Source organism: Gobio gobio (assembly GCF_949357685.1).
Source record: "Gobio gobio genome assembly, chromosome: 14".
In the NCBI taxonomy this organism is placed as follows: Eukaryota; Metazoa; Chordata; class Actinopteri; order Cypriniformes; family Gobionidae; genus Gobio; species Gobio gobio.
The window spans coordinates 25,394,471-25,456,766 of record NC_137107.1 but is presented as its reverse complement, the minus strand read 5'-3'; the positions used below and the strand labels follow the sequence as shown (position 1 = coordinate 25,456,766).

At 38.8% G+C, this 62,296-nt stretch overlaps 5 protein-coding genes across 10 annotated transcripts; 3 read left to right on the top strand and 2 right to left on the bottom strand.

Annotated features, from left to right (window-relative positions):
- Nucleotides 1-3,756: 3,756 nt before the first annotated feature.
- dpp3 (dipeptidyl-peptidase 3) lies at nt 3,757-13,375 on the top strand. Its single transcript, XM_079835971.1, has 18 exons — nt 3,757-3,822; nt 4,396-4,696; nt 4,779-4,868; nt 4,973-5,110; nt 5,188-5,262; nt 6,343-6,433; nt 6,545-6,678; nt 6,786-6,916; nt 8,201-8,259; nt 8,695-8,889; nt 8,968-9,080; nt 10,104-10,196; nt 10,782-10,844; nt 10,957-11,081; nt 11,162-11,282; nt 11,376-11,555; nt 12,326-12,488; nt 12,612-13,375. Exons 2-18 carry the CDS (start codon nt 4,427-4,429, stop codon nt 12,752-12,754), a joined length of 2,184 nt encoding a protein of 727 aa, XP_079692097.1. The 5' UTR covers nt 3,757-3,822; nt 4,396-4,426; the 3' UTR covers nt 12,755-13,375.
- Nucleotides 13,374-25,080, bottom strand: rin1a (Ras and Rab interactor 1a). The gene is made up of 11 exons (XM_079835970.1): nt 24,817-25,080; nt 22,323-22,514; nt 22,110-22,224; nt 19,369-19,441; nt 19,181-19,272; nt 17,908-18,473; nt 17,328-17,826; nt 16,927-17,235; nt 15,561-15,692; nt 15,212-15,378; nt 13,374-14,485 (listed from the first exon to the last, which is right to left on the bottom strand). The coding sequence occupies exons 2-11, from the start codon at nt 22,509-22,511 to the stop codon at nt 14,171-14,173; spliced, it is 2,457 nt and encodes an 818-aa protein (XP_079692096.1). The 5' UTR covers nt 22,512-22,514; nt 24,817-25,080; the 3' UTR covers nt 13,374-14,170.
- Nucleotides 25,081-25,901: 821 nt separating this feature from the next.
- Nucleotides 25,902-32,175, top strand: rbm14a (RNA binding motif protein 14a). Of its 3 annotated transcripts, XR_013817952.1 has the most exons (5): nt 25,902-25,954; nt 26,877-27,240; nt 27,325-28,174; nt 28,280-30,785; nt 31,300-32,175. XR_013817952.1 is itself a non-coding variant. In XM_079835690.1 (4 exons), the coding sequence occupies exons 2-4, from the start codon at nt 26,892-26,894 to the stop codon at nt 28,560-28,562; spliced, it is 1,482 nt and encodes a 493-aa protein (XP_079691816.1). In that variant the 5' UTR covers nt 25,902-25,954; nt 26,877-26,891; the 3' UTR covers nt 28,563-32,175. The 3 variants fall into 3 exon arrangements, 2 of the variants coding, with proteins under 2 accessions (XP_079691816.1, XP_079691815.1); XM_079835690.1 differs by having other exon boundaries at nt 28,280-32,175; XM_079835689.1 differs by having other exon boundaries at nt 25,907-26,066; nt 28,280-32,175.
- A 233-nt stretch (nt 32,176-32,408) lies between these two features.
- actn3a (actinin alpha 3a) lies at nt 32,409-47,864 on the top strand. 4 transcript variants are annotated; one of them, XM_079835682.1, is made up of 21 exons: nt 32,436-32,809; nt 38,872-38,986; nt 39,456-39,575; nt 39,697-39,783; nt 41,026-41,113; nt 41,395-41,473; nt 42,267-42,348; nt 42,433-42,518; nt 42,630-42,722; nt 42,867-43,097; nt 43,207-43,354; nt 43,439-43,589; nt 43,678-43,786; nt 45,408-45,548; nt 45,773-45,955; nt 46,059-46,193; nt 46,298-46,477; nt 46,641-46,787; nt 46,888-46,953; nt 47,089-47,247; nt 47,352-47,864. In XM_079835682.1, exons 1-21 carry the CDS (start codon nt 32,678-32,680, stop codon nt 47,508-47,510), a joined length of 2,691 nt encoding a protein of 896 aa, XP_079691808.1. In that variant the 5' UTR covers nt 32,436-32,677; the 3' UTR covers nt 47,511-47,864. The 4 variants fall into 4 exon arrangements, with proteins under 4 accessions (XP_079691811.1, XP_079691809.1, XP_079691808.1 ...); XM_079835684.1 differs by having other exon boundaries at nt 32,494-32,809; nt 42,614-42,722; nt 47,352-47,863; XM_079835685.1 differs by lacking the exon at nt 41,395-41,473 and having other exon boundaries at nt 32,409-32,809; nt 42,614-42,722; nt 47,352-47,863.
- A 3,446-nt stretch (nt 47,865-51,310) lies between these two features.
- On the bottom strand, nt 51,311-61,003 carry slc29a2 (solute carrier family 29 member 2; the record flags this gene model as incomplete). Its single annotated transcript, XM_079834562.1, has 12 exons — nt 51,311-51,422; nt 51,580-51,779; nt 51,882-51,967; nt 52,047-52,146; nt 56,221-56,354; nt 56,470-56,548; nt 56,667-56,764; nt 57,125-57,259; nt 60,257-60,396; nt 60,506-60,639; nt 60,730-60,808; nt 60,972-61,003. The coding sequence occupies 12 exons, from the start codon at nt 61,001-61,003 to the stop codon at nt 51,311-51,313; spliced, it is 1,329 nt and encodes a 442-aa protein (XP_079690688.1).
- Nucleotides 61,004-62,296: the final 1,293 nt, after the last annotated feature.

Here is a 62,296-nt window from a genome sequence, read left to right as displayed (position 1 = left end):
TTTTCATTATTCTTATGCTCATCAATATATATATATATATATTTATTCCTGTGATCAAAGCTGATTTTTTAGCATCACCACTGAAGGATCATGGCACATGATCTGTCAGAAATCATTCTAATATGATGATTAGAATAAATGAATAAAACAATATAGTCACAAATGGGTAATCATCTGGGTCCAAGCACCAGTGTGAATGATTAGTTCATTCATTCAATTATTTCAATTGAAATGTTTCTTTAAGTACATGAATCGATTGATTTATAAATAATTTTCTGAATTTGTTTCATGAATAAGGCCTGACTGACAAACATCATTTCATTTATACTATATATATATACTCACATTTGCTGCTGCTCAGTGAACCTTGTTTTTCAGAGAAATAATAACGAATGTTCTGAGGAAAGAAAAAAATAAAAGGAAAGGGTTAGGGTAAAAAATATACAGATTGTACTGTAAACAATATCATTATGTCTCATTATTAATAAAAGTTAAGATTTGATAAAACCGGTTACAGCAACAAAACAAACAAACAAAAAAAACTTTTTTTTTTAAAAATCACTCCCTCTTACTGTTGAATTAAAAAAAGAAGGAAATGGATAAACAAATAAAATAAAACAAATCAAATTCATTCTTAATGGACAGCAATATATTTTATCGTGTCTGGCAAATAAACATTTTATGATCTATCAGCATTTCACAGATTTTTGTATACACCAATTATATAAAAATATACTGTCAGTACACCAAAGTTATACAAATGAACTAAATCTATGCATTTCTTTCCATTCAAAAGGGATGGAAACTGATAGAAAGGGATTAGGCTCAAAAGTTTCCTTGTCCTGTGGCTCCATCTAGTGGACAACAATATAACAGGCTTTGTTTTTACGTATCTGCTAAAAATAGCTAAATTGATGAATAAATAATAAAAATTAAAACAATGAACCCCTAATTAATTAAAATTAAAATGTATTTCATAATTGACTGTTTAAATAATTTTCTGCTTGTGTTTCATGAATAAGGCCTGACTGACAAACACCATTTTATTTGCAAGTCCAGAAATATACGTACATTTGTTGCTGCTCAATGAACCCTGTTTTTCAGAGAAATACTAAATATACTGGATGTTCTGATGAGAGAAAAAGATAAAAGGAAAGGGTTAGAGTTAGGGTAAAAACATAGCAGTTTGTATACTACAAAAAAAACGAAGAACAAACGATTAAAAATGTGTATTATTGTTAAATAACATCATGGTAACATAAAATTAATCATGGTTTTGATACACTAACCATTTTACCATGGTATTTGTAGTAAAACTGGGGTTATACAAATGCTAATCAATCTAACGTTACACTTTTACTAAAACCTAAAAAAACTAAAAATAAAATACTTTCAACCTAAAAATACTTTTTTAAATAGCCATACTATTTTAGCATGTAAGTGTGGCCGTGTGTGTTACACATTGTATCTAATTTGTATAATTATTTTGGCGACTTTACTCACCTTGAATGGGAAAGTCATATGAAGCGGTTATTTTAAGGAAATGTCCGTTTGTTTGTTTTTTTCAAATCGCCGCTACTTGCGTTGCGCGCGAGCAGGACGCCAGAGAGCCCTTCGCCGTCTTCTTCTTCGGGTTGTTATTATTATTATTATTATTAAGAATGTAGCCTAAAATATTTCATTTCATGGTAAACAATATTCACTTATAATGATGCACAGTTTATTTCAATAGGCCTCTGAAACATTAAATATATTCAAATTGTGTAAACTGTGTGGTAAAATGCCTAAGAACAGCATTTTCAGACTTTTTTTTGTCCACATATTTAAAATAGCTTTAAACACATACTAAACAATGTTTTATTAAAAATGCAGAATGTTTTCTGTGATGGATAGGTTTATGGGTATGGGGAAGGCCTACTATATAGGCTATATCCCTATAGGGGGATAGAATATACAAGTTAGTATAAAAAACTGTGTGTGTGTGTGTGTGTGTGTGTGTGTGTGTGTGTGTGTGTGTGTGTGTGTGTGTGTGTGTGTGTGTGTGTGTGTGTGTGTAACTCACAGTAAATTTGAAATCCGGAAATCAACTCCAATAGAGTTAATTTCAACATAAGTCTTTCTCTCTCTCTCTCTCTCTCTCTCTCTCTCTCTCTCTCTCTCTCTCTCTCTCTCTCTCTCTCTCTCTCTCTCTCTCTCTCTCTCTCTCTCTCTCTCTCTCACTCTCTCACTCTCTCACACACACACACACACACACACACACACACACACACACACACACACACACACACACTGTGTGCGTGTGTGAGTTTGATTTATTAATAATTGTTAACAACAACAACATTATAATAATAATAATGAACAGGCTGTACATCGTAATATGGCCTCACAGAACTTCTGGGTTTCACCAGATGCTGGCTTTTACAAAAGAGATCTTCTAGGAACCACTGAACTGTTTGCAGATCTTACAAGAACCCTTTTATAGAATTTGAGTTCCTCTAAGTTCCCCCAAAGCACTTCAAGGTCTCATGGTAATGAAAAGGTGACTACAGGACCTCAGAACTGAATACAGAGTTCTTAAGGGATCCCATAAGTTCCTGCAAGAACCGTAAAGACTGTCAGTGGTTCCACCAGTAACCCTACTATAGGAGAAAGAGCTTTGAGGCACTTAAAATACATTTTGAAGTTCCTTGAGTATCCGATAGGATATTTGAGGCACCTTTAATTTTTACAGTGTACCTAAATAATCTTTTTCTTTTTAATCTGCTTATAATGATAAAGGACATCTACATTATCACAATAAACTATTTAAATGATTAGATATTACATTTTATTACAAAGTTGAGCATTTGGCATTACACCTCTAGCTGAGTGTTCTGTTTTGAAGTGTCCATTGGCATTGCATTGCGTAATGTAGCTGACGCGACGGTTCATCAGCAGGTGCTTGACCCGTTCAAGAGTTTACTATCTTCACATCTGGCGCCACTGGGATCCTGTTGATGCCTAGATTCCACAATGAGCTCCATAACCACCCTTAGAAGTGTGCTAATCTCCCATGGCCAGAATAAACAATGTGCTGATTTTAATGTTTGGGAATTATTACTTACTTGTTATGATAATAGAATAGTGGGGGGAACAGAAATTTATGGAATTTCCAAAAAATAAAATATTTCAAACTTGAGGAAAAAACACTACTCACGAATTAAGTTCCTTTACTTAACTCATTGTGGTTTTAAGGGTGAATTGATTTACTGATTCATTTGAACAGTTGTATCTCTATTTGGGCTGGACTTTCCCATTCACCTGCATTATTTGAACTATTCTCATCTGCCAGTTTGACTGTCAAGAAAGCAAACCACAGAACATTAAACAAATAATTTATCCTGGGTGGTCAAGATGCTGTTCAGACCATGCAGACGGACAACTTCCTGTTGACATAATGTTTATTTTAGAGTGCTGGGAAATTATTTTCACTTGAGCACTTAAGTGAACATAAACACGTTAATTTAAAAACAAAAAGCTAGCACTGAGTCCACTAATACGAGAAATATATTAAATATATACATTTGTATAATAATATATGAATAAATTATAATAAACATAACAAAGAATCTCCTCCTAAAGTTGTTATTTTTTACAAAACTATTATTTCATTTTCGATCAATCGAAACCTCTTTTCATCTGCTGTTCCTATTGGTTGTCACCCCAGTCAGTTATCTTCTCCACCGTCTGATTGGCTGAGGGGCGGGTCATTCCATTGAATGAGTAACGGAAGTAGATTCGGACGTTGGTGCTCATTTTGACAGGAGTGAACGCACAATTCAGGTAGAACTTGTGTTACATACTGTTATTAATACACTGTATATTGTTTAAACAGAAAGCGTATGCTCTATTTTAGATGATAGTATATTTGTATAGAAAATTATTGCATATTTGTTTGCGTGGCACGCACAGATTTGCGGGATTTCATTGTTTGATTTCCTGCACTATCAAGTGTGCTAACAGTATTAGCTGGTCAGTGAAGTCCCAGAACTGAAAGAGAAACTCTCCGTGTCAGTGCTGATTCACTTTTTAGCCTTAATGACAATCTTTTGACTGTGTATGTCTAGAGATGTACATATCCAAACGAATCTACTCAACTATCGGCTTATTAGGTGTGTGTGTGTGTGTGTGTGTGTGTGTGTGTGTGTGTGTGTGTGTGAATGTGTGAGCGAGCGAGAGAAAGAAAGAAAGAAAGAGAGAGAGAGAGAGAGAAAGAGATAAAGTTCAGGATGTAAAGCTATGATGTGAATCCCCAATAATAACCAGGTCATTTGGTTCTTTTACATAGTATGATATGTAATCAGTGATTCCTTCATCAGTGATTCCTTTAATTTGATTCCTTTTGTGAATTTTCAGTGGAGAGGGATCAAGCTGCCTAAAGTTTAAAATGGTGGACTCTCAGTATTACCTCCCAAATGACATTGGGATCTCTGCTCTGGATTGCCGGGAGGCGTTCAAGCTGCTGTCTCCCAAAGAGCAATTGTATGCACACTACCTCTCTCGGGCGTCCTGGTACGGTGGCCTGGCTGTGCTGGCCCAGACGTCTCCGGAGTCTGCCAACATCTACGTACTGCTGCAAAAATTGTTCCGTGCACAGGCGCCACTGCAGCTGAAGGCAACGGCGACTGCAGCTGGACTGAGTGCAGAGGAATATCAGGTAGTGAAATGACCTGTTGCGAACACCAAAGTTAACATCTGCTCCGTGTTCATTGTCGTAACAACGCTCTATCTCATTCTAGGCCTTCCTCGTATATGCTGCTGGGATTTATGCAAACATGGGGAACTACAAGTCGTTTGGGGACACCAAATTCATCCCCAACCTACCAAAGGTGAAATACCCAACTTAATATATATCCCATTTGTAGTCCGTCATGCTTCTATGTAACATCCCAGCAGTTTTAGTGTTTGATAACTATGCCTTTTTTATATCCAGGATAAGTTCAAGGCTTTGGTGTGGGAGAGCCTGGCGTTTGAGGAGAGCCCTAAGGACATAGAGTCGCTGTGGAGCTGCTGCTCTGAGCTCCTCTACTCCCTAGAAGACAAGCTGAAACAGCTCGGTCTGGGTGATAAGGTAAAAGAAGGGATTCTTATTTTTTTTTACACAGCTCAGTCTCAGGTTGATGTTTTACTATTACTATTCTCTCCTAGGGGATCACAACTTACTTCTCAGGGAACTGCTGCTTAGAAGATGCAGAGTTTGCCCAGAAATTTCTGGACTCCAAGGTATCCACCTTCGATATTTTCTGTGAATGTGTGAGACTTCCGATTCATTAGCCGCTATTGGTAGATAACTAGAAGAATGACAAAACTGCTGGTAAAACGATTTGAGCTACAAATTAGTGAGTTTTATAATTACCATGATAAATATGATACACCAGTTTGCAACATCAAGCAGCATAACTGTTTGTGTTTTTGTACAGCTAAAATAACTGGAAGCAGCTGACACCGGAAGCCTCGCACATTCACAATAGTTCCTAAAACTGGAATTAATATGGTGTATGACACATGTAGGCCTGGTTTCACAGAAAGGGCTTAGATTAAGCCAGGATCAGGCCTCAATTAGGGCATTTAAGTAGCTTTTATAAACTTGCCGTAGAAAGAAAAAAAACATTACTGGTGTGCGTCTTGAGACTAAACAATGGGATCTGACATATTTTAAGATATGACAGTGCAAGTTGCTTTCAGTTAAAACAGCTCAAACATGCATTGTAGTCTGGGACTAGTCTTAAGCCTCGTCTTTGAAACAGGGGGGTAGAGTGTTATCTTTTTTCATTATTAACGCATAATAATTAAGATAAATAATGTTCCATATTTGTAAAGATGAAGTCCTGTATTTGATCCCAGGGAACACGCATACTGGCAAAAATGTAAAACGTTGAATACATTTTGAATTTAAGCATGAAATAAATGGAATGCATATGAGTAATAATTTACAATACGGTTCATTTCATTAACATTATTGAATACATTAGGTGTCATGAGCGAACAATGAACAATACTTCAACAGCGTTTATTAATCCAGGTTCATTTCTACATACATATGTGTTGTTTAAATGAAAATCTGGTAATGTGCAATGAAAAAACATGAATCAACAATGAACAAGAGTTCGTAAATTAACATTTATAAACTATAAAAGTATTGTTCATTGATTGTGCATGATAGCTAATTTTAACCAATTGAACCATGTTGTAACTTGATCTTGTTTTATCCTCACTGACAGCAGCTATTTCTGTTTACCAGAAATATATAACTAGTTTACCAATAATGCTCGCTCACATTTAGACTACTGTCTGTTCTTGTAGAAACTGAGTGCCTACAACACCCGTCTGTTCAAGACTGAAATAGATGGCAAGCGGTGCTATGAAGTGCGTTTGGCATCTGCCGAGAAGGCGGGTGAGTATAAAGACCAGTTTATATGTTGTGTATTACTTTTGATTTCATCTGCTGTTTTTCCTTCTCTCTAAAATGTTCTCATCGCCTTCTTCATTTCCCTCCCATCTGCAGACTCGTGCGATGCTGAGAAGGGCGGTGAAACTTTTTGTGGCAGATATGAATTCGAGGATGCTGTGTTCTCTGTTAAGAGGGGCGATTATTCCTTTCTTATGGAGAAAGTGTGTCAGAACTTGGAAAAAGCCATGGTATGACAACATTCAACCTGGAAAAACACTGAATCATTGATACTTTTGGATTGCGGAATGAACAGCATGACCTTTTGAAGCTTGAGTAAAGTTTTTTTTTGTCTCAGGCTCATGCAGCCAATGAAAACCAGAAGAAGATGCTGGAAGAGTATATCCGCAGTTTCACCTATGGCTCAGTCGAAGCCCATAAAGAAGGGTCCCGTTTTTGGATCAAAGACAAAGGACCTATTGTGGAGAGGTACTTGACCTATATTCAACAGACCTGTGACCTTTTACACAAAGCTAATTGAACAAACTCGTTTAAGAAAAAGTTTAAGAGTAGGTTAAAATTTCGACAAGACCAAACAAATCCAACCTGGTTTAGATTCAGCAGTTTCACAACGCTTGTTATAAACATTCTATTGATCCAGAGTTTATGATTAAATCTGAAGCGAGGTGCACCTGAAAGTGACATACACATAAAACATGGAGAGGATCAGTTTGATTCACTTCTCACAAGAGTGTCAGCACAGTTTAGTTCTCAGCTGAAGATTTATACAGAGATTGTTATGAGACACATGTACAAGGCAAGAATAAACACAGCTGCTGCTGAGAAAGTTTAAAAATGGCTGCTGAAAGAAAACGTCTATATCAATGCAAGTGAATCAACTGAATTTTTATAGGTTTACAATGAGCTTAAAAGAAAACAAGCAAATTTGTTTTAAAAACTTTATAAATTTGAATGCGTTTTTGAATATTCAGACAGACGCTGACCATGGTATAAATAATTAGAAACAAAAGCGGATTGATTTATTTTTTTCAGCATGTTTGCCTTTATGCAGATTTGTAATTGTAGAGAGGACAGGAAGTGGGTGAGAGAGAGCGAGAAAGAGAGGGGAGGATAGGAATGGATCGGGGAGGGGCCATTAGCCAGGATTTGAACTAGGGTCGCCCAAAGTGAGATCATCGGCTCAGATGAAAGCCGGGTGCTTTTTGTCTCAAATTCTTTTACTGTCTAATGCAGGGGCGTCCAATCCTGCTCCTGGAGGGCCACTGTCCTGCCGAGTTTAGCTCCAACCCCATTGAAACACAACCGAACCAGCTAATCAAGGCCTTACTAGGCATACTAGAAACTTTCAGCTGGTGTGTTGAGGCAAGCTGGAGCTAAACTCTGCAGGACTGCGGCCCTCCAGGACCGAGTTTGGACAGCCCTGGTCTAGTGCTTTAATCTGGAGCAATATACTGAATGTAGGAGGAGTGAGTTTACTACATCAGATATATATGCCACTTTGCTCACAGCTGATTGGTTCAGTTTTGGTTTGTGATCGATTACTCGTAATAATGAGTGCTTCAGAGCATGGCGATGAACACAGCTAAAAACCTCAAAAACAGAGTTTGTGCAAAGTAAACTCAAACTTACCAATTCTGTGAAATAGGCCATGGGCTATTGATATAGACTTGATTTCAGTGTTGAGCTAGACTCATTGTTCTTTCCCATTTGTAATTTCTATTACAAACCTTTTATTATTATTTTTTTTAACAGTTACATTGGTTTTATTGAGAGCTACAGAGATCCATTTGGCTCTAGGGGTGAATTTGAAGGTAAGCTCAAATATTATTTTGGTAATTTCTTGTCCGGATCTTTTAATTTATACAGAAATACACATAAAAAGCAGTTTATATATACAATGGCTTGAATACGCCTCGTCTATGATGAACATGTTTTAATTCCTGAATTAAAATGAATTTTATTATAATGAAGAAAAACAAATTCTTAAGTAGTTTGGAATAATTTATTTTTATTATTATTTAATAATATAGTAATAATAAGGATGATGATGATAATTATGATAATGTTGATTTATTTTCTCAACTTTTATCCACCAAATCAAAGTCATGTGGTGCAACCAACATGAAAAAACCCCCCCAGGAAATCATTTCACACAAATTGGTCAAACATCAAGTAACTGTTGTAGATTCCCAGTTATGACTTCTGTTTCTCTCTCTCTCTTTCGCACTTACCATCTTGCACAATAGGTTTTGTTGCCGTGGTGAACAAGGCCATGAGCGCTCGCTTTGCTCAGTTGGTGAGCTCGGCCGAGGTCTTGCTTCCAGAGCTGCCTTGGCCTCCAGCCTTTGAGAAGGACCGCTTCCTCAAGCCAGACTTCACCTCACTGGACGTACTCACCTTTGCCGGCAGCGGCATTCCTGCAGGAATCAACATTCCAAACTGTGAGTCCTCTGAAGTCAGGTTTAATTGATAAATGTTGAAGTTATGATATGAAGTTTTAACCATTTATCTGTCTGTAGATGACGACATCAGGCAGACAGAAGGTTTTAAGAACGTGTCCCTTGGGAATGTGCTGGCTGTTGCGTATGCCACGCAAAAAGACAAGCTCACCTTTCTTGAGGAGAATGACAAGGTAAGACTGATGACGGCTGTCTGTAAGGTTCTAATGCAGGCGTGCTCAATCCTGTTCATGGATATCGACCTTCTTGCAAAGTTCAGCTGCAACCCTGATCAAACGCACTTAAATCAGCTAATTGACCTATCGGTAAGCCCCTCCCCTCGAACGCAGATGAGCCAATGGCAGTTGAGTATCAGTTGCACTGGGATCGGAACTCAGACATCTTTAGGTTTCAGCGCCATAGAGAAACATTGGAAGATCCGAAGCTGTCATTGGTTTGATGGTATTTATGCTACAAAAATGGTAAAACGATGTGCCTGGGGTACTTGTAACACTGATTCCAGGTATCCTCGTTGTCATACTCTCATTAAGTTACAATTAAAGTTAGTGAGTCCATGCTAACGTACAAACCTAAATAGCTAACTGTTCTCACATGACGTACAGTGTAGGTCAAAAACACATAAACGAAGGTATACATTTCAGTGCCTCTCTAAATGAATTTACATTTAACCAGTTTAATATGATCTTACCCTGCAGTACATGAACAGTGTTGTCATCTGCGATCGTGTCGACTGTAACATGAGGCTTCTCCCGCTTGCATTGTGATCTTTAAACCCTCGCTTCCAAATGAATCCTGTTACCCACCATATTTATTTAAAAATATTTGATATATCCCTCCATGGCATATTTAAGTCCTACTTGGATGCCTCTGACAAGAGGTGCTCCTTCTGTGTCCAAAATTGATCAAAAACAACTTGGGACAAGGTTTTTACACTGACAGCTGTCATAGTAAGACAGTTAGCAACTTTGTTTGTTTGTCCGATCAGGGTTAGATCTGATCTCTGCAGGTAGGTAGATCTCCACGAACAGGATTGGGCACCCATACCCCCGGTTTCACAGACAAGGCTTGAGTCCCAGAATTAAATGCATGTTTTAACTGAAAGTTTGTGAAACCAAGCCATAGCCTAATGAATCAAACATGTTGCAGTAGAGGCTCAGAGTGGTCATTTCTCTTCCTGTGTGTATTTATACTTGTAGGACCTGTACATCAAATGGAAAGGGCCTTCTTTTGAGGTGCAGGTTGGACTCCATGAGCTGCTGGGTCATGGCAGCGGGAAGCTCTTTGTTCAGGTAGAGAAGCACAAGCAGATCAACATGTTGCTGTATATATGTGACTTGTGGGGTTTATGCACTAAAAAATTCTTCTGTTTAAGATTTATTTATGTATGGTTTGGTATATGCATGCCGAGTCTAAAGATTAAAGATCAAAAGTGACGGTAAAGACAAAAGATTTATATTTCAAACAAATGGGTAACACTTTACAATAAGGTTTCATTTGAAGCTCACATTTCAAAATATATTTGAATATAAACCAGTTCTTTTAAATTGTAATAATATTTCACAATATTACATAAGATACTTCTTTTGAGACATTTAAAACATTTGTATTGATCCCAAACTTTTGAATGCTATATATATATAATTTAAATTTCAGTGGCATTTATAGTTCTCCATACAGTAAATGTTTTTTCTTTTGTCAAAGCACTTGCAGTAATTCTTCTGTTTAGAAATGAAGTTGTCTAAATTGTCTTTTTAGCAGAGCATTTGCTATTGGAGCTTAAACTCTCAATATAGCATAATTGTATTGAACCCAGAACATTTCATGCATACAAATGTTTTACAGTTTCTTTATCTTATATGTTTGTATTGAAACAGGATGATAAGGGAAAATTTAACTTTGATCAAACTGCTGTTCGTAATCCAGAAACTGGGGAGCCGGTGAGTTGTTTTCCTTGCTGTCCTGTTCATTACTGGATTCCACTGTGCTTTACCCTCTTTATAAACTGTGCATTGCCAATCACAGTCATGAAATGGAACTTTCGGCTTTCAGATCTCAAGCTGGTACAAGGGCAGCGAGACATGGGACAGCAAGTTTTCCACCATCGCCTCGTCCTATGAGGAGTGTCGGGCTGAGTGTGTTGGTCTCTACCTGTGTCTCAACAAACAGGTGCTCAGGTGAGTCACTGAACGTTCAGTCACTTCTGCGTGGATCACTCAGATATGAATGCTAAGCAATTTGTGTGTGTGTGGGGCAGTATTTTTGGGCATGAAGGGGAGGATGCAGAGGAGGTGGTGTATGTCAACTGGCTGACCATGGTGCGTGCCGGCCTGCTAGGACTGGAGTTCTACACGCCAGAGAGCAAGAGCTGGAGACAGGTGAGATTCAGATGTGTGCCTGTCCAGAAAACATTTCTCTTTTGCTTGATTATCTTCTCGTGTTGACATTATCCTGGCATTTCGCTGTCGTAGGCACACATGCAGGCCCGGTTTGTGATTTTGCGGGTTCTGCTGGAGGCTGGAGAGGGGCTGGTTGGTCTGAAGGAATGCACTGGGACAGATGGACGACCAGATGCTGTCATAACCATCGACCGCAGCAAGATCAACACAGTGGGAAAGAGCGCCATCCAGAGGTTCCTCTGTAAACTGCAGGTACAGCCATTTTACTGTTCAAACGGAACTAACTGAATACTGCACTGCATGCACTACCTGTTATAAAAAATAGTATGTGAGACCAAACACATTATGCAACAGAAGTATGACCACATGACATTGCATGTTAGTGAGATACAGAATATAATATTGTAAATATACAGTCAAACAAAAAATTATTCAGACACCAGATATAATTTGATAAGTTTTTACTAGTGGGTGCAGTACACTATAGTTAATTTATGTAAGTGAGGATAGCAAAATAAAGTAAACTGTGACATATTATACCCAAAAATTCTTCATACAGTTGACTACCAGTAAAATTAATAAAAATTTGGGACCAAAATTATTCAAACACTTGCTTAAGTATTTTTTCTTTAGTTGATAATGCGACCTTTTACGCCACAGACTGAACAAAATGAAGCATTGCTTGGTAATTGGTTGACCTATATCGGTATTATCAATTGTGTACTTAAATTTAACAGCCGACAGCTGATTGGTTGATTGTAATCCATTACATACCATTCTATCAAAGTTATCTGACATTATCAAGATGAATTTGTTCTGACACAGTTTAACTCTGAGTTCTTGTCATATTTTATAACCATTTTCTAAACTATAGCGAATAAACTGTGATAATGTGAGAAATGTTGAAGGTGTCTGAATACATTTTGGTTTGACTGTAGATATTTAGAAATAAAAGTTTTTATTTTTCAGAAGCGAGCGTCAAAATTCTGCATGTAGCCATGATGATTGAATTTTTTCTAAAGGTGCATAAGTCGACAGCCGATGTGGAGGGAGGAAGGGCTCTGTATGAAGGCTACTCTGCTGTGACTGCTGACGGCACCCACGATTTCCTGCGCCTCAGAGAGACGATCCTGCTCCGTAAGGAAGCTCGTAAGATGTTTGTCCAGGCCAATACCTACATCAAAGGTTTGTGTTCAGCCTCCTTCCTTCAGCCATATACTAAAAATTGTAATTCTTGTATGATCAGAGACTGAAACACAGTTACACGTATACATAAAGAGGAATAATGTGCTGCCGTTTGTGTTGTAGATGATGCTGTGAAGCTGGTTGAGTATGAAGGTAGCGCTGAAGGGCTTATCCAGTCCTTCGTTGAACGCTTCCCAGATGATGCCGAGGAGGTAGAGGGCCAGCTGCTGGAAATGACCCTCACGGATTCCACCTGCTGGTGCTGAGAGGACACAGTGCTGTGGGAGACATCCTCTCAGACGAATATCGGGCCACACTGAGTCACAGCAACTTTCGGAAACGAAAAAAAATAAGGCTGCAGAGTGCACTAGGAAGGGACTGGTAATGATTATAAAACCATTGACATGTAGGAGGAAGGAAGAACCGCACTTAAAAACAGGAACATAACCCCAAGCTCTTTACCTTACCACCATTTTCTTTCTATTTTGTCTATTCACTTCTAAACAAAGGCAACTCTGATAAGAGTTTTAATTAGAAAGTTCTGTTCTTGCTTCAAATCAGACCGCAACCCACGCTTCCCACATAGGCATGTGAAAGCACCGACAAGAGTGAACTTGCTGTGTGAGGGTGGGGCTTATGTAATCACAACACGTAACACACTTTCTCAACTTACTTTAAAATAGAAACATGCTTTGCGCTAACTTCAAATCATATCTAGTGTATAGTTCATATGCTGATTCACTGATATCTAGGAGAAATGGTAGCATTCGTTCTTAAGAAAACAAATTCCTCATTGTTTACAGTATTTTCAGTTCCTCAAAGTGGCAAAGTGTTCAGTGTGGGCTATGAACACCAACAGTCCATACCAAATAAAACCAATTATTTACAAAGATATTGTATTGTTGTTTACTTTCAAAATACCAAAACATGTGTGCAATGCATTTCATATAAATATTAACATGATACAAGGTGAACAATAAGATATATAACTCAATACTGACCATCTCATAAAATGAGAAATTTCCATAACTGGTTAATTACCCACACAGATTTTACATTAGAAAAGACTAAAAGGAAAGAAAAATTAAGAACTGAAAGTTGGAGTAATGAATCCAGTCATTAATAACCAAACTATAAGAACATTCAAAATAATACAACAAGAGGAAATGCCTCGTTGCAATTTAAATGCCAACAAAATCTCACACAACACCAGCAGAACACTATCCATAACTACCAGTAATGGACACAAAAATAGGCTGATTTTGCATCTTACAATCTACACTCTTAAAAATGGAAGTTTCAAATGAGGGATTTTGCTGCAATACCTTAGAAGATCGATTTTGGCTTCCCAAAGAATCTTTCAGTCAGCAGTTCTAAAAATATATATATATTTCTTTTTGTGAAGAATATTTTAATAATCTAAAGAACATATTGCGCAATGAAAAGGTTCAGTGAATGTTGAAGGTTATTCTTGGAACCATAGATGCCAATAAAGAACCTTTATTTTTAAGAGTGTAATCTTGCAGTCAAAATTTAATTAATTCAGTGAAAATACAGCTCAAATAATTTGAGCTCCATTACAAGCATATTATTATTATGATTTTTATGTGAGAAACCAGGCATGCTGTATAAAACACAGAATTGCTTTGACCTACATGTAGCATCCGACAAAAAGTCTCATATTATGAAGCCTCCTCTGTGAGATCCACCGCGCCCCCTCTGTTCAGCTTCTGGGACCTTTCATCCTGATTGGACTCCTGGTAAATAAGGGGAACCATACTCGCGCCCATGCTCTGCAGGTCTTGAATCTGGGCGTTAGATGGGAGAGGTGTTAACTCCCCGTCTTTCCTCCAGTACAGGCTGTAATACTCTGGCCGGTCCACCCCAAACTTCAAAGCACAGAGCTGAGCCATAGCCTCACCGTCGAGGGCAGTCTTCCACATTAGAGTTTTCATCATGCTGCGGTCACCGTCTTGAAACAGCACCTTTATAAATCTCTGTGGAATACAAACAACACGATTCACAGTGCTGGGTAGTAACTGATTACATGTAATCTGGATTATGTAAACAGATTCCAAAAGTACTAAGTACTTAGATTACATTACATTTTAAAATACTCATAATCAGATTACAGTTACTTTTTTTATTGGTTACAATGGCAGTAAATTATTAATAATTAATTGATTCCTTTCCAAAAAGCCTACTGCTTATAAGTTCGAAGGTCTTCCAGGTTTGTGGAATTGCACACGCATACCATGTGACTATCATGGCCACACAACAGATTTACACAAATCATTCCACTTTTAAGAAGTGTTTTCTCAACATTGCATTTTTTAAACAGCTCCTGACAAACACATTATTATTTGAATTATCACTCATTGAGTCATTTAACCATGTATTACAGTCTTTGGAAGGCTTTTGTCTTTCAGACACAATAAAATGTACAAATTCCAGTCTGGGAAACCCTGAAGTAATGTAATATTTAGCGCACTTCATGTTGTCGATAAGAAAGAATGGAATATATTTTATTTCTCATTGTATTTTTATATCATTATGGTACAAGATTATCCTATTCAAATCAATGTGATAAACGAGTTAGGTCAAAAGTAATAGTCATTTTACCTTAAAGGTGTAATGTAATGGATTACGTTATAATTACAAATTTTTGGAATCAGTAACCAACTACAATGACGATTCAGATTTGTTCAACCAGTATATCTGACCTGGTGCAATTTGTTGTCTTTCTGATTTGTGGTTTCGTTGCTCCGACGTCGACTCCATTCTTTCAGAGACTCTCTGGCCTGGTTTGTGAGGCCGCTGGATGGCACGTCCTCTGGCTGACTCTGAATCAGACTCAGACTGGCATAGAGACTTGTCAGATAGTAACCCCCTTCAAGAGAATAATAATAACTATTATTATATATGATATAAATTGAATTTTTTTGTTATTTATACAGTTCAAAGTCGCTTTACACGAAAACGAGTTTGAAAATGTACCATAGTAACAACGTAGGTAGGTATTCATGTATTGATTAGTTGTGGAGCTAAAGATTCCAACGTATTTATCCATACCTTCTCCTGTAAGCCAAGAGCTTTCCAAAAGCTCCATCATATACTCCACCTCCAGAGAGATCTCTGGCATATTGCACAACACCATCACGTAGGAGAGAGCAGGCAGGAAGTCATCCGCTCCAAATTCCTGACCTGTTTTTAGGGATACAGATAGCAAGGACTCATTACACTGATCAATCGTGACAGTAAAGACATTTATAATCTAACAAAAGATTTCTATTTTCATCCTTCCATCGGGTCATTTCGACCTAAAACAATTTTTTTTTAAATTTTGTGTTCATCGGAGTGGTCCAAGACCCTAGGACTTTTGTCGCACTTGAACCACAAATACACAAAAAATGGACTGGATTCGAGGAGTTTTGTGCTTGAAATTAAAAAAAGTAACAAATCCTTCCCTTGCGGGTCAATTTGACCCCCATAGGAATGAATGGAATGCTTCAGTACACCGAAAAACTGCTCAAAATTATATATATATAAAAAAAAAATATCTAGATGTTTATCTAAATGCATACTGGAGAAAACTGAATTTAAGAGTGCTCTGCGATCTAGTGGCAAGAGTCATGAAATATGTTATATATATATTTTTTTTTTGCAAGAGGTCAGCAAAGTCACCCAATGTAAGATATTTTGAGCTGAATTAAAAGGGTTATGCATGAAATTGTGAGGTATTTTGAATTTAATTTGAAAGAATGCATTTGCAAGAAATTATTATTTATTGATAAAATCTAGCAATTTAAAGGTAAACAAAATAATAAATCTCCAAAGAAATTGCATTAAAAAATAGAAAAAATATTATCAAAATTAAATTAAATAACACTTTCAGGGCACAAAAAAAAGTATAATTTTAGGGCTTCGGGTCATTTTGACCCACGAGGGAAGAATTTGTTACAAAGCGCGAGGGAGGGATGAGGATTAAATAAATGCTAGTCTTTTGAACTTTATATTCCTCAAAGAATCCTGAAAAAAATGTAGCATTGGCTCCACAAAAATACTTAGCAGCACCACTGTTTTCAATGTTGATAATAATAAGAAATGTTTTTGAGCAGCAAATCAGCAAATTTGAATGATTTCTGAAGGATCATGTGACACTCAAGACTGGAATAAGGATGCTGAAAAATCAGCTGGATCATCACAGGAATAAATTACATTTCAATAATAAAATAGAAAACTATCCTAAATGTTAATAATATTTCCCAATATTATTTTTTTTTACTGTATTTGATCAAATAAATGCACCCCTGGTGAGCATTAGAGACTCAAAAACATTAAAAATAACTTACTGACCCCAAACTTTTAAAGCGAGAGTATGTGCACAAATAAATCTACATGTATAAAATAAACCAATGTTATTTAAGAACTTCATTACCTGATTTGTTTTTCATGGCTTTGTAAATGAGTTTGCAAATCTGCAGGAGTAGCAGCACTTTGTCAATGGGCGAGTAAGCCCGCTGCATTAGAGTCAACTTGTGCTTAATTTTCTCAATGCCCTGGGCGTCAGGAACGGCCATCTGAACCCCAAAGAGCTTCTGCGGTGAGGCTCCTTTGGCTCTTTGCAAGCTGTCCATCATTCTCTGGAAGGAACCATCTTTTTTGTGCAGGGTCTGTAGAGCAGCATCAATTTGAGGCTTCAGAGGCTTCAGCACACAGCGGAACATGGCTTTCTCCAGCGCTTGGTCTGCACAAAAGGAAAATACGGTGGTATTTCACCATTTAACTTGTTTGAATGATACGGACAAAATGATTACATTAAATCACTGATTTAAATACCTTTCTCGTTCTCTGTCAGAAGAGTTTCTATTGGAGGTTCAAGCTCTCCACACTCCAGAAGGAACGTTTTGGCCTGAGTGATGAAGAGACGCAAATCCTGCAGCAGCTGTACAGCAGAGGTCAAGCCCTGGGGCTTCAGCGCTTCTCTCTGCTGCCTCAGGAAGTCCTGAACCAGAGCTCCAAACGCCATGCGGCGATCACGAGACAGGTCCTCCACCATCCGCGCAACTCGCTTCTCTGGGGCGAAAAAGGATATGAAGGCGGCGCTCATCTTGCGTAGGGCGGACATGGACTTCCTGGGAGGCGGCGTGACAGGGTTGCTAGTGCCCCGTACAAGGGGAGGACGCTCGGGACTCTCCTCGGCCTCGTCGAGGCTGCTAAGCGAACTGCTGCTGTCCAGCTCACTAAGGGACGGAGCATGTCGCTGTTCCAGAACAAGCCCTTCCTCATCATCCTCGTCTTCTTCCAGTACTTTCTGCTCCAGGATTTTCGCCTGGGCCTAAAAGCGCAAAAAGACAGTGATAAACACATCAACCAAACTAAAATGTTCCGTAAAATCGGTGCTAAAATGTCTCAGTACCTTCTGAAGAGTCTTGGGCATCTGATAGTCGTCTTCTTCAGCAGTGGGAGAAAGAATAGGGCTGACCATGGTCTTCTTCTGAGATGCTACACAAGGTTTCATATAGTCTGTGGCTTCCTGCTCAGTATTCTTGATAGCTTCCTCACCAGCCTGAACTGCAACAGGTGGGGTCATCTGTTTTGCAGCTATTAATCTCGCTTTGCATTTGGCTTTAGCCAGTAACGGTGGTGGAGGTGGTGGGATGACAGGTGGTGACAGGGGGCTGGAATTTTCAGTGGAGACTCGAACCTTTATGCTGGTTTTGAAATGATGACGTCTGCGCATGGCGTTGCGACCAGGGTAGTCTTGTAGGAAGAGGGGGTTGACAAAACACAAACCTTTGCCTCCCCCGTAATTCAGCTCACAGGGACTCCGTGTTTGGATTGGACAAAGCTCCTGGAATGGGGTGGGGTTTAGGTTGATGGGCGTTGAGCAGTCTTCTGGGCTTGGCATTGGGGGAAAGAGTTTGTCAGCGGCAGGAGGTTCATTACGAGGACCCCGGACATTTAAGTGGGAACTCCAGAACTCTGTGGAATACATCACGATGAACATGTTTTATGATGCATATTAGCTGATATTTATGAACTCTAAAATCTTTTGTGAACAATACATTATCGTATCAGTTATTGCATATAGTGACTGATAATTAATAAAATTAAAATTACATTTCCACTTTTGTTTTAACTTTTAGATTAAACTTAAATATTTAAAGTAATATGTACTTTACTTTACTCAAAATCTTAAAATGTAATTTATTTTCACAAAATCATATAGAATTTTCAAATCGGCCATTTATGTTATCAGCCATACCATGAATATATATATTCTATATCGGTCTTCAGTGTCACATGATCCTTCAGAAATCATTCTAATATGCTGATTTGGTGCTCAAGAAACATTATTATAATGCTTAATATTTTTGTGTAAACAGTATTGCAGAATAGAAAGTTCAAAAGAACAGCATTTTTTTTTATAGAAATCTTTTGTTACATTAAACATGTCACCTTTGATCAATTGAATGCATCCTTGCTGAATAAAAGTATTAATTTCTTTTTTCTTTTGCCACTTTATTTCTGCACTGTATGCTTTTTTGTACAATACAAAAAAAAGTATACAAGAATCTATGCTCTATCTATAATTCTAGGATTGGTGTAGCATGAGAATCCATAAAATGCCTGACAGAAAGGCGCCTTCAATTCATTTCAACAGATCAATCAATCAAACTTGTACCTACCCACACCCATATGAGAGATTGACTCCAACTGTTTGTGTGAGGAAGCCTTGGCTATTGCTTCAGGCAGCTCCAGAGTGAAAGGAAGCACATCCCTAAAATACAGATAAAGAATAATGGAATAGAAATATCACATTTAGGGAGTGTCTTGCTGTTGTTGTAGATAGAACATAGTAAATACTAATCCATACCGACTGACACAGTAGAAGGCAATGAGTCTGCACAGATCTGGGAAACTGATAGCTGAGCTTTCCAAAGAGAAGGCTGTTAATAAAAAGGAAATGGTTTAGTCACCAAAAGTCGATGACTAATGCTGACATTTATTTATTTATTTATGATTTAATGCCATATCAGCAGCAATGGCTATATTCATGGCAATCAACAGTATCACTTCAATACATTGTTTACAATAATTTAACAATTTTGTCCTAAAAACAATCACTGTACAAAACCAGTTATATATACCAATAACAGCAACAGCAATAATAACACCAATTACATAGAATCTTTCAATTTAATATTTGACAGGAATTCTAAAATTACTCCAGGAGAAACCTTTTTAAAAATGTCCATTAATGTGCTTTCTGAATAAAACCGTTCTCTAGTATTATTTAAAAAAGGACATTCTATTAAAATATGTTTTACACTCGTGAAATTCTTACACAGATCACAAACCGGTTTCTCTTCCCCGTTCAATAAATAGGAATGAGTGAGTCTTGAATCTGTCCAATTCGGCATCTCGCATATACAACCTGGTCATATCTATTTTCAAAATAATAACTAATAACACATTCATTCCATTCCATTTGCCATGTCTTGTAAATGTACAGGTTCAATATGGGTTTAACGTCAGATGCTGGTATTTTACATTCTGTCATTTCCAACTGAAGTGCTTCCTTTGCTGCTTTATCTGCTTGTTCGTTACCAGTCAAACCCATATGGCCTGGTATCCAACAAAAAACAATATTAATATCTTGTTTCTTTAAAGAGTCCACTTTTCCTATTAAGCTGGTAATTATAGGATGTTCAGTTTTCAAAGAATCAAGTGCTTGTAGGCAGGATTTAGAATCTGTGCAAATTAAAAAGTTACGTTGTTGTTCCTTCTCAATTTTTTCAAGAGCTAGAAGTAATGCACATGCTTCAGCTGTGAAGATTGAACTTTGTCCAGAGATACACCTGCCATAGCGTTTTGACCCAATCACTACTGCAGCAGATACCCGACTGTCTGACTTTGATCCATCTGTGTACACAGGTACATGAGTTGGTAAGCTGTGCCTTATATCCAAAAATTCCTCCTGATAGACATTTGGATGATTTATGTTTTTTATATACTGAGCCAGGTTCATCATGATGATGGGTTTTTTAATATTCCAAGGCGGTATAGGACACAGATGCGTCGATGTAAGGATATCCAAATTAATGTCCATATTTTCCAAGTGTGATTTTATACGAATTCCAAAAGGACTGATGTATGTGGGTCTGGCTTCATACAAATGTGAATACTGAGGATGAAAAACTGAAGGATATGCTGGGTTACTTTCATTGGCTTTTAGCTTAACTACATAGTTGAGAGCCAATTTCAGTCTTCTGTTATATAACGATGGTTCTCTTGCTTCTGTATACAAGCTCTGTATTGGGGAAGTCCTAAATGCTCCTAAGGCAAGTCTCAATCCTGTATGATGTACTGTGTCCAGCATTTTGATGTATGACTTCCTAGCAGATCCATAAACAATACTCCCATAGTCCATTTTTGATCGAACAAGTGTCCTATGAAGTCTCAAGAGAACTTCATAATCGGCTCCCCATTTAATCCTTGCTAGCACTTTTATAATATCAATTGCTTTAAAACATCTATTTCGCAACATTTTAATATGAGGAATAAAGGATAGTTTGTTATCAAAATTAATTCCTAGAAATTTTGTCTCTTTTATGACTTTAATAGGTTCTCTTTCTAAAAAAAGCTCTGGATCTAAGTGCATAGACAGCAAAAGGCAAAAATGCATACATAAAGTTTTTGATTTAGAAAATTTAAAGGCATTTTTTACTGACCAGTCATACATTTTATTTATACATATTTGTATTTGTCTTTCGATTACGTTCATATTTCTTCCTTTATAACAAATACACACATCATCTACATATAAACTACAAAATATATTAGACCCCATAACACTTACAATACTGTTCATTTTAATACTAAAAAGAGTAACTGAAAGTATACTTCCTTGAGGCACTCCTGATTCTTGTACATGCAAGTCAGATAATATATTTCTTACGCGAACACGAAAAACTCTATTAGATAAAAAATTAGAAATAAAAATGGGTAAATATCCTCTGAAGCCCATATCGTACAAATCTTTTAAAATACCATACCTCCATGTAGTATCATAGGCTTTTTCTAAATCAAAAAATACCGCTACTACATGTTCTTTTTTAATAAAACCATCTCGTACAAAAGATTCTAATCTTATAAGATGATCAAGAGTACTTTTTCCTCATCTAAATCCACATTGATATTTACTGATCTTTTGATCTTTTTCCAAGATCCACACCAGCCGGTCATTTATCATTCTTTCCATGGTTTTGCATAAACAACTAGTTAGTGCTATTGGACGATAATTATTTGAATCAGTATGGTCTTTTCCAGGTTTAGGTATTGGTATAACTATTGCCTCTTTCCAATAATATGGTAATTCTCCTGATTTCCAGATGTTATTGAAATTTTCCAGTAGAATCACTAATACACTATAGTGTAAATGTTTCAAAAACTGATAGTGAATTTTACTAATGCTGACATAAAATTTAATTGAAAATAACAGAATAGTATGGCCTACTCATATTCATTTTAAAAATGTAAAGCTTTCAACAAGCTTTATTGCTTACTTGAAAATACATTCAAGGTGACAATCTTAATTTATTTCTACAAACTCACCGGAGTCCTCTTCTCGGATGACAACCTGTTTAAAGAAGGACGGCATGCTGTCATCTGCCAGCCGGACGCACAGCATTTTTTTCTGTGATGTACTGGACTTACGCACCAGGAAGGTCTGCAAGGTAACAAAAGTTTCCAAGAATGTAGTTAAAGTTTGATTGTAGGCTAACTGTCTATTTTCAAAGCAGATGGCGGTCCGAATGTGCTGCTCACCCCAGGGGGCTCACGCCGCAGGATGTGTAAAGCTGTAGCCGAGTTACCGGAGAGCTGGAGCCACACAGGGTGCGTCAGCAAGAGCCGGTCCAGGACACTAATGCTCCTCAGGGATCCTTTCTGTGGACATGCCCGTCTGTCCCCCACGGGCCGAGAGTCAGGATAGTCGTACACAGGGTCACCCTGCATCTTCTGAAAGACAGATAGATTTCAACTCCTTTGACAATGAATCTCTGTTTTTCCTCTTTTGTGGATGTTCAAATTGGCACTTGACAAAAAAAAGGAAGGAAGTTCTGAGAAAGGAAGTCAGTGACTGAGACCTGTCTTACAGTAAACTATTCATGTACACATCTTTGTTTTATCTTGTGTGTTTCTCGTACATTTTGTCACTGTTTTTCCTAGAATGGCTATTTTCACACAATCATGTGCCTTCTTATTCCTTCTGACCGTTGTTTTTGAATGGCTTCGGGAAACTCCCTCACTGACTATGTCTTTCTCCTGGCCATGTGAGAACCGTGTGTCACAGTCTGACTAATACCACATCTCTACTGTTTTTGTTCTGCATTCACACAGATCATTCAAAAAGCACTTGCATTGTTCAAAAAGACGACACAACAGAGCATCATTTATACCAAATGTGATGCAAGGTGAAGAAGAACTGAGAATTACATTTTCGAGAAGTATTTGTGTAATAAAGGTAGTTTATCATGACGTCAATCAGTTCTATTTAAAAAATAAAAATGCATTATTTGATACATATTATATGATGAACACTCTCTAGTCTCTAAAGCTGACTCTAAAGTAACTTGTTCGCTAGTTGAGTGAGGTTGGGTAGCAGGTTGACTGTGTGGGCCAGTGTGGAATACTTTTTGGCAAGAGCCAATGGCTGCTATGGCAACAGAGGCTTACATATTCCACTGGGCATTCCTACCCACGGACACACACGCCTCCACTGTTAAAATTTAGGAAAGGACAGATACTTTTTTCCAAAACTTTATGTTACAAACTAGATAAAAGAACTGCTAAAAGGTAAATACTTTGAATGCAATGTAAGTGGCTTTTTAATAAAGGTTTTATGCCAAAATGCATAAAAGTAAAGTATTTTTTGCAAAATATAAATAAGTATTATTATAATTTTGACATTACTTTGAAGATAAAGAACATATGGGTAAAAACTATATTAAAAGAGTGATATATTAAACCTTTCCTCTCAAGGGACTATTTGGTTCCTTAGGAAAAAAATCCCCCTGAATGTTGTAGAGTCATCAGTAGGATGAAAAGCCAAACTGAGATATGGCTCTAATAATACTTTATAATAAAGTCTTCTTATGGTTCAAACTATAAAATGTGGTGTAACCACTACTTGCACTGTGAATGCATGCGAGTGTACTTAATTTGTATTTCAAAAAGAAAGAAAGTTAATTCATGACTCAAAAAGTTGACTCAAACATATATATTAAGCAAATATCATTTGACCTGAACAAAACGTATAAAAATTTAAAAATCTAAATATGGGATATTTAAATAAATAAATATTGAATATGGTCTTGTCACATGATTCCTGGTTAGGCCACACTATTTTTGACTTGGCGGAAAGTAGTTTTTAAAAAAAAAATGTTGTTACATTTTCTCCTTGAACATTCTTATTTGTCCTTGACCATTCCAATGGTGAATACAGTTGTAATGGATAAATAAGGGTGGGTAAACTGTAGTCCTGTTTGCCTGAGCCCTGAAATAATTGCTGCCTCATTTACTGTAGTTTCTGCATGAGCAAAACAAGTCCAGACTGGTGAGAAGGAAGCCTTTAAGTATGCACTGGGAAAGAGCTGCTATTATCTCTGTTTTGTAACGCAGGCTGAGGTTTTTTTTAATTGTTGGCTGTACAAGATATTTTTAGGAGCTGTAAAGATACAGCACTAAATGGAATGACAGTGGATATGTCTTTTTATTTAAAAATGGTATAGTGTAGTACTTTGCCACTAAGGCGCAGTCATTTCTAAGACTGGAAACAGTATTGCCAGAGTAATGGGATTCATTGTAAATTCCTAATAATTCAACAATTATGGAATGTGTTAAAAAGGATGTAATGTAACTGCTTTTCAAATATATGTTATAAAATAAATACACTGAAAGAATATAATTTGACAGCCTCCCAGTTCAATACAGACAAATTTGTAGATTAATAAATGTGTGTGTATGAGAGAGAGAGAAGATTAGATAATGAACTATAACTTAATACATGTAAAATAGGAGAATACATTAGATAAATCTTACAATGCGAATCTTTATTAATACGTATGATCAGTAAACAATCTTCATTAGAAAAAAAACATCATACGCTTTTGTGACTAAGCGCAAACTTCCTCAATCTCCGTTTTCTCTTAGAAGAGGGTTCATGTTTTACTGTACTGTAAATGCCACATGGCACTGAAACATAAGTCATAACCAAATACATGACTATATTAATAATAGATAGAGAAGAAGAGCCACCTACCTCTTTACAATCACTGTACGTTATTCAAAAAGAACAAACTGACTTTTCCCAAAGTGTCAGATCCATGAAATACTCTGAATTACTTTTGGAAATACGGAAAGTCCAGGAATATATAATTAAGGGGCTGTTGCGTGTTATTCCACGCGTTTGAAAAGATGCCTAAAGAGAGTCTGCGTGAATGTGAAACTGTGATTCACACTCTTCCTACACATGTTTTCCAGGCGAGCGTTCTCGTTCATGACAAGTCGCTTCATACCTGGGCGTGCGCATGCGTTGTTGTAACACGATACAAATGAAGAGAGAGAAATATATTTCTATAATTTATTGCCCCACGTCATATTCCCTCTTTGAAATTATTATAATAATAATTATTATTAATAATAATAGACCTAGTAGAGCTTCCACATTTCCACTTTGAAATGTCGTCTGTCGTCATAATGACTTTTCAGCTAAAACCTGGACTAGTTCATCTTTTTTTATATTGCTAGAGAGATTATAATAAATACGATACGATAATCACTTCCATATCAAATATGTAGGCTATAACACTTTAATGAACAGTTATACAACATAAAAACGTTGTTTTCATGTTTTATGTCGACTTTCCATAGACATAATTTTTTTTTATACGGTACAAAGAACTGTATATTGTATCCCCAATCCTACTCCTACCCCTAAAGCTACCCAATCACAGAAAACTTTCTGCATTTTTACATTTCCAAAAAACAAAAAACATAATTCAGTCAGGATTTATAAGCTGTTTTCCTCATGGGGACCAAAATTTGCCACACGGACAAAGATTTTGGATGTTGCCATCTTTGTGGCACATTTTGTCCTCATAACACACATTGGGTTTCCATGTTTTAAGGGGACTTTATATAGGCAAACAACACGTCTGCCATTCTGTTTCTCTTTGTGCCCCCCGTGCACGCATTTCGAATATTTGAAAGAACAACGTTAACGTTATTCCTTATGAAATTATGAACATTGCCTATTTAAGTATAGCCTAACGTTACTTTATAATGACAATTGACAACGTTCGGATCCTTCCACCTATTATTTGCACTCGCACGGACCGGACGACCGTCACACCGTCAAATAGTCGGGAAACGGATATGAAGTCTGTCCACCGCGTTAGGTAAGAGAGAGAGTCGACAAAACACTTTTGTCGTGTCTGATACCTAGCGCTTCGAATCTATTCATTAGATTTTGGTCGTATTTGTTCCCGCTTTCCCTGAATTGTTTTAACAGTGAGTATGATGAGCGTTCATTTTTGTATTTCCTTGTTTATGGTTGCTAACAAGCTAGCGCGTGGCTAGCTAACTACGCGCGTGCTAATTATGTGATTTTTAAAATGCCTTTATTGTGTATATGGACACAAATAGCGCGTCTTACGGGGTTGGCAGGTGCGACAGTTTCGAAGAAGCTGTTCAAAGTCAGCTGGCTAACACAATGCTTTTAAATCACCGCCAGTTGTCATTAGCTATACTCGGTGAGCTCAGCGCTTTCTAGAAGCGACTGCGTAGCGCATATTAGCAGCGCGTCACCGCTTCTGGCGGGCTAGTGCGGGGTTTGTTTAATAACTCTAATAGTCGGAGTTTTTTTTTTGCATTTTTCCCTTTTTGCTTGTGTCTATCACTCTATTAGATTGGCGCGATGAACTATAATATGGGGCTATTTAGTATTTACGCAGAACGCGTTTTGCGTTTTAAAACGCGAAACGGGATAAGTTAGAGGAATGAATACATCACGCAAGGTCTATAGACGTGTTTGTTATTGTTAAAACTTTTTAAAGTTAGTCAAATTTAAATGAAATAATTTAAGCTAAAAAGTCAAACATACTTAACGCATATTTAAATAGAAAAACAATGAAAAAGTAGTGTAGCGAAATGGGAAAACGTGCGTAATTCGATTTGTGGTGTATCAGTGCTCTTTGTTCAGCTGAACCGATACAACTTACGTTTGAAAAGACTTCCTTAAATTTCAGACCCATTTAGTTTTAGTATGAATTGGTTCTTGCCGCCAAAAAGTAAGAAATAAGGCTTGTTCCCTATTTCTAGGTATTCTGGGGTGCAATGGACGACAACAACGCAGTGAAGCTCTTTGTTGGGAATCTGGATTTGGAAACCACACAAGATGACCTAATATCACTTTTTGCCCCTTACGGAGAAGTGGTGCACATAACTGTACTGAGGCAGTTTGCCTTTGTCCATCTGCAGGGAGAAGGGGCTGCTGACCGTGCCATCCGTGATCTGAATGGTCGAGAGTACCGTGGCCGGAGCCTTGTAGTTGAGGAATCCAAAGGGAGGCCCCTCAATTCCACCAAAGTATTTGTGGGGAACCTGTGTGCTTCCTGTTCAGTTGAAGACCTGTATGATCTCTTCTCGGCTTACGGCAAAGTTCTTGATTGTGACAAAGTAAAGAGTAAGTATGTCTTTATAATACACCTGCTTTGTGTCAGTGCATAATTCTTGTCGTTGTATAACATTATGACTTGTTCTCTTGCAGCCAAGCTCTCCTCTTTAACAGGCTACGCCTTTGTGCACATGGAGCGCAAAGAGGATGCAGAACAAGCCATTGAGGGTCTTCATGGGACCTCTTTTATGGGACGTCCACTTGCAGTGGAGCTTTCGAAGGTACAGCAGACCACAAACAAGGTCCCGTGTGCCAGCTGTGGTGCACATGGCCACTTTGCAGGAGAATGCCCAATCAACAGGCCTCCCATGGAGCACCACCAGAGTCAGGCTGCTGTCTTAGCTGCAGCTGCTGCTGCCGCTGCTGGGCTTCCTCTTCAGGTGCAGCAGAGTGTCCACAACTCTTTCTATAATACTGCGAGCACTGACCCGACTTTTGCAGCTCTGAAAGACTTGACCACTTCCAGGGTTGATGGCAAACCTGTCAGTGCTGCGGTCTATGGTGCCCTGGCAAGCCAAGTCTACAGTGCTGTTGCAGACCAGGTGCTCAGCTCGACGACAAGCCAGACTACGAATGGCTACCCCAATGAAGCAGAGGCTCCTCCGGGTGCCACCGCAATTAACCCTGCCTACGGAGCAAATTCCTCTCTGTACGGCGCCAGTCCAGCTTATGGTACCATGGGAGGCACAGAGCCTGACCCCCAAGCCGTTTTTGAAGCCGCTCGGGCCCGATTCTTTGAGCAGGGACAACAAGTTCTGGCCGAACAGCAGGCTGTGACCAAATCCGACCGAGACCGAAGTCCAATACGGCGTGCGGCCCCATTACTGCCTGACCCCGTTCCCCAGCCGTTCTCCCAGACACGACCCAAACGACGAGCCCTGCTCCCAACACCACCTGGTGGTCCAGAACTACCTGCAGTTAAAAATGGAGACCCAATTGCAAGGTAAAGGCAACCTAAATGTTTTGCTACATGTATAAATTGGTACAATATAAATTATTTTATGTGAATAAAGCACATGTAATGTAACCTATTCTTTATCCATACCAGGTGCTATGCAGAGTACTACCAACAGTACCAGCAGTACCAACAGTACCAGCAATATCAGCAATACCAGCATTATCAGCAGTACCAGTACAGCTATCCGCCACCGCCGCCACCACCCCCTCCGATGCCCATGGTGCATCCAGGCCCAATGGATGTGCAACAGATGGCCGCCCCTGGCACCACAGCTTCACCAAGAGTGTATGAGCCAACTTCAACACACAAGGAGCCCCTCCTACGCCATCCTGATTATTCTCACCAACACACATCTGAGTCCCCATATCGATAGCCCCCAATGTCTCGCATGAGTGTGTGCACACATGTATGGCTGTGAAAATGTGTGTGTGCGTGCGCGTCAGTTTTGGTCCTACATGACAAAATAAACCGGAGGAAAGGGATAAATTGAATTGTTACTGCTACATCAAACTTCGATTATTTTCGTTTCGCAGTTATCTTTCACCCTCATAATGTCAAATGTCATTATGTACAGAATGTAGACGTTTACAAGGCCATTTTAATTCTGAGCTCCTCGTTTTTTTCTTTCCTCAAAGTGCTCAGAATTACATTAGCTGTCAATTTTATAGATAAAATACTCTTTGACCATTGTGTCTGGTCAAACGTTCTCTGAAGTCAAATGACTGTGCCTTGTGAAAATAATTTTTTTTTTTTTTTTTGGTGTACAGACTTTTGTAAAAACCATGTACTTCAGATTGGGCACAGTTTTATTCAATTCATAGTTTAGCAAAGGAGCAAGACTCCTCCAAATTATTGTCAGTATATTGTTTTTGGCTTAGACTGATGTTAAATTTCACAGCGCCTAGGAAGACAGCGTAGTTTAGATAAAATATACAGAGGACCTGTGTGTGTGAGTGTGAGTGAGCGAGTGAGAACACAATGTTAACAGTTTGGCTGATCCCTTAGCTTACATGAGCACCACAATCACATGCACATCATACTTTTCGTATAGTACTATTTGAGTAAGGGTGGTGGATATGGACATATTTAGGTGAATCCGTACCAAACAAATCCACAAACCTGTACTTAAATGCTCTAACCACTGCCTCACTAGTGCAGATGGTTACGCTGCCCAGTTCGACAACAATAAAATTTATATTAAAATCGCCTGTCGTGAAAGAGAGGTAAGAATAGATTAACTGCAAAACAGAAACACTTAATTTGTCACTCGATAGGCATATTCAATGTTCTAAATGTTTTCCATTCGGATACCTCTATTGACTCTGAAAGAGTTTGAGATGCCGTTGTTGCGAAATAGCAAACAGAAATTGTTCTATAGCCTGCCAGTAGCAATTATGCATGTTTTGCAGGATTTAAAGAGCAAACAACTGCCATCTCTGGCCTTGCATCTTTCTCTTACATGGACAGAATACTTGGGAGTATTGACTTATGAGTACGGGTGTTAACCCCTCAAATGTCTTTAAAAGAGAATGAGGTTTTTACGTTCTTGTTTCCTTTGAAAGTAGCCCCATGCAATTACTATTATGTTTCTCTGACCATTTATTTTGTTCACATTTACGTTATCATAGTCTCTTTATTCTTAGAGTCGTGAAGTTATTTCATGGGCTTTGGGGTGGAAACACTTAGTTATTTAGGGATGGGGGGGTGTAAAACTTGTTCAGGCCTGACATATAGCTAGTTAAGGCAATTGGTTATAAGAGTGAAAAGAAAAAAAAACAGTGAAGTGCTTCATGCAATTGTATTTTTGTTCTTAAGGAAAAAAAATGTTCTGTCTCAGTTCATGAGCATTTTAGGCTATTCAATTAAACGTTCATGTTATAACATTATAAACTGAAAGTGTGTGAATAATTCATTAAGGTTAAAGTCCATGTAACTAGTGCCAGAGGTTTCAAACCGTTGTAAAGTTTATGAAGGGAATCTACCCAAAGTGTCATACCATCTGCAGTGGATGTTTTGCTCATGTGATACAGATGTTATGATGATTGAGTAGCTTCCCTTCAGATACAATAAAAATGAATAATGATTGCAATTGGAAGGTATGATAAAAAAGAATGGTTTGTTTAATCATGTTATGTATGTCCTCTTTTCCTAGAATGCCCCTCAGGCAGTCTTCAGTCTTTCATTCCAAAGAAATATGGTGGGGTACACACACAAATCTCACTTAGCACACGCAACCCATAATCTCACCACTCTACATTCGACATAATCTATTTGATTACACTTCACAGGCAAACATCCACTGTAATGTTAATGTTCTCAATTTGATGTATGATAGAATTGAGATGGAAAATTGGTGGAGGTGTAGCTTTTGGCAGCACACCAGGGCTCCACACAAATGATTCTACACAGTAAATTGTCTGTTTTGTATTATAAATAGTGCATGTATCTTGTTATTATTATTACTGCTGTTCCAGCCACATTTTCCCTTTTCGCTAACTACAGCTAAAATGGCTCCCGGGCCTCAGGACGCCAAGTTGAGCATGACGGGGGAAGAGAATTAGCGCCCCACAATGCCTCGGACGTGCTCCCCACTAAGGTAAAGCCATTTGCCCCCAACCACGCCTGCACCTCGATTATACACTTCCCCATGATTCTAACACGCCTACTAGAGAGGCTCAGAACAAGCCCACATCAGTTTTTTTTTTACTGACAGTACAGTCAACACAATGGGGATGTCACATCTTTTCTGTTCTGTGGTTGGATCAGTGCCTATTGAGGGGGAATTGTTTTTTTTCTTTAAGCCTGGAGCAGTAGAATCGGCTCCTTTAGCTTCCCAAAATGCTCATGGTTTGGTATTGTATCTGAAACCTAATTGGTAGAAAATCTAGTACTTTTCTGGGTTATTTGTTGAATTTTTTGATATACATGTTTATCTAAAGAGTTATACTTTTTGCCCCAAATTCTCATGATGAAAGGTTTTAGTGCCTTTGAGTTTTGTTTTCTGGCAGTATGCATTCAAGTTGAGCTGGAAATAAATTTCCAAGTGTTTTCTCAAGCAGTTAGAGGGAAGAATGGCTGACATTTGCCTTGGCTTGTTCTCTGGCATTTAGTCTTTTTGAAGCACTTCCAGTTGGCGAGATGAGGCGCTACAACTGTGTTTGAATACTTAAGAAGGGTGCAGAGCTGTCCTAAAGTAGGGCAATGATCTCGTAGGTGAGTAACCAATGTGTGCAGCTCACATCCACCTCAACTTTGTCTACTACCACCATTTCAGTCTCACAAGATTCCACTGCAACACACTGATTTTTTTTTTAAAGTCTAAGACGAGGGTTTTTTATTCAGATTACTTCTGCAAATTGCTCATGAAAGAAAACCCTCTATTTTCCTGTTTTCTCAGTTCTCTCAGGGTAAAGATTGAGCATGATTTTGAATGTTGTCCACATACAGGGATAAATAAGCTCTTTCAGCTCAACATAGGGACAGTCGGCTGCAAATTTGTCAGAGAAATCGATTTTGTGGGTGTTTGAAAGCCCTTGTTAAAGGTACGCCTATTCAGTCACTTGATACACAACTTTTTCCTATCTGAAATCATTTTGTGCTTTCCTCTAATGATTAAAAAACCTCAAATCTCTTTCAAAATTTAGAACCCTTTACATTTATGCATATTGATTTTCTGTCTTTCACAACCTTCCAATGACTTAAATCTTCACCTCTGATTTTCTTGAAAAGCTGGGCAGTGGATCATTATTTGTAGAAAAACTATGATTGTAGATAATCGAGAACTGAAATATTCAGTACTTCAGGGAAGTTCAAGTATCATTGATCCTTTTTTTTCTAGGCCTGACTGGGCAACTTTCATTGTGGTCTATGTAATTGTCTTAATGTCTGAATCTGAATCCTAACGTTTTTTATTTGCAAACTGGCTTTAGTGCCACGATCTTTGTATTTTCTTCTTGTAAAGTTCAATAAATGAAGCTTAAATCGTATTTATTGTCTTGTTTTATTCATTATTTTTTGCTTTTCATGTTTAGCTATTGGGGTTGAGATTTTATCGAAATCTAAATGCATAATAAACAGCATAGTAATTGTATTTTTGCTTGTGAGTGAGAACTTACACAAGCATAAACCAAACTTGCTTGACACTCTTAAGAACGTGCTTTTGTTTACTCAATACTCAGTCTGATTGAACGCTGTTCGTTCTGCACCGTTCTTAAATCCCGCCCATCACCTTTTAGGAAATGAAGTTGTGACCAAATACTGCAGCAGTTAGTCACACATATTGGGCTCCGTTACTTGTAGAGTTTGGGCACCAGCTGTCAGCTCATCGGCCGGTGGGAGCAGTTACCGCAGGCAGGGGTCTGTCTTCTCTCTCCAAACCCTCACGGGACTCCGATTGTACGACACGGGCGTGTATGTTGAATTAAGAGGTAAATAAATTAGGTTGTGTAGGTTGAGGGGATACTAAAGACCCCAAGAGAAGACGGCAAAATGACAGCGATTGAAACGCAAGTGCAATACAGTTCTTACATGATGACTACGACTGAGGAATACATGACCCAAGAGAACGATTGGGATCGCGACCTGTTACTGGACCCGGCCTGGGAGAAGCAGCAGAGGAAGGTAAAATATTGCCTTATGATTTTCTTTATAACGGTTTACGTAGTCAATTAGTTAACAGATTGAAAAAAGAAAGAAATTCAAGTTAGTTTGAATCGTTTTAATTGCTAACCTTATGGACTGTAAAGCAATATTGTAATGTCAAAACTGTAAGACTCTTAATAAAATGTCTTGGCATTGCACATTGAGGTTACCTACACTGTAGCGTCGAATCCGCGCGTCATATACCGCATAGTGATACGGACCAATCAGCTGTGACCTCGCTGACTTGAGCAACTCGAATGGTTGGAAAAGTGTCTAATTTCAGCGTAAACCCATTGACTTAAAAAAAAAATATTGCTTAATTAAAATGCTAACATTAATTCAACTAAGTATACATTTGGTTAAAAATAATTTACATTAGCAAACCAGAAATGGTCATTGATGTACTGTCATAACATATAACAAATAGACATAAATCACACATACGATATTTGTATGTGAAATCGTTTATGTGTCTGTTTATAGCTTTGAGCAGAAATTAAGTAGCCCACATGCATTTCAGAAAACTACTGCAGGTACGTTGCATTAGGCAACTCCACCAAAGTGACGGTAACAGATGTGGCGACGGTCTGTAAGAGAGGAGAGTCAAGTGTTCGAAATGGAGGAAGTGGTTAAGCAGCACTGACAGCCGCAAATAGATTCTACAACTAAAAATACTGGCCCCATTCTGTCCCCTTAACCCATTAATCCAAGCAGTTTGTTCATCGTCTGTTGATTCGAATTAAATGACTTGCAGTTAATGTTCAGAGGTGTTTATTAATAAGCAAGGATTTAACATGACTACACTGCAGATTTATTTACATCCTGTTGGGAGCGCACGCCTTTCTTTCTTACTGAGTGCACTCACTCTCACTACCACACTGACACTCACATGATAGTTTTGTGAGCTTTAGATGGGAAGGTCAAGTTGGTCTAAGAAACTAAGTCTAACGCCAAGAAACTGGCACGTTCCATGAATAGGGTACAAAATCTGACTTGATGGTGCTCAACCTTCAAAAATGATCATCATCAACCTCAGGAGGTCAAACTAAATTGTATATGATTTGTTTTTCATCCAGATCTTTGCAACCTTATTGTGTAATGCAGTTTAAACCAGACACTTAAAACTAGCTACTTTTAATTCTAGATCAATTGTATGTTTGATGATAGTTTGTATATGTATATATAGCCTAATAGTTCTTCCACACACACACTCGCATGCACGCACAAAAAGCACATTAGTGCTTTTAATGCTGATATATTTCTGGTAAAAACCCAAAGTAAACAATTTCGAAAGATATGCTACACAAAAAAAAAAAAAAAAAAAAAAAAAAGGTTCTATATGGCATCAAAAATGGTTATTGGCTCGCAATAATAGGGGAACCTTTTTAAGTGCTGTATAGCACTAATTTTGGTGGTTCCTCAGAGGTTCTTCACCGGTTCTTTGACTAAGGTGCTATATAGCACCGCTACCATATACAGAACATGTTAAGATATGGTGCTATATAGCACCAAAAGTGGTTCCTCTATGATTATGACGAAGAACCACTTTTGGTGCCATATAGAACCTTTACCGAGTGTACAGAACAAAAAACAACAAAAAATGTTGCTGGGTTTGTCAATTACTTATTAAATGAATTTTCCCAAAGGAAAATGTATAATTTTGAATGTTCACTGTATAGGGTGGTAAAATGGTTTTGGTGTTTTGATTTTGCAGTAGCTTTCTGTTTTTGTCATACTGTTGATGTATTTTTATGTGTACTCCTGGCAGCCTAGCGATCACGTTGTGGAAGCTGAAAGAGATCTAAATAAAGCTTGAACACAGAGCATTTTTTTTTTTGCACCTGAATGTAAGCAATTCTGTTAATGCAGAACTGTCACACGTCACAATTCTCTTCAAAAAGACCTAATAATAGGCTTCCTTGCATTTATGACCTATTATTGTGGGCTGTTATTCCTTTAAGCCTTCCTTGGCGTCCTTGTGTTTTTCTTGGTCCCTTTGCCACCTGTTAGGACTAGTTTATTAGATGGAGAGACCTGTGCGTCAGATCCTGCAAAGGGAAGCCAAGTGGACCATTGGGTTTTGATTAAAGAGGACTGAGAGATTTATTTTGATTATACATTTCTGTTGTGTCCCAGAATCTTTCTACTGTCCTTGCCTGTATAGTCATCAGTTTGAGCCATGGTTTATGTATAGTCCAGGCCTCATCCAGTTACCTGCACCAGCGGCATGTGAAATGTCACCAACATGAGGGTTTCATGGACACTTTATGGACACTTACTTCTGTAGTCTCAAAAAGTATTACACTCAAAGCACTTTTTACTTGAGTACTAATATTTTTTTTTATAAATAAGATATGCTTTATGCTTAGCAAAAAAAGAAAGAAGCATTTGTGCTGGATGTTACCTAATTTCAAAGTTTCCCCTTTCCTTCTTTACAAAATGCAACTAAACGTATGCATATTTCATCAAATTAAATGTGTTAGAGGAAAAATGTATATGTATTTTCCCCCCATTCTATTAAGGAACCCCAATGCCTAGCACAGAACCTGAGGGTTAGAGATAGGTGTGCACTTTCTTCAGGCACACGGTAGGGGTGTAGAAGGGGGTGGAGGTGGGAAATGGGGGGTGAAGAAAGTCATGAGTACGATCAAATGGCAGTTGCTATTCCAGAAGAGGTGTCCTTGTAGGGGAGCTTCTATAAACTACCTAATGAAAGCATGGGGGTGGGAAAGGGGTAATTTACTGTAGGAGAGCAGGTCAGCCAGGTAAATTTATTTCAGGCGGGATTGACTTTCATGCCCATTTAAATGACAACAATACAAGAGGGTGGAACTTATAATAGGACAATAATCATAATTGGTTGCAGGTTTCTTTTGGTCAATTCCCCTTCACACTCGATCAATTGATTTCCACGTTAGGTGTCTTTAGGTTTTGTACAACCTTAATGTTAAAGAAAGGTGCTAAGGTGAATTTAAATAGCTTATATTGCTTTTGCTGTGCAGACAAAAGTCAAATGCAATGCCATAGCTAGGTTATAGCTTTAAATGCCAGCCCTTCAAACTGTAAATATCATGTTACCCAGAATCCTACATTCAGCCCTTTCACCTGAATGTGCCTCAACCCATCCTACAATTTCTCACAGCCACATTTATTCCCTCTGTAGTTTCTGTCAGTAATTATTATGTGACCAAACATAAGGAATTTTTGCTATGTATTTTTATTAGTGTCGATTGCAGTGGTGATGTTACTTTACGTCTAGGTAGTGTTCCCATCATGGTTACTGTCGTTAACGAAAACTAAAACCAAACCCATTAAAAAAAAAAAAAGTTTTTTTTTACTTGAAACAAAATAAATGTTTAATGGAATATATACACAGCTCCGGAAAAATTAAGAGACCACTTAACATTGAGAAATCAATGTTAAGTGGTCTCTTAATTTTTCCAGAGCTGTATATATAACAACTTAAACTTTTTATTTCAGCTAGTTTCCAAGGCAACATTTCTCACTTTCGTTTAGTTGTAGTACTAAAAGAACTAAAACTAATAAATTGATAATTTAATTATTAATTGATAAATATTAATTGAATGATTATTAAAAAACTGTAAAGACATATTTAACAAAAACAAATAAATACAAACTTAAGCTAAAATTAAAGTGAAAACAGAAAATATAAAAATAAAATTGAAATAAAAAGTTTAACAAAATTATACAAAAAGAACACTAGTTCCCTTTAACGTTCATTACCATGATCTTGACATTATCCAGCTGCTATAACTTAAAGTAGACTAAAGTGATGACAGACTGTAGTATAGAGTACAGTAGACTAAAGTGATGATACATATTATAGCACATCTTTCATGAACTTCTGGTTAATAGAATGACTTTAACAGTTGATTTTGTTGCTTGTCCTTCCTTTAGTAGTGTGAAATAGTGTGATATCCATCCATATAATTAAAATATTTCCATAGCCCTCTGAAATGTACAGGTAGCAACAGATTTACAATAAAAGCTTATTTACATTTTGGACGGAAGGTTTAAAGTATGTTTAAGTATTTTAAGGCTATACTTTTAAGGTGGTGTCAACAAGCAGTTGTTATTAGGAATACCTACTGTAGCTTCAGTAATTTCGTCCTGCTACGGTAATAAAGGACGTGTGATCCAATGAAATGTGCTTATGGCTTTGCTATCATCTGTAGAGCGTAAATAATCTGGCAGCAGTTTTGATCCACTAATAAGAACAAGGCTATAAGGCAGGATTTTCTCTTATAGGTGAAATTCTTTAGTGTCCTTGTTACATGTATAGTTACTATTTTAATACTATATAATTACTGTAAATTGTGCATAATTACATGCAACTAACCCTAAACCAAACCCTAATCCTAACCCTAAAGTAAGTTATAGTAAATTAGTTTTACTCCTTAAACCTATAATTACACTGTAACATGGACACCTTAGGTATATATACTTATATATAGCTATATAAGGGTATATATACTTACCTGTGAAAGAATCAGAATTGCCAAATATGCAAATGTTTTGTTTATTAAAATATTAAATGTTAAAATAATAAATAGACATAAAACCCAATCTGCGATGGCCCTTTAATTTATAAAAAATATACAATAATATGTAGAATATATTATAAAACTCTGTTGTGTGTGCATGCGTCTCTGACTGAATTGTGCATTCTTCACTTTAAACAATGCCCTGTCACATAAATGCTGACTCATAAATGCAAAGCTTTTGCACAGATGCATATGACAGGGATGGTTGACGTGATGATGTAACTGGAGTGCCATTGGATCGCAAGGCTAAAATGATGCCTCAGTGATAGAGACTGTCTCTGCTGTAGTCATCATAGTACAGTATCAGACATCAGAACAGTTTTACTGCAAAAGTCTGTGTGCTTTATATTTTTGCAAGCTGTTTTGGCTATTGCAGTTTGCACCATTAAGTCCATTAAGCATTGTCCTAACCATTTCAATAATACTCTGAAGCTATTTAAAAGCTATTATTCAAAGCCGACTGTTTTGTATATGAGAAAAATTATTTGGCAAAAGGAGTATATGCAGAAACCTTGATTGATCACACTAAAGATATAAGCCTGTGAAAACGCAATGAAACCATTACCGACATGCCAAGTTATTTCTGAACGACCAACCTGTTGCTTGACTAAATATTTATACTCTCATTCACAATGTGGTGAGTTCAAGGACGCCCAAGAAAAATGTTTCATATTCCTGGTGCACATACTTGGGTGGCCCTTCTCATTTCTTGAAATTCGTGTTATATCATTCAGTCTTATTAACTCTTATTTAACCCAACACTCAGCAAAGTTGATTGTTTTTTAATACAATCCAATGTTTTATGAGTAGCCTAAGTGTTATATAAAATAAATGGGCCCAGTACTGTGGAACATCAAGCATTTTCTTTTGCTGTATAGTGTTTTGAGCGTCTGTTCCAGGAATGCTGTGCTTTCAGCTGTCTGCTGGTGTCTCATGGCTCCCCGATATAGCTTCCTTCAGTCCCCCTCTCCTCCTCCTCTTCTTCACCTCCCTCCCATGGGTCACAGGCTAATTTTGGTGATCTTTGGCTGAGGAGGGGTGATTTGAAGGGGGGCCACCTGCTGCAAAAGAGTCTCCACTTCCAGCCTTACATCAAATTACGTTGGTCCTTGGCATTCTTCAGTCACCTTATTCGATCTCTGTTGCCTTCTCTCTTACGCTGGGGCTCCCAGTGAGGCATGTACAGTCAACGCTGCTTATAGATCCAACTCTATGTGTAGGCCAGGGTCAGAATTAACCTTTGCTCAAGGCATAAATGCCACAGAAACAAAAAATGCCACCTCAGATATTCAAATGTGGGGACAAACGTCTTCATCATTTTACTTGGTTTTGATATTCTGTTGTAAGCCTAGACCTGCTCTTATGCATTTAAAACTTATTTTTATCTACATTAAATTATTTCAAGTAAAATGACATCATGCTTTATTTCTATGTGACCTACCTATATTGTATCCCCCCCCCCCCCCCTCCCCTCAGACCTTCACTGCCTGGTGCAACTCTCACCTGCGTAAGGCAGGGACACAGATCGAGAACATTGAGGAAGACTTCAGGAATGGACTTAAACTCATGCTGCTGCTGGAGGTTATCTCAGGTAAGGGTCTTGCTTGGTTTGTTGTTTATATGTGCTCAGTGTCCCATATCAGTGTTCTGTTCATGTATTACATTGGCCAATATCAGGTTTGCACATGTGAAACGATCTGGACATTAAATAAGTATACTTTAGCACCTCTGGGTAAAATAACTTTGAGGAAAATATGCAAGATTTGACGCTGGATCCCCTTCTGTATCAGGGACAGTGTAAAACAGTGTTTTGCCTATATTTGCCATAAAATATATAAAATAAATAAAAATATATTCCTCTATTGGTCGTGCGTTCATAGTCCGCATTTCCCATATCTCTGATCTTTGTATATGCATATGCATAGAACTTTTTCACGTTCCCAAATGTAGCTCATGTAAAGATGTTATTACTTTTACACTTCCCCTATTAATAGCCTCACATGAAGGAAAGGAATATACACGCACTTATGAATTGATTCTTTTTGTTTGTGTGGTATCAGGTGAGAGACTCCCTAAACCAGACAAAGGCAAAATGCGTTTTCACAAGATCGCCAACGTAAACAAGGCCCTGGACTATATCAGCAGCAAAGGAGTCAAGTTGGTTTCCATCGGTGCTGAAGGTGAGGATAAAAATGACATCTCCTTCAGATGCTCTAATATTGTCACCTTAAGCCCCTCTAGTATTGTCCCTTTCCATAACTGTACTTTGAGACTGGTTTGTCTGGCTGTTCTGACTTGCAGAGATTGTGGATGGCAATGTGAAAATGACCCTTGGTATGATCTGGACCATCATTCTGCGCTTTGCAATCCAGGACATTTCAGTGGAGGGTGAGAGACTCCAAACATCTGACACATTAGCACCTCTGCAGTCTTGTGTTTATTTTAAGGTCCACTGATTTTTTTTGTTTATGTTACACTGGTTGGTTTGAATGTCGCTTTGAACTTTTATTGACACCGCAATGTAGATGAAGCATCGCACAAAAGCAAATTTTTACATTTGCCAGAGCCATTGTATTAGTGATTACGGAGAATCAGTAGTAGGCCTTTTTTTTGCATGTTTAATGCCTTATATTAAGATGGCCTTATAGCTCCATATGGAGCAAATGAGCTGTTCTGCTGGGTCCTAAAGTTAGTTCTTGAGTTTGTCTCTTTAGAATACATTCAGATACACATGTAGACATTATAAATAATAATTATGAATAATAATTTTTTGTTTAAGTTTATGAGCTTTTTCCATGTATACTGAAGCATTCCATTCATTCCTAAGGGGGTCAAATTTGTTTCTTTGTTTTGTTTCAACCACATAAACTCCTCGGATCCAGACAATTTTTTGTGTGTATTTGTGGTTCAAGTGTGACAAAAGTCCTAAGGTCTTGGACCACTCTGATGAACACTGAATTTTTAAATGTTTAAAAAATATTAATATCGGGTAAAAATGACCCAAGGGATGGATGAGGGTCTTAATTCTGAAAAGCAGGGCAGGGCCAAGAGCCGCGGGAACGAAGTGAGGCCGGTGGCGCCAGTTTTAATGGGCTTGCTGCACACCACGCCAGTTTTGAGTCCCATGAAGTAGCACTGAAAGGATAAAAGGAGGAGTGACGACAGTGGAACTCGAGACCGATGTGGCATGCAGGTGCACTCGCGCTACTGGCCATTCCCGCGGCTCTCTGCACACAGTAATTTTTCTAGGCATGTTGGCCAATAAGTCTCTTTTATATTCATGCAATATAATGGTGTCAAATATGAGAGAGGAATCCAGAAGCGATTCGTTGTAATTCATGGTCTGGGATTCTGCAAATTATGAATTCATGCATGTGCATCCTATTTACAAATGACTGGAATTCATTAACATACACATTTAAATATCAAATCTGAGGTTTATGAAGCATTTGTGAATCCAGAGGCGTATTCCATTTTAGGAGCAAATTACTTGAATTTACTCATACTTACGAATGTTTCATGAATGAGGTCAAATGAGCATATCTTTAAAATATGTTGAAGGGTAAGGTCAAGGGTTCAACATCATTATTTTGTGTAGTAAGTGCAAATGATCTGACCTGACCCTCACAGAGACCTCTGCTAAGGAGGGCTTGCTGCTGTGGTGTCAGAGGAAGACTGCCCCCTACAGGAATGTCAACGTGCAGAACTTCCACATCAGGTGATTTTTGCTTTACTCCTGCTGACCATGGGAGAGAACAGCATGTTGGCTTAATTTCACTATCCCATACTCTGTTTAACTGATTATGGCTCTTGTCCGTGCGTTAGTGCGCACATGTGTGCATTATTTCTGTTAAAACTCATCTTCATTACCCATCATGCTTCTAAACTCTCACATAGAGCCTCTGCACAACACTTATCATTTTGTTAATCATTCCCATGATTCTTTTCTTGTTCTTTCTCTTTCTTGTTTTCCTCCTTTGCTTGTGGTCTGTGTCTTAGTTGGAAGGATGGCCTGGCTCTCTGTGCCCTCATCCACAGACACAGACCTGACCTCATCGATTACGCCAAACTGCGCAAGGTGCCATCACCCCCTTTCAGTCACTTTCATCATGCATCTCTGCCTTCTTTTTTGTTCATTAGCTATATGTCCATCCATCTGCTCTGTTTCAGTCAAAACTCACCTTTTCACTCACACTATACCTGTCATCAATGACCTGTTGGTAACTAACTTTGTCTCTTGGGCTGTGAATGCACTGTTTATTGCTTCTAAAAAAGGAGAGCTGAATATTGACACTAAAATTGAACACTTTTTCTTATTGAAGTGGAGAAAAAGGTCTAATTTGTTTTGTCTGTTTTATTCATCTATAATATGAATTACTGGGTTTTGACACTACTGTGTTTTTTTGTTTTGTTATGATACCATGGTAATATCATGTTTCTTTTTGTACATATCCTATAGCAATACCATGGAATTGTTTTTTAATAGTATTTTGGCGCACAATGTAAATACCATTGTACATGAATATGGTAATCATGGTATAAATCATGGTAAATATCAATCTGCCATGGTATTACCGTCTGACACCATCAAATTTTTGTAAAAATATGAATTTTTCTAAAATGTTCTCATAAATGGATTACATTTTTGCCTGTTTATGATGTCACTAATTGTCTGTAGTGTATAAAATGGCATGTGTCACGTATAAAAACAGTGGATATGATGTGAATGAGTATGAACAAAATTTTGCCGTGATGGTATATGATTAACTGTCTTTTCTAGCAATGTTCAGTTGAGGAGAGTGGAAAATGTTTCTTTTGTTTATCTATTAATTCTTCATTGACTTTCTTCCTGGCTTTGTCTGCCCTTGCAGGATGACCCCATTGGCAACCTCAACACTGCTTTTGAGGTAGCAGAGAAGTACCTTGACATCCCTAAAATGCTTGATGCAGATGGTACGACCTCTTGGAGAATCATGTGATTTCATGTTTTAAAATGTAAAAATGGTTTCCTGAATAGTTTGTTTGTCTCCATATCAGACATTGTGAACACTCCAAAACCTGATGAGAAGGCCATCATGACCTATGTGTCATGTTTCTACCATGCTTTCGCTGGTGCAGAGCAGGTATGGGAATTCTTCTGGAGATGAACATCTGTATAGGAAGGAGAGTCGCTCCTTTTAGAATGTAATTGCCCACCTTATTTCCCCTTTGTAATCAGTCACCCTGTCCTCCAGGCTGAGACAGCAGCTAACAGGATTTGCAAAGTATTGGCCGTGAATCAGGAAAACGAGAAGCTGATGGAAGAATACGAGAAACTGGCTAGCGAGGTGAGAACACTCAAATCCTCTATTAGATGGACAAAGTTTTGTTAATTTCTTTAAACATGTGTCTGCTAGTTTTGCTGAGTCTCGGTTCTCCACAAGGTTTCTTCTTCATCCCACTTAAACATACACTTACATTTTTCTCCTTAGCTTCTGGAGTGGATCCAAAGGACCATCCCCTGGTTGGAGAACCGTGTGGCCGAGCAGACCATGCATGCCATGCAACAGAAGCTGGAGGATTTCAGGGATTATCGTCGTGTGCATAAGCCACCCAAAGTTCAGGAGAAATGTCAGCTGGAGATAAACTTCAACACCCTACAGACCAAGCTGAGGCTCAGCAACAGGCCTGCCTTCATGCCCTCTGAAGGCAAAATGGTTTCAGTATGTGCTGTTCCATTTCTCTTAAAACATGTATATGTGGTAAATGACCATGGCTTTCAAGTACCTTTCAGAGTTGAAAGTATATTCTACTCGGCGTCCCCTTCTGCAGGACATCGCCAATGCCTGGAAGGGTCTGGAGCAGGTAGAGAAAGGCTATGAGGAGTGGCTGCTCACAGAAATCCGTCGTCTGGAGAGACTGGATCACCTGGCTGAAAAGTTTAAGCAAAAGTCTACCTTGCATGAATCATGGACCACAGGTATTATGCACGAATTTTAAGTCAGCCATTTAAACTACTTTGACAGCTGACAAATTCATTCTCATTGTGTAATGCTCAACACAGGAAAGGTGGAGCTGCTGTCTCAGAAGGACTATGAGTCAGCCTCTCTGATGGAGATCCGTGCTCTGATGAGGAAACACGAGGCCTTTGAGAGCGACCTGGCTGCTCACCAGGACAGAGTGGAACAGATCGCTGCCATTGCACAGGAGCTCAAGTAAAATAGATACACTTCAGCTCTCTTGAAATCGTACACATTTTAAAGTAGGTAATGATAATGATGATAAAGATGTGCTGTTCTTTAGTGAACTGGACTATTATGATGCTGCCACCATCAATGCTCGATGCCAGGGCATCTGTGACCAGTGGGACAACCTGGGCACCCTGACCCAGAAAAGGAGAGAATCACTGGAGGTACATGTTCAGTGGGGAGAACAAGTATTTGATACACTGCCGATTTTGCAGGTTTTCCTACTTACAAAGCATGTAGAGGTCTGTAATTTGTATCATAGGTACACTTCAACTGTGAGTGACAAAAATCCTGAAAATCACATTGTATGATTTTTAAGTAATTAATTTGCATTTTATTGAATGACATAAGTATTTGATACATCAGAAAAGCAGAACTAAATATTTTGTACAGAAACCTTTGTTTGCAATTACAGATATTACCTATAGTTCTTGACCAGGTTTGCACACACTGCAGCAGGGATTTTGGCCCACTCCTCCATACAGACCTTTTCCAGATCCTTCAGGTTTCGGGGCTGTCGCTGAGCAATATGGACTTTGAGCTCCCTCCAAAGATTTTCTATTGGGTTCAGGTCTGGAGACTGGCTAGGCCACTCCAGGACCTTGAGATGCTTCTTACGGAGCCACTCCTTAGTTGCCCTGGCTGTGTGTTTCGGGTCGTTGTTGTTGTTGGCCAAGATCTCACGATACATGGCCCCATCCATCCTCCCCTCAATACGGTGCAGTCGTCCTGTCCCCTTTGCAGAAAAGCATCCCCAAAGAATGATGTTTCCACCTCCATGCTTCACGGTTGGAATGGTGTTCTTGAGGTTGTACACAGCCTCCAAACACGGCGAGTGGAGTTTAGACCGAAAAGCTTCAGACGGGCCTGGACATGTGCTAGCTTGAGCAGGGGGACCTTGCGTGCACTGCAGGATTTTAATCCATGACGGCGTAGTGTGTTACTAATGGTTTTCTTTGAGACTGTGGTCCCAGTTCTCTTCAGGTCATTGACCAGGTCCTGCCGTGTAGTTCTGGGCTGATCCCTCACCTTCCTCATGATCATTGATGCCCCACGAGGGAGATTGACTGTCATCTTGAACGTCTTCCATTTTCTAATAATTGCGCCAACAGTTGTTGCCTTCTCACCAAGTTGCTTGCCCATTGTCCTGTAGCCCATCCCAGCCTTGTGCAGGTCTACAATTTTATCCCTGATGTCCTTACACAGCTCTCTGGTCTTGGCCATTGTGTAGAGGTTGGAGTCTGTTTGATTGAGTGTGTGGACAGGTGTCTTTTATACAGGTAATGAGTTCAAACAGGTGCAGTTAATACAGGTAATGAGTGGAGAACAGGAGGGCTTCTTAAAGAAAAACTAACAGGTCTGTGAGAGCCTGAATTCTTACTGGTTGGTAGGTGATCAAATACTTATGTCATGCAATAAAATGCAAATGAATTATTTAAAAATCATACAATGTGATGTTTTTGTTCAGTTGAAGTGTACCCATGATAAAAAATTACAGACCTCTACATGCTTTGTAAGTAGGAAAACCTGCAAAAACGGCAGTGTATCAAATACTTGTTCTCCCCACTGTATATGATATAACTCTTGGGTGTTATGGTACTTCTGTCTTCCCCAATTGCCTAATTCTTGAACTGAGAACGTGGTAAAAACCAATGTAGATTCTACTTACAGAAACAAAGTCTCTTTTGCAAGTTTAGGCAATGAAGAGTGTGAACAAAATATGTCTTATACAGAATGTAAAAGATGTGGATCTGCTGTAATATTTCTCCTTTATTTGCCGTATAGCGTGTGGAAAAGCTGTGGGAAACAATTGATCAGTTGTACCTGGAGTTTGCCAAGAGGGCTGCGCCCTTCAACAACTGGATGGATGGAGCTATGGAAGATCTGCAAGACATGTTCATTGTGCACAGCATTGAGGAGATTCAGGTGAACGACAAAAGCTAAATGCTTGAAGGAATTCTTATCTTCCTAAATAACATTAACTGAGCTTCAGTATCTTCTCAATCTGTTATGGGACTAGGACATTTTTGTGGTTCCCTTAAAACTCTCTTAACTTCTCTAACTGCCCCCTTTTTGTACCTTCTTTCATTGACTACTTACGCACCACGTCTTAACGTCATTTTGTTCTTTCCTGCTTTTATAAACCTCAGAGTTTGATCACAGCCCATGACCAATTCAAGGCCACCCTACCAGAAGCTGATAAGGAGCGTTTGGCCATCATGGGCATTCATAACGAGATCCTGAAGATAGCTCAGACATACGGGATCAAGGTAGTGGGTGAGAATCCCTACACTGTCCTATCCCCACAGGATATTATCAACAAATGGGAAGCTGTGAGTACTTTATAACCTATAGTTTACAATTTCAGCATAATCAGCAATAAAACATATCTCAAAATGGCTCCACTGAGAAATGTTGGTTCCTTCACAACAACAGGTGAAGCAATTAGTCCCAATGCGTGACCAGATGGTGCAAGAGGAAGTGGCCAGGCAACAGTCCAATGAGAGGCTGAGGCGCCAGTTTGGTGGGCAGGCCAATATTATTGGACCCTGGATTCAAACCAAGATGGAGGTGTTTCACCATACCACTTACTCGCATTTAAAGTAGTGTCGCATTACATAGTGTGAAAAAACTAAAACTGACATATCTGAAATAATCTTCCTCGTGATCAACAGGAGATCAGCCATGTGTCAATTGACATTTCCGGTTCCCTAGAGGAACAGATGAGCAATCTGAAAACATATGAACAGAACATCATTAATTACAAATCCAATATTGACAAACTGGAGGGAGACCACCAGCTCAGCCAGGAGGGTCTTATCTTTGACAACAAGCACACCAACTACACTATGGAGGTACTGACGTCCAGCTATTTTCTATTCATTCTAAAATGTATTTCCTCTTTGAAGTTTTAAATGTCATTAGGTAAGGTGTTTTATGCAATTAGACGTCCATTTCCATCAGATCTCATCTTCCATACAAGGCATGTGTTCTGTTTTCTATTTATGTATATTTCAGCATGTCCGTGTGGGATGGGAGCAGCTCCTCACCACTATTGCCCGCACAATCAATGAGGTTGAGAACCAGATTCTTACCCGCGATGCCAAGGGCATCAGCCAGGAGCAGCTGAATGAGTTCAGAGCCTCATTCAACCACTTTGACCGGGTTTGCAATACATTGAGTCTTTAGTTTCTACTTTGAATAAGCAAAGTTATGCAACATAGTCCAAATTGTAGAATAAGCACCTTCATGTTTGTATTTTCAGAAGAGGAATGGCATGATGGATCCTGATGACTTCCGTGCTTGCCTCATTTCTATGGGTTATGATCTGGTGAGTGCATTTAGTCTAGATCAAAATATGACTGCCACAGCTTTTTTGTATTAATTATTCAGAAACACCAGCACACAAAATCAACTTTCTCTCTAAGAAATTCTCTCACATAAACCCTTCTATTCTTTTTTTTAGGGTGAAGTTGAATTTGCACGCATTATGACTCTGGTGGACCCCAACAACACAGGAGTTGTCACCTTCCAGGCCTTTATTGACTTCATGACAAGGGAGACAGCAGAGACTGACACTGCTGAACAGGTCATGGCCTCCTTCAAGATTCTAGCTTCTGACAAGGTAATTCCAAACTAAGAACCAACAAAAGAACCTATGTATGCTTTGAGAATCTGCTAAATATGGCTCCTGTTGTCTAAGCATCCATTCTTAACAACATTCTGCAGGCATACATTACAGTGGAGGAGCTGAGAAGGGAGCTGCCCCCAGAACAAGCCGAATACTGTATCAGCCGCATGACAAAGTACATGGGCGGCGATGCTCCCCCAGGCGCCCTTGATTATATGTCCTTTTCCAGTGCCCTGTATGGAGAGAGCGACTTATAGAGCCCCTTCTGTCACATCCAGCAACTACACCCTTCCCCTAAATTCATGAAACCCTTAAACATCTAACTCCAAGAACAATGTCAGAAGTAATGGATGGCCTTGCTGCAATAATTTGGTCCTGTGCGTCACCAGTTGATATCCCATAATGAGGGAGACCCATCAATTGCTGTCTGATCCTTGTCCCTTATGTGGTGAAAAGTTCTCACAATCCAATAGGGATTAAAGAGTACAAAAACCTGACAGAATATCATTCTTCACATTGACAGTTAATAAGAGACATCTGCTCTCCCGTCATACAAATAGCTTACATTTTGGAGGAAGATAAATAAAATAAATGATCCTAAAGAATATCACATTTAGTGTATTTTGTTGTTTAATCAAAGCATGTGTGTGTATAATATATATATATATATATATATATATATATATATATATATATATATATATATATATATATATATATATATATATATATATATATATATATATATATATATATATATATATATATATATATATATATATATATATATTAGTGTGTGTGTGTGTGTGTGTGTTTGTCTGAACAATGGAAACATCAATAGTAAATGAGTGTATTTCATTAGTCTTAAGTGCTAATGTTAGTAAAGAGTTTGCCATTTTGCATAGAATATAATAGTAATGTTGCTCAGTATGTATAACTATGACTATTCATGCTAAGCCCACAAAATTCCACATAAGGCATTAGCAAATCTAATTGATAACAGCTTCTGCTGTTACCAACAGGTCAAAGCGAATAATCACATGAAGTGTCAATTTTTTTTATTAAAATGTTATTAAAAAATGTTATTAAAAACAAACAAAAAACCCTCACACAAACAAATAAAAGTATACAAAATATAAAAGGTAAATAGTTGCACCAAGACACAACTTAAAAGATTTCAAAGAACTTATTAAAAATACCATAATATAATAATAATTAAATACCATTTATGAAACTCGGATCACAAATGTAATATGTAAACATAAAACATGTTTAAAGTGAAATTTCCCTTTAAAAAAAAACATCCAATGGAAATGCAAAAGTGAAATGAAGGAACATAAATAGAAATACCCCATAAGATTAAGAAAAGTTTACAAAATCTACAGTGTCTAAATTTGTTTTTCCTTGTTCTTTCCTTCATGGGATCTTCAAAATCATGACTATAAAGTGCTATAAATCCCAGAGTATAATGGATGGAGCAAGGAAAACGTATCGGTTACGTATGTAACCCTCGTTCCCTGAAGGAGGGAACGGAGATGTACATCGGAACTGACCGACGAATTGGGGATCTGTTTTCAGAGACCAATCTACTTTGAGTGTTTAAAAACGAGCCAATGAAGATTGGCATGCGATTCACGCATTCCACTCACTGCCCCGCAGCGCGGGTATAAATAAGGAAGTGGAATGCCGCATCATTGTTTTCTGTTGAGGAGCCGAACTAGTGACTCGGCCCCCTAGCGGAAGCGCAGCACCTGGCGACGGGACGTATGTCTCCGTTCCCTCCTTCAGGGAACGAGGGTTGTATACGTAACCGAGACGTTTCCTTTCAGTCGGTCACATTCGATGCACGTCGAAACTGACCAACGAATTGGGGATCCTACCAACACGCCAGGATGCTGGCCCTTCCAGCGTCCTGTTTGAGCGCACTGGACCGCGCTTAGATGGTGCAGAAGTCAAGGCTCCAAGCAGGGATGTCAGTCACTGCTGTTTCTGCAAGACCCACTCAGTGTGAATATTGGATAATGCTGGGAAGCGTGCCCGTCTAGGGAGATGGTACGCTGCGGAGCCACGTCCTTCAATGGAAGGAGAGGTGGCGGAATACACATAAGGACTAACCTAGCAGGGTAGTACAACATATGGCAGTCTCTGGGGTGGTTCCAACCTGGTTCCAAGGGGGAAGAACACCGCCAGAGAGGAGTCAAGGGAAAGACACGGGGCTAGCTGAGTAGGGTAGCGGGTACCGTAGAGGATACACAGATGGGGTTGCCGTCTTGGGACTGGTAAGCCAAGACGATAGCATCCACTATCCAGTGGGCTAACCTCTGCTTGGAGACAGCCTTTCCCTTCTGCTGGCCTCTGTAACAGACAAAGAGTTGCTCTGAGGTCCTAAAGCTTTGAGTCTGGTCTATGTAAGCGTGAAGAGCACAGACGAGACCTAACAAAGCTAGGGCTGGGTCTGCCTCCTCCTAAGGCAGCGCTTGCAGGTTCACCACCTGGTCCCGGAAGGGAGTGGTAGGAACCTTGGGCAAGACTCTGTACTGATATGCCTTCCCCTCGAACGCAAAGCGTAGGAACAGTCTGTGTCGAGGGAGAATAGAGACATCAAAGTACACGTCCTTCAGGTCGATTGCAACCCAATCTTGGGGACAGATGCATTCGAAAATGCGTTTCTGTGTTAGCATCTTGAACAGGAGCTTGTGCAGGGCCCGATTCAGGACACGCAGGTCCAAGATTGGCCATAACCCACCACCTTTCTTGGGTACAATGAAGTAGGGGTTGTAGAACCCTGCCTTCATATTGGAGGAACCGGCTGAATTGCGTCCTTCGCCAGTTGGACATGCGGCGGCGAAGAGGATGCCCTTATACTTGGGAGGCCGGTAGGTGAACAGAATCGTGTAGCCAAGTCTGATGGTACGGATGAGCCAGCGAGACGGTCTGGGGAGCTGTAGCCAAACCCCCAAAGACCAAACAATACTGCTAATTTTTCCAATACCCATCCGGGGAAAAAAGGCACGGGGGCAGGCAAGGCGATTTACGCTTTGCACTACGCCCCAGCCACCAGGGAAAGCATGGCTGTCAACTCTGAATCTGGTTCATTAAGAGCAAACTGAGTGGGAAACTTAGCATCATCATTTCCAGCGCATAACAGCCCTCTCTCTGATGCAGCAATTGACATCTGTCCTCTGCCAGAGCCCCAAATGAAACACAAGGTCCCCTTGTTTTTTTAAAAGGACCAGCAATCCCATCTGTAAGCTACCAGCAGGCATGTGAGACAGTGAACGTGGAGTCAAACTCGATGGCACACGGCGCACTGAACACTCAAGCCCTATGAAAAAGGCAAGACGAACAATGCACCGACGTGGTCATGTTCTCATGAGAGAACATGAACCACCCACAAACACAGTCTCAGCATGCTTGCGATGCGATAGAGGAGTTGGGGCCCACGGAGATGTACCCGGTGGAGAAGCACCACTGTAATCCTCAGGTCACCAAGGCTTATTAGCCAAAGTAGCCCTTTTCTGGTGCAAGAAAAGAAACTAGATCGGGGAATAGGCAAAGGGACCCGACCCCGTTTGAGGTTTCATAGTCTCGACCGCGCATCTAAAGCGCAGAGTGATGCGCTGGGTTGCCGTGACAACCCCCGCTGTCAGCCGGCGCTCGACGGCACACGGCACGCTGAACGCTCAAGCCCTTACAATAAAGGTGAGACGAACAACGCACCGACGTGATCACGTTCTCCTGAGAAATTATGCACTGTTCGGCTCCGAAGTAGAAAGCAATGATGCGGCATTCCACTTCCTTATTTATACCCCCGCTGCTGGGCGGTGCGTGGAATGCGTGAATCGCATGCCAATCTTCATTGGCTCGTTTTAAAACCCTCGAAGTAGATTGGTCTCTGAAAACAGATCCCCAATTCGTCGGTCAGTTCCGACGTACGTCGAACATGACTGACTGAAAGGGAAAGAAATATACCTAGGTTTCAAGACAGTACTCACTTAAAACATGTTTATGTTGGTGAGTAATGAAATAACAGCATTGTCAGCTTGTGAGATTTTCCCTAAAGAATTTTTTTAAGGCCGAAGGAGAGAGCGGCACCCAGAGAGAGTCCCAAAGCCAGGAAGAAGGTCATCAGAGCCCCTGCTGTCTCTGCATCTTTAGGACTCACCAGCCTAAATAAAGAATAAACCGTAGAGTTTGTGGGGACAATGGTGTTTTTCAGTATGTTATGTGGGTCCATGGGTGGAGAATACCGGGAATGGTGATTTACTTGACCCAGCTCATTTTGAATCTTGAAAAAAAAATTGTGTTATCTTTAAGAGTACTTACTGTGGAGCATAGCTCATGGAGAGGCAGGCAAAATATCCACTTGTCATGGCAAACAAAGACATGATGGTAATATAAGCCATGTCATGATTGAAAAAGACTGGGAGATAGAAGCGAGGCTGAACGTTGCAGAGCATGAGGGCAGGAATGAAAACTACCCGTAATACCACGAAAAGAGGGAATAAATGACTCTTCATCGAAGGCTGAGAATGGAGCAAAATTAGATGTTAGATAAAGAATCATTTCCAAAGGTAATCATTACCATAGCACTGTATTGTGTTGATACAAGATCCAATGAGACTCACCCACTGAAGACGAGAAGTGAGACTTCTGCCTATCCAGTCCATCACATTGAAGACAATGAATGAACACAAAGGTATGAAGATGTTCTCTATAAGATGAAAAAGGATATAAATCAAAGTTCTTTGACAAGCATAATGCATAATAATAATAATCTTTTCTAGACTCACCTTTAAATAAGCCAGAAGATTTTGTATTTACAGTAATTGCTGGGAAAACGGACAGTGTGACGGCAAACACGCATGTCACACATAATGCCATCACCCAAATCTACAAAAATTAAATGCATAAACAAAGTTAATTCAGCTATTTACTATTACTTGTTTTAAAATGAATTTACTGCATTTTTCCTGAGGTTTGAAACAAGGATGGTGGTTATATAAACAAAACACTTTCACTGCTCCTTCCGGTTGAGTGAACGCTGTGCGCATTGTCTGCCGCTGCTCGCCGATCCAGTTTTTTTTTAATCAGTTTTAATTTATTTTACTGGGATTTCGAGCTGTGTGAACCGATATTTCGTACTAAACGAGTTATCTCGATCGCGATCTCTATCTGAGCTGCTGCCGGGTTGCTGGAGTTTGTATGTCTTGGTGAATCAGCACTGCTGTTTACCTCGTCATCTGGCTGTCAGCGATTTGGCATCCTGTCGGCCTCGTCGGACTCTCTGCCGGAGTTCGGCCGTGTTGTGAATCGGCGTGGCTGTTTCACCTCGTCATCTGGGTGTCAGTGAGTGATCTGGCGCCGTATCGGTGTCTTCAGACTCATCAACGCCGAATCTCCTTCGGATCCTGTTTTCCGAGGCCTGTATGTTTTGGATTATTATCTTCTGATTTTCATCTGGACTCTTCATCATTACTTTTGACAGAATTACGTCCGGACCCGGCCATCGGTGAGCGACGATCCCTATGAGACTTCAAAAAATGAGTTTGTTCTCCGTCTGCTGGTTTCTTCTGTCTGTTATAAGTATCGTCTCTTGGAATAGTGAACAATATTTGTTTTATGTTTTCTCATCTCTACCGAGTATGGCAATTACTTTTGCATCCTCTGAACTTCTGCGATTGAACAATCGGTCAGTAACACGCTTGTCATCAGACATTTACTTACGGTGTGCTGATCTAGGGATTCTTCGTCGCTCACGTTACGTGCATCGTGGTGCTCGTCTCGCGCGGCTTATACGATCAACTACGACTGCATTACCGGGCAATATTCCTGTAACTTTGTCCAATGAGCGACTGTCGCAGCAGCGCCTCTCGCCTCAGTGCGGGGTGAACTTCAATTTACTTCGCTCGTTGCCAGAGGTGCCTCGTCCCAACTTCGCTAAGCGAGATTTAAATCAGCCAGAGGTTAAAATGGCCTTGTTAAATGCAAGATCAGTATCAAACAAGACATTTCTGTTAAATGACTTCTTTTTAACAAATACTCTGGACTTCTTGTTCATCACTGAAACCTGGCTTACAGAAAATGACTTAAGCCCTTTATCTGAACTTTCCCCAGTACACTGTAACTATTATAGCAGCCCTAGAACTTCCAGTCGGGGTGGAGGTGTTGCTGTCATTTTTAAGGACTGTTTCAAATGTAAGATCTTACCAGTTGATGCTTACACTAGTTTTGAGGTCTTAATGTGTAAAGTAGAACTTACTAGCCCATTGCTTTGTGTTTTGATTTATAGACCACCAAAAGTTAATAATGACTTTTTAAGGGAGTTTTCAGATTTCCTCTTTAATGTGGTTTCAGGTACTGACAAGTTGTTAATTCTTGGTGATTTTAATATACATCTTTGTTGTCCCTCGAAACCTCTTGTAAGAGATTTCGTTAATCTTTTAGACTCTTTTAACCTCACACAACACATCAGGACCAACACACAAACTGGGTCACACACTTGATCTAGTTTTATCATTGGGCCTTGATATTAGTAATATATCTGTGAGTGATGCTGGGTTGTCTGATCATTGGCCAGTTCTGTTTGACAGTGTAATTTCCTGTCCTAGTCCTGTAAACCAGCTTAATACTCACCGTTCAAGGTCTATTAACCCCTCCACTGCTTTGCAATTTATGGATGTTTTTTGGCCCTTCCAGCTCATAGTGATGTGATATCATCGCAGGATCAGAATGTTGAAGAGCTGGTTAATTATTTCAATTATTCATGTTCAGAAATTTTAAACATAATTGCCCCTTATACAATCAAAAAACTGAAATCGAATAATCAACCATGGTTTAATAGCGACATCAAAATTTTAAGGAAAAAATGTAGAAGAGCAGAAAGACAATGGAAAAAGGACAAATTACAAGTCTCATATCAAATCTTACAGAGTAACTTGTACAACTTCCAAGAAGCAGTTTCCTTAGAAAGGGCAAAATACTTCTCAAACATAATCTCAAAATATTCCCATTGCCCAAAGATACTGTTTTCTACATTAAATTCAGTATTAAATCCTTCTAGACCGGCCGGTACAGAACCTAGCCTAGATTTATGTGAGAAGTTTTGCAACTTCTTTATAAACAAAGTTACTGAAATTAGGGCACAGATCTCTAGTAATTTAACTCAGAATTATCAATATGCAAATATTTGCCCCTCAGCTTTTTCTAATTTCCAGACTATTTCACATTCTGAGCTGTTGAGCATTATCTCTAGCATGAATCCAACCACTTGCTCTTTTGATGCCATTCCCACAAAGTTACTAGTGGATGTTCTGTCCTCTGTGCTGCCAAGTCTTCTTTCTATTATCAATAGCTCTTTACAAACAGGTACTGTACCATGTTGCCTTGAACAGGCTGTGGTCCATCCTTTACTCAAAAAAGCTAATCTCGATCCTTCTGATTTTAATAACTATAGGCCCATTTCGAAACTACCATTTTTGCACAAAGTTCTGGAAAAGTGTGTACTAAATCAAATTTCCCCCTACTTAATCACTAACAACATTCTGGATCCTTTTCAGTCTGGCTTCAGAGCTAAACACAGTACTGAGTCTGCACTTTTGAGGGTAGTAAATGACCTTTTACTATCTGCAGACTCTGGCAACTGTACTATTCTTCTATTATTGGACTTAAGTGTGGCTTTTGATACTGTGGACCATCGTATCCTGTTAAAGAGATTGGACCTTGAAGTTGGCATTCGTGATGGTGCACTAGATTGGTTTGCATCATATCTCGCAAACAGGAATTTTTTGGTGGAAATTGGAGAACTTTCATCAAGTTCAGTTCCTGTCACTTGTGGGGTGCCCCAGGACTCAATTCTTGGTCCAGTCTTATTTTCCTTATACTTACTCCCTCTTCGTTTCATTTTTGAGTCTCATAGGGTTTCATATCACATTTATGCAGATGACACTCAGCTCTATTTTCCATTAAAATCAGGTACTGATTCAGTTTCCTCTCTGCTAGCTTGTTTAGAGGACATTAAGGTTTGGATGGACAAAAATTTCCTTCAATTAAATCAGAAGAAGACTGATGTTATGTTGTTTGGCCCTTCACACATTTTAAATAACATAAGTTCTACCCTAGGCCCCCTTCAAGATAACATTCGTGATAAAGTAAAAAATCTGGGAGTTACCCTTGACCCTGAGTTAAAATTTGATAAACAAATCAACTCTGTAGTTAGAGCCAGCTTTTTGCAGCTTAGGGGACTTCGCAAGCTGAAAAATATTCTGAGCTTTAGTGATTTGGAGACTGTTATTCATGCGTTTATTTCAACCAGGCTGGATTACTGTAATGCCCTATATGCTGGAATAAATCAGTCCTCACTTTCGCGATTACAACTGGTACAGAATGCTGCGGCTCGTTTTTTAACAGGGACAAAAAAGAGAGAACATATTACACCTGTGCTGTCATCACTTCATTGGCTACCCGTTCGTTTCAGAGTTGATTTTAAGGTTTTAGTATTTGTATTTAAATCAATTCATGGTCTTGCCCCTTCTTATATTTCAGAACTTATCCATTCGTATTCCCCAGTGAGAACGGTCAGATCTTCCACCCAGATGATATTAAATGTTCCAAAATCCCGACTTAAATCTAAAGGTGACAGAGCTTTCTCAGTTCATGGTCCTAAGCTCTGGAATTCCCTACCTGTGTCTATTAGACTTTCCCCTACTATTTCTACATTTAAATCTTCTCTCAAAACATACTTTTTTTCTCAGGCATATGTTTAATTTGATATTATTGTTTAAGTTTTAAATATTCTTGTTTCCTTAATTTTATTACTTTTGTTTGGTTTCTTTTGATATTTTATTATTAGTGTTTAATTTTTACTGTATGAGGATGTTTTGTTTGTTATATTGTGCAGCACTTTGGTCAGCATTTATGCTGTTTTAAAGGGCTATATAAATAAACTTGACCTTGACTTGACTATACCTTTTTGAAGACCTGTGGCACAGTTGACTTCTCCTCAGGTTCTTGTTTGAGCTCATTCAGCTTTTTACATGCTTCAGTTTCACCAATGATTTCGAATCCATTGTCAGGGTTATCTAACTTTACTTTAACCATCTCTGTAGCAACAAAAAAAACACCAAAATTCAGGATTTAGAAGAACCAACAGTGATTGTCTTTGCTGTACTTTGTGTAGTTTTCCCAAACACTGGAAAAATATGCAATGTGACATACCAGATCTATCTGCTGATGGCTCTTTCCATGTCTCTGCAGTTTTAGGGGACACATTTTCCAAATGAAGTCGGGCAAATCTCTGAAATATAACAAGGAATTTCATTTTGTACAAAATAACAGAAATAATTAGAATATTGTTTATCATATTTCAACAGTTAGATAAGTCAAAATAAATCATTACAACCTAAGGCACCTACCAGATGTGGAAGTATGAGATAACAGCACAAAGTAAGTAGAGTGGCGGCACAGGGGGTAATGAAATATCCCAGGGCAGAACTCTCAGAGTCGGTTTTAACTAAAGGCGGCACAAAAAACGTAACTGTCAGCATAAATGTGTTTCTCTCAGAGTTCTAATAAAAAAGCACCTCCATTTATTTAGGTACAAGTAGGTATGGTGTGGAATAGGGCTGCACATTAAAGCCCTGCGTGGGACTGTTTTATTAATCCCGCTCCCGCTGAATTTCTGACTATTACCACCCGCTCCTCCAGTGGGATAATGTACATCCAGCTGGTTATCACCACAAAATAAACTCCTTTAGGGTTAAACAAGACCTGATCACCCTATCTGGGTTTATTTTGTGATAATATTTTGTTTCCCTTACTAAGAATATAATTTTTTTTTCGTTTGAACTGTGTGGAGTATGCAGATACTCACAGATATTGGATAACAGCATGGCAAGGCCCGAGAAGATTCCCGCCACCGCCTGTCCACTCATAAACAGGGAGCTGAATCTCGGAGGTAGCTTACTGACCAGACCGAACAGACTACCTTGCAGAATGGCCCCAAACACTGAGAGAGAGAAAAAGTGCAAGAACAACGAGGAGTGTTAGATTTGTCTACTGATTCACTTACTCAAAGGTGTTGAAGTAGAAGTGGAGTGGATCTATTCTAATACTTTATTCAATATGAAGTGAAAAGGGAAATGTGAACATTAGGACTGCAACAACTAGTTGATAAAATTCCACCAGTCGCGCCAAATTACAGCACTGAATAATGCAGTTCTATGGACAAAATGCATCTAAAAATAGTGGAGTGTAAACAGAGCAGCTGCTGCTGGAAAGGTACATGATTCAAGCTAATGCATTAGTGTTTAACCCGTTTAATCCCACCGGTCACAATAGTGACCGTAAATTTTTTTTTCACTTCTAAGGCTATAAAAATGTTACTGAATGATCTATCAATGCATTTCCAGCAGATATTGAAATAATAAAGGGTCTCAATGAAATATGTGCAGTGTCGCATGTTTACTGTAAATTGTCACATGACCAGAGCTGTTTACTTCCTGTTTGCGCCGAGAGAGGAGGATGGTAGCAGGAAAGCTCCCAAAGAAAAGGGTGGTAAAGTATGTTAACATAAAGATAGGACATGGATTTTTGGTACACATCATGTTTAAGGTGTCTAGTATTGATATATGCATTTGCAATTACTCAACTTTGTTTAATGTGGTCATAGAACTCACAAACATGTCATCGGCAACAATAGTGACCGGTGGGATAACCCATTGTATCTACATACTAATACACATAGGCTAACTGTTCTACCTTACTTTCTACCTAATTTTACACACACACACACACACACACACACACACACACACACACACGGTCACGTCTCCTCTGATGTCTGATCTCCACACACACACACACACACACACACACACACACACACACACACACACACACAGACAGACAGACAGAAACTCACACACACACACACACACACACACACACACACACACACACACACACACACACACACAGACAGAAACTCACACACACTCTCACACACACACACACACACACACACACACACACACACACACACACACACACACACACACACACACACACACACACACACACACACACACACACACACAGAGAAACTCACACACACACACACACACACACACACGGTCATGTCTCCTCTGATGTCTGATCTACACATACACACACACACAGTCATGTCTTCTCTGATTTCTGATCTCCACACACACACAGAAACACACACAAACACACTCACACATGGTCACGTCTCCTCTGATGTCTGATCTCCACACACACACACACACACACACACACACAGAAACTCACACACACTCTCTCACACACACACACACACACACACACACACAGACAGAAACTCACACACACACACATGGTCATGTCTCCTCTGATGTCTGATCTACACACACACACACACACACACACACACACACACACACACACACACACACACACACACAGTCATGTCTTCTCTGATTTCTGATCTCCACACACACACAGAAACACACACACACGGTCATGTCTTCTCTGATGTCTGATCTCCACACACACACAGAAACACACACAAACACACACACACACACACACACACACACACACACACACACACACACACACACACACACACACACACACACACACACACACACACACACACACACACACGGTCACGTCTCCTCTGATGTCTGATCTCCACACACACACCCACCCACACACACACAGACACACACAAAAAAAAAAACATACACACACGCACAAAAACACACACAAACACACTGCACAGGTCAAATAGACCTATATTAAATCAATACAATGGTTGATACAACACAGTATCCCACCGGTCACAATTGTGACCGATCATAAAACACACTTTTTTCACACACTTTTCCATGAAAATTTCAAAAAATGATGATTGATTGTTTCAAAGGGATACTAATGACACATGATTTGGATATTTTTGTGTCTGGGAAAAATTTGGGATTAACATACCCTGTCATGTGCTTTGACAAATGCGTGTGCGTCCTCAGCGCAAAACATTAATTTTACAGGTTATATCCACTGATCTACATAGAGAACAGTGGTTATATCCGTATCTGTAAATGTTACTAATACACGCGAGTATTTCCATTTTGCATGAAAGTGCGTAAATCTGACATTAAGCTTCAAACTTCACTGAACGAGCGCGGTGGGCGCACACATGCGCATCAAACAGACAGAACCCAGCCAATAGGGAGACAATTAATTTTCAGACATTAATTTAGCTGAAATATCTACAGTTGGACGTTAAATTTAAGTTTAAAAGTCAACATGTAATTTACATATTTTATGAGAGTAGTAATGTAAAGGGATAACAGCGTGTAATTTAATATATATGTAAGACGTTTCTAAAGGATAAAGAAATTACAGTAACTGGTTAAGTTGTCCATAGCGAATGTGTGCGTGTTCCTGCAGAACATTCCTTTTACCTGGTAACACTGAGTTTGTGTTTTTTGTTTTTCTTCAATATAATTTTAATGTAGGGATTTAAACTGTCCTTTTGCTTAGTAAACTTTTTTGCACATAATGTAGGCTATAGCGCAGATATACACTTACGAACATTATCCATGGTTCTATTTTTGGCCTTTTGATTTTGTATACCCAGACAAATACCATAGTTAAACTATGAATTGAAGCAAAATATGGTTAATTTGTGGTTACCATTGAATAACTACAACAACCCTATTTATTATTATTATTTGTTTGTTTTATTCGTTGTAAAACCATGGTTAATTTTTGTACGGTATATTTGCTATGTATGTTTTCATAGCACTCAGCTGACACTTTGTTTTAAGGACAGCATTGGGCAGGATGGGGAATAGTGTGTTTTGTCAGCAAAAAAGGGGACTTTTTCCGATTAATCGATCAATTGAAAAAAAGAATCGGGCAACTAAACGATTATCAAAGTAATCTTTAGTTGCAGCCCTAGTGAACATACTGTAGATGTAAGGCATAAGAAACATACTGTTAATAAACCAGATTGTTGCCATGGTAATGGAAAAAAAGTGGTCCTGGTCCATCTTAACTTTCACTAAAATGGCAGTGAGAATGAAGAGAAGTAATATGAAGACCATGCTACCCGCAATCCGCATCTTCTCCGCAATGCTACATAAGCAAAAGAGAACATAACTCATGATCATATTATTATCTATACAACACTACGACTTGCAAAAGTAAACAAAATGAACTTTGCTTGACTGAGCCAAGTACTCACTGCTGGTATAGAAAGGAGTTGAGAAGTGTGAATAGCAGCAAGGGAAGCTGGGCTAACAACACACTCATGTTATCAAACATGTACGGGTCCGACTGTGAAGAATCGTTACCATTTCTCAAACGGTCAGTGAAATACTGCAAACAGAACGGGAATATGTGGAGTTCGAGTACATGAGATTTAAAGATAACCTTAAGTATTCATCATCAAAGGTTTGTGTGTCTTACATTCATTGCAGTTATGAAGAAGTTCCATGGAAGTAGAGTTCCCATTCCCAACAAGAAAAAGATAACAGCCACAAGGCCTCTGTCAAGGTTAGAGAGATAATTATGCTATACTGTATAATGTCATAAACTAAACAAAATTAATGAAAGTTATTATCTTATTATTTTTCTGAATAATTCCTCATGCCATGATCGCCAACTGATTTTCTGTTATCTAAATCAGTCGGCATCAGAACTCCACTCACTGCTTATCTGATGTTCCATTACAAATCCTCATTTTGAAATGTTCTGAAAAAAAGAAGAAGCAAAACTTTTATTTTTGTTGTTAGATTATGATCAAGTTTAGTGACATCAATACACAACCATATTTCACCGAGTTTATAGTACTGTACATAGTGATATCTACAGGAGTTTTGGGTGAAGTAGAAGTGTAAGAGACAAAAACTCTGAATCCCGGTTGTCAGTGGTTCCTGACCTTCTTTATTGTATTGTTGCTGTAATTTTGAAAACGCTGCTTGTTTCCAATTTTCTTTATTAACAGAAACCTGTAAGTGTTGATAAAATACATTTAATTAACCATGATTTGTTTTGCGATTCTATAAGATCCTAGATTCTGATTTATTAAAAAAAATTGAGAAGAAAAGAAATCTTGATGTTTGTGTTTTAGCTTTTTAATTAATTTCATTTTTGTATAATTAAATAGTTCTATTTAAATAGCCATCCAGTGGTGGAGGAGGCCCACTGGTAGGCACTTGTTTAAATTAATACAAAACTAATTTCCATCCCCACCTGAAACACAATAAAGAAAACGTATTTCCCGCATTATGTCCTCTCTGGACTTTCCCCACATTTCCAAGTCAGGTTCAGTTTCAACGACGAACTACCTAAACTATCGTAACGTTGATCAAGTATTAACATTTTACTTGTTGAATTTATTGACTTAAGTTTTATAAATAATATATGCATTTGTCAAATAAAACCATATAGTACATACACAAAGTACAGCATCGTTTAATTTTCCCGCGTCACCATGAGTAAATCAATCCCTTAAGTTTGTTAAAAATACTGAAAACATAGTCTCCTAAATAAGTGAATCAGCCATCACTCAAAATCTGAAAGCACGTAACCAACAATACCCATTCTTCAGGGCTCCCTTTCTACATGAAAAAAATTAAATAGAGACATTCGAGCAAAGTTACTGCTGGTATAAATATTGTTTCAGTGACTGCACTCAAGAAATGTCCTGACATTTTAAGGCATTATGCATTTTCACTTTTCCACAAGTTTTCACGACCTTATATATTATTATTCTGAAATGTAAATTATTTTAAGAACAGAATAAACGGTATATTAAAATATATACTCACAGACTCGTAGTTACACACGTCGTATTCCCTCAAAACAATAACAACACGCGGGATTTTTTTTCTTTTTTTCATTTTTCAAAAGATCCCGCCTGCCGCGCCTCCCGCCTCCATAACGCCGCATCGACGTCACTTTCCCGCCGGAACACGCCCCCTCAGCCGGGACTGAGTGGCAGAAGAGCTGCTGCGTGACTGGAGTTAAAGAA

Excerpts from the sequence above, each read along its gene's own strand:
- dpp3 (XM_079835971.1), top strand. The coding sequence starts at position 4,427 with ATGGTGGACTCTCAGTATTACCTCCCAAATGACATTGGGATCTCTGCT. Across the intron at positions 6,434-6,544 it reads GGCATCTGCCGAGAAGGCGG|ACTCGTGCGATGCTGAGAAG; the intron begins GTGAGTATAAAG and ends TCCCATCTGCAG. Across the intron at positions 11,082-11,161 it reads CTCAACAAACAGGTGCTCAG|TATTTTTGGGCATGAAGGGG; the intron begins GTGAGTCACTGA and ends TGTGTGGGGCAG.
- rin1a (XM_079835970.1), bottom strand. The coding sequence starts at position 22,511 with ATGCAGGGTGACCCTGTGTACGACTATCCTGACTCTCGGCCCGTGGGG. Across the intron at positions 18,474-19,180 it reads AATCTCTCATATGGGTGTGG|AGTTCTGGAGTTCCCACTTA; the intron begins GTAGGTACAAGT and ends TGTATTCCACAG. Across the intron at positions 15,379-15,560 it reads CTCTTGGCTTACAGGAGAAG|GGGGTTACTATCTGACAAGT; the intron begins GTATGGATAAAT and ends ATTCTCTTGAAG.
- rbm14a (XM_079835690.1), top strand. The coding sequence starts at position 26,892 with ATGGACGACAACAACGCAGTGAAGCTCTTTGTTGGGAATCTGGATTTG. Across the intron at positions 27,241-27,324 it reads TGATTGTGACAAAGTAAAGA|CCAAGCTCTCCTCTTTAACA; the intron begins GTAAGTATGTCT and ends GTTCTCTTGCAG. Across the intron at positions 28,175-28,279 it reads AATGGAGACCCAATTGCAAG|GTGCTATGCAGAGTACTACC; the intron begins GTAAAGGCAACC and ends TATCCATACCAG.
- actn3a (XM_079835682.1), top strand. The coding sequence starts at position 32,678 with ATGACAGCGATTGAAACGCAAGTGCAATACAGTTCTTACATGATGACT. Across the intron at positions 41,114-41,394 it reads GTGCAGAACTTCCACATCAG|TTGGAAGGATGGCCTGGCTC; the intron begins GTGATTTTTGCT and ends TCTGTGTCTTAG. Across the intron at positions 45,956-46,058 it reads TTATCAACAAATGGGAAGCT|GTGAAGCAATTAGTCCCAAT; the intron begins GTGAGTACTTTA and ends TCACAACAACAG.